Genomic DNA, 60,948 nt, shown 5'->3' on the forward strand with positions numbered 1-60,948 from the left:
CTTTCTGTTTTGTACGAAGGGTTGAGCATTAAGGATTGTTAACTGGGCCCTCATGGGGGAATACATCAAAATATCTCTACATCAAATAACATTTCAAACTATAATTACCAAGGCTTAGACATGGTAGTTTTGAGTTAAATTGCTATTCATTGCTGTCAGTTTTCTGGGTACTGACAGTGGGATTCAATCATTATACAGATTCAATTGAAATAAGTGGCAAACAGTCATAAATGTGACACATTCAAAATCTAAATTATGGTGAATTTCAGCAAATGTAATATCATTTCAAATGACTATATTCTTAACAGTTCAGTGTGTTAGTTGCAAGGAAAAAATGGAAAGAAGGAGAAAGATAATGAAGGGAGAAATAGAGGCAACCAAGAAAACTGAAAGGGGGAGGAAAAGTTAGAAGGTTGAAAAAAGACACTAAAGGTTAGATAAGCATTGACGTTTCCAAAAAAATCAAAAGCCATAAAGAAATTTAGAAAGCAAAGCATTGCACAGAAGGAAGTTACTAGCCAAACCAGATCTGCATGTCAAGAAAGCCATGGAACTGGCCCTTTTCAGCAAAAACACTGAAACAGGGGCTCAGGTATTTCAGGGATCCATAGATAGGACTATCCTCAGCCTTGGCCGACCCCATACTGTACAGCCAAATCCCCAGAGGTAATACTAGCAGCTCCCATTGGTTGCCAAGGAAGGGTGATTGGACCACAAGGTTCCAGAACTGGACAGGAAGCTCATCCACACTACAGTAAGGAGCACGGATATCTATGCTACACTTGTGATCTTAGGGTCCACCACAGACAAGGCTACCAAAACAGGCAAAATGCATTCTGCCCAAGCCTTAGGTTGAAGCAACCTCAAGACAGGGCTTTGCAAATGAATCAGCCAAAGGACAAGGAATACATCTTTCTAAGTTACATCACTGTTCCCAATGTGACCCTAGTTAAGATAAAACTCCAGGTAAATGACCACCTTCTAAACATGGAAGTAGACACAGGTTCCACAGTATCCATTGTTGATGAACAAATCTTTAGGAAACTTTGATGGGGCATCTTGGTGAGACACCATGGTGAGATTGGCCACATGGACTGGGGAACCCATATGTATTAGCGGGACCACTGTAACCCCAGTTACACAGGGATAGCAAGCAGTCTGACTCCTGTTAATGGTGGTGCAAGGGCCAGGTTCCAATCTTTTGGGAAGGGACTGGCTGCAAAAAATTCACTTGGATTGGCAACAGATTTTTAAAATGTGTACCAGCAATCCATATGAAGTCATTGGGAAGTATCCTAAAATGCTTCAAGAGGGCCTCAAGAAAGTAAAAGGCACAAGGGTCAAGATTTTTGCAGACACCCAAAGTCCCGACCTAAATACTTTAAGGGTCATTTATGCCCTATGCCCCAGAGTAGAAGCCATATTAGAACACTTTGCGTATCTTTGCTTGCACTTTTTTTCAAAAGGTAATGGAGAATATCTCCAAGGGGTATCCAGAGTGGCAGTCTATTTGGATGATATTTAATCTCAGCAACTACTATCAAGGAACATATGGATAGTTTGAAGGAGCTTTTTTCTGAGACTGGCATCCAGTTAAAAAGAGAAAAATGTGTGCTCTAGGTAAATGATGAAATATACCTTAGGAAAAATATGTGCTCTAGGTAAGTGAGGAAATGTACCTCAGGAAAAATGTGTGCTCTATGTAAATGAGAAAATGTACCTCAGGAAAAATATGTGCTCTCGGTAAATGTACACTCATGTACAAGGACAGGTTATATCCTGTTGAAAATTGAGTGAAAGCCATAAAAAGGGACTCCAAATCCAAGGAAAACTACAGAGTTAAAGTTTCTCCTAGCTCTCAAAAACTACTCGGGTGAAAAACAGTCCACATAAGGAACTTCATTGACAGGTCTCACTAGATTCCAGGAGTTATCTTTACAATAACGCTACCTGTATCATACCAGAGAAAACACTGATTACCTCCAGCAGGACCCCTTCATAGAGGTGATTGCTTTGAATGATATGCCACTGAGGACAAGCCCCCTGCAGTGACTCTTTGATAGTCTTCATGGGAGTGATATTTACATACTTATTGTATGGCCCAGACTCAGGAATCAATAGGAATGGGACCACAGGAAAAATGATGCAGGACGCCCCATCATCACAGGTGTGAGGAGGAATCCTTGGGTTGGAGGATGAGAGATATGATAACTCCTTCAAGACCCATTGGGAACCACTAATTGATCTCCCTATGGAGCTCATTGACTATGAGCTTTCTTAAAACAGGCAGTGGCATATATCACCTGAGCGCATTATAAAACAGACCCAGAAAAGGGCTCTTGTGGTGCAGTGGTAGTGTCCTTCACTCTGGACCCGGAGACCTGTGTTCAAGTCCCACCTGCTCCTGACATATGTAACAACATCTCTGAACAAGTTGATTAGTTTAAAAAAAATAAACCAGACATAGGGATGGCTTCCTGAGTTATTACACAATGAAAGGTATGTAATGGACCCATTAAGTAATAGCTCAAGGCATGTTCTTCCATCTTTGAGAAGAAAATAGACAGCTTTTACTTATTGTCTTTCATTTTCACCCTCAGGTTTTCTGCCTCTTACTCAGCTGAGAAGATGGTACTAAGTTAACCCTTACCCTCACTCAAATACCTCACCCTTCCCTCCACTAGAGCGGTTAAGATGAACTTCTTACTGCATAGGGGATTTTAGGCATAATCGGATTCAAGCTCCAATAGCTTCTGGAGCCTATCACCCAATTACAGAGAGATTTAATTCACCTTTCTCATTTGTAAAGCTACTTCAGTAAAATGTACTGTATAATGAATATGGTGAAATTCTACAGAAGAATGGCAATATTTGATTAACAATTTTTAAAATTTTCATTTCCACAAAAAATGTCAACATTGAAGTGGTTTTGAGAGTTAAAATTGACAGCTTAGAGTAGAACTGCACCACAAAACAATTATATTGTTACTATTTTGAACATCCATTATAAAGAAGCAGGGACAACAAAAATGCTCTTGGGAGACCAGGCACAATTTAGATTAATTGATCTATCTAGGTTAATGTAATGAAGAATTTTGCTCTTTGTCTCAAACACTCATTAGATGTCTCATTAGATCTGAAAATGTGAACATTTCACCTATACTATTATTTGAATGTCAAAGTAAAACAATATGATGGCCATTGGAAATAAACAATGACAGTAATTTTAACTCTCTTACCACTGAAGTTGGTCTATAACCTGGTTTGACCAAAATGTTCCCTAGCAACAGTACCATATATTTCATTAACATATGATCAATGCAATGTAACCTGATCTTATTTACACTGAAATTTGTACTTTCTCTGTAGCTTAAGCCTCTGTGCTGAGGTTATCTATGAAGATAAGGTAAGACTGCAAAAGCAAGAATCACAGACACAGACAAATCCATAAAGGATTTTGCTATCCCACTACTAGATCCATTCACTAGATAATTCATTTGTTACAGGAGGGACTTGGTCATTTGACATACAATTAGCTTGGACCAAGTCTTTACATTGTGAGGATATAAATTTAAATCTTAAAAGAATCAGCTAATTGTACATTAGTTTACAATATAGAAATATTGTTTATTTTTTCACTCACCAAATACCTCTGAACAAGTATTTGATATTACCAGCAACAGTATTAGTGCTTATTTAACATGACTAAATTTAGCATCTTTTATCCTGAAGGTCACCTCCAAAAGGATACAATTCTTTCAGGTTTCTCTGCTTGACTGTAATCCATTTCTCTTCCTTGATTCTGTATTCTCCCACAGATTAACACAACTAAAAGCAACTAGCATCCCACATAACTACAGACTAAGTAATTCCAAAATTTCCACAAAGTTTGTCAAGTGATTGGGAAGCCTGGAAAAGAATATGATCTAAAATGCTCCACTACATGGATGAAACTGGAGGATTGAAATTAAGTGTTGCATTTCTCCATAAAAGAAACTTTTAACCTATCAAAATGTGTTTTGATTAACAGCAATTTAAGTGCATCACAAATGTAAATTATTCCCTTGCCAGTTATTTGCACTAAATTGCTGACAAAAGCAAGCTATCGCGCTTATAATCAAATTGCTTCATAAAAAAGATACAAAGCCCCTTCCCTCCATAAATGCACTTTGTACACAATGCAATTAATCTTCCTGTCCTTTCATTAAAATCCTATGGGCTTGACGTTTTTGAGCAACTAGCTGATGATCCACCATGAATACTGGTAGTCAGATTTTTTAATTATGCCCAAATGTAGGATAGCATATGGACTGGATTATCTGTTTTGTGTGTCACCAGATCTATCATGTCAGTGGAATCTTTTCTTCTGCAATCCAATTGTCCACCTGATCCGGATTCTTGTGGAGAATTTGTACCATTTTCCATGACTGAGTACAGAGAGAGCCATACTCTAATTTGATGTGTGAAGTCAAAGGTTGTGGGAGTGGATGACAGCCACTGTGTGGAGGCACCATGATAGCAGATACCTACTCCACACACATCTGTTACAATTTCAGAGCATTGAAGCTCTTTAGATTTAGGTAGGTACCAAGGTGTTCAAGGGTCATGTGTGTAGTCAGTGATGCCCCAGACCTGGGGAAAACCTACAATTAATGCAAACACTGGAATCCTACCTTGCTGTTCCTGACTGTAAGCAAAGTAATAAATGTATTTGTTCAGAAAAGGCAAAGACTAAAGATCATCTGATATTACTGATGTTTTGGCAGTTTGCAAAGAGCTAAATGAAAAGCAGTTCCAAACAGGGGTCACATTACCAAACACAGATAGTGGTTGGGAGCAAGTTACTGCAGATGTTGGAATCTGTACTGAGAACAACAAAGACTGGAGATCACAGTGGGTCAGGCAGCATCCATGGAGACAAAACAAGCTAATGTTTTTGAGTCTAGATGGCTCTGATGAAGTTTGCTTTCTCTCCATGAATGCTGCCTGACCTGCTGTGAACTCCAGCATTTTTTGTTCACAAATTGTGGTTGTGTTAGTTCTGATTATTTATTGCAAGATATTGCTGAAAGTGCACACTTCAGGCACTCGAGAGATAAAGGGTCCTTATGCAATGCCCCTCTGAGAACTAAAGATGTAGTGTTCCAGGAGAGAAAATTCCAGGACAACAATAATTTATATTACCTCTCTTCCTTCTGCTTGCTCTCTCTGTAGCTGCAGCTCCTCCTCCCAATGTTCACAAAATGGGTGGGGAGTATCCCCTTATTAATGTCTCATTGTAGAATGAATAAGGTTGTGTCATTTTCTCCACTGGTCAGTGTGGATTTTTCATAGCAGTCGTGATCCACATGAGCACGATGTTATGACACAGGGTAAACCCTTCTGCTAATTTAACCAAACACACAGAAAAGCTCAGCTTGCGTCGTAATCTGTTAAATTTCGAATGACAAAGAACTATCCCAAGCATCACTGTTTAAAGAAGAAGTTTAACAATGTTGTTCTTTGATTCCAAGCAAGAACATTAAACAATAACTATTTACAACTCCTTTCTCTTAAACCTATTTTTAACCTCCCACTCTTCAATACTGGCCTGATAAATTCTCTCTTAAATTTATGGCAAATCAATTTTCAAAACCAGTTGTCGGCTTCCGATGTCGAACTTCCTCTGTAGATTTCTCTCTAAGTTGTCAGTAGTCTTCTGCTGCACAACATTCTTACGGACAGGTACCTTTCAGGGAGTTATTCTGCTGGCAGTCTGTTGGTGTTTGGCTGTTCTTTGCTGTTCTCCCTGACTGTACAAAATACCTGGTTTTATATACCCCAAAACATCAGACCGGCTCATTGGTTTGATGTCATCCAAAACAGTAAAATGCAAATTTGATTTGATTTTAGTATCTGGAGCATAATTTAAACTGATTGGCCGAATTTGGATTTGTTGTGTACCATGGCAACACAGCTCCAGCTATTTGTTTCACAACCAAATGTTGCATTTTTAAATTTTTCAGCACACTGTGTGCCAGCCAGAAGTTTCAGCTCCCTTAAAGATACAGTATACGTCTACAATTTCATAGTATAAGCCATATCTTTTCTTAAACATAATATAGACAAAAGATAGTAAGAGACAGCATCCCTGGAACCACTCAGACTAGTTCTAGTTCCATATGATCTTATGTTATCACAACATAGCTCCTTACATTCATGATCAGTAGCTATAAAGGAGTAAAAGTAAAGTTAACCCTTTACTCTATATCTCCCATAAAATTCACACATCTCACAAACTCTTAACCACATGAACTGTTGGTAGTTTTCATCCAACTCTTACTTCTTGGAGCTGGAGTGGGATGGCAACTTTTTAAAACAGGCAGTTCTTGGGATGTAACACTTCAGAAGACCTGAAAAAAGACCAACAAAGGAAAAACTGTTACAAGGGCAAACCTCAGGCCCGCAAACATCATATTCCCTTGAAGAGGAAGATGGCAAAGAGAAATGCAAAATTTCATCATCTACTGTATTGCACTCTGGGGAAAGGTTAAAGTTCAGGTTTGAAAATATGAGGAACAATGAAATGAAATGTTCCAAAGAAGAATTCCACTTCTGTGTTGTCCAAGACTGCTGCAACAACATAAGAATCATTCAGAACTGTCTCTGGAGAAAAAATTTGGATGATAAGAAGAAAATGCAGAGTATTCTGAAGGCAATTCAGGAAATAAGGAAACAAAGAATTTCAATGGCAATGTTGTGTCAGAATCTCCATCAAAGGTTAGGACCACACCATCGTCAAATATGGCATGAATTTGAAGATTGAAGGAAATGAGACCTTCTCAGACATATTTGTCTGGGTTGGGATATATAGGAAGCTCCTGAAGTACTTTGATTTACAGATCTGATGAAAGAACTAGAGGGCATAGGCTTAGTCTGAGAGGGGAAAATGTTTAAAGGGATGTAAGGGGCAATTTTTTTCACGTAGAGGGTGGTGCATGTATGGAATGAGCTGCCAGAGGAAGTGGTGGAGCTGGTACAATTACAACATTTAGAAGGAATCTGAATGGATATATGAATAGGAAGGATTTAAAGGGATAGGGGCCAAGTTCTGGCAAATTGGATTAAATTAGGTTAGGATATCTGGTTGGCATGGATGAGTCGAACCAAAAAGTCTGTTTCCATGCTGTACGTCTCTATGACTCTAATAGCAGGATGCTTAAAGTCAGTCACTTCTCTGCAGTTTTTAATTTTCATAAAAACTCATCCGGTTCATCAATGTCCCATAGAAAAGGAAATCTGTCACTCTTAGCTGGTCTGTCCAACATGGAGCACCAGACCCACTGCAATATTCTTGCCTCTTTATGGCCCTTTCAAATGGTCTAGCAAGCCACTCAGTTCATGGGGCAATTAGGAATAGCCAATAAATGCTGCCCAGGCAGTATTATCCACAGCCCTAATAAAAAAAAATTGAATCCAGGAATTTAGATTGTCTTGATGTTGGAAGCTTGAGTTTTATCTTTGCCTTCATTTTTTTCCCAAATTTCTTCAAAAATTTATTGTCATTCTATTGCTGATAACTTCCATTAATGCACTTTTCCAGAACAGTGATCTTTGAGCTCTGAATATTTTAGAAAAAAAGAGCCTTTTCCACTCTTCCAGCATCTTTTTATTTTGTCCATTTCTCCAACGAATGGCTGCTTCTGAACAGAACTTATGGAAACTTTCTGGAAGTGTTTCTTTTCAGTCTCTGAAGCTTGATAGGCTTTTAGTTTAACAGCCCCATTCAATAAGTTGGATTTCTGCACCTGTCACTCAAATTGAATATGCTCCAGTTCCACTTGGTGCTGAACTTTGAGCTTTTCTAAGATAGTCTTCAGTTCCATAAAACTGTAGTTTGGACCTCTGCTCCTTTACTGAGAAAGATACTTGAGTTTTTCCATTGTTTGCTGATGACACTCAATAACAGACTTCAGCTGCCATTAATGCAGGATAATAATCTCAGAAATTTGATATTGGCTCCATTCAATTTGGACTTAAACATTTTCGCTGGATAACATTTCACTAACTGCTTGCTGTTGTTGAATTACCTCTAGATGGGCCATTTTCAAGATTTGAACATTTTTTCAGAAAAGATTAAGTTTATTAAGCTGTTGTTTCTACATTATTGTAAGGATGTATTGTAAGGAAATGAAAGATCTACTCTCTTTTTCCGCGTATGGAGTCAGCTGTTACTAGGGGACACAGTTTTAAATTAAGGGGTGGTAGGTATAGGACAGATGTTAGGGGTAGATTTTTTACTCAGCGGGTTGTGAGTTCATGGAATGCCCTGCCAGTAGCAGTGGTGGACTCTCCCTCTTTATGGTAAAAACAATGACTGCAGATGCTGAAAACCAAATACTGGATTAGTGGTGCTGGAAGAGCACAGCAGTTCAGACAGCATCCAACGAGCAGCAAAATCGATGTTTCAGGCAAAAGCCCATTTAAGTGGGCATTGGACAAGCATATGGAGGTTATTGGGCTAGTGTAGGTTAGGTAGGCTTCGGTCGGCGCAACATCGAGGGCCGAAGGGCCTGTACTGCGCTGTATTTTTCTATGTTCTATGTTCTATGTCTTCCTGTGCTCCTCTGGATGGAGTTTTGGTCGTTAGGGGTGATTCATACTGCACTGAATCAACTTCAGTTTCTTCTGCAACTGCGAAACAAAGCACATTCAAAAGCACATGCATAAAGAAGAATGATTATTAGGAATGATGTACAATGTATTGGTGATCTCTTTCCCATTATAACCAAATGTATTCTGCATCGGCTCTCTCACTCTGATTTGAATACCGCCTGTGCACGAAAGTTGAACAGTAGACAGTCGGAGAAATCTTGGCTTTAACTGCACTGTCAAATCTAAAGAGTGTATCTGCCCTGTGTCCAACTCAAAATGAGTTTCTTGCCCTCAGCCATGACATCTGCATACCAGAATTCATCTTGTGTGTCTGCATTATCAGCAAAACTGAAATCCTACAGTAAATTTGTTAAATCCTCCCAAGAAGAATTAATCCTTTCTCCTCAGTATCCCTAAACCCTTGTGCACTTATAGGCAGCTGTGGGCTGTTTTAAAATTTGTGTGCTGGTATTGGTTCCTCTGCAGGTACTCATGACCCTCAGTATTATTGGGTGTCCAAAACTCTCGTCAGTGTCATTGGCTGTGATCTGTTTCTTACCATGCTTACCAGCAGACTTCCTGTGAATCCTTTTCTTTCTCGTCTCTGGAAGGACCTCTATTCTGCTGTAATCTATTACTCACTGTAACCAACTGATTTTTCAGCTTGCAGTATTCTGTCGCTGGCTTATGCTGTGCTTTGTGAGATTGTGCAACATTCCACCTTCTGCAATCCAGTGACTGGGTTGGCCTTGAAGTCCTTTGCACACTGTGCTATGTTGCTGCTGGGTGTCTCTTCAGGCTTTTCTGCCTCTTTTGCAGCCAAATTCATGTGCTAGCCTCATCCTTCACCCATTGCACTACAACAGAACTTCACCTCTGGTACATCATTGCTGCTTTCCCCTAGCTTTATGTGTCTGCTCGCCACCATGTAATAAGATCAGGTCTCAGCCGTTGTTAGAAAATTGTCCACAGGCATGTCACCTAACAACAACAAATATTAGTAAGTATCACCACATACAAGAGATGGTACTTAAGGATATCCCTGGACCTTCCACACTTGGACACCAGTTCCATGTGATTTAACATCATCAAGGGACTCATACACACTCTCAGAAGCTATTATTAGAGTAAAGGTATAGTTAACACTCCACTTACACAGAATCACAAAATTGTCACAGCATATATGGAGACCATTCTCTTCATTATGCCTGCACCAGTTCTCTGAGCATTTTGACTTATTGCACAATTCCTACCTTTTCCCCATAACCATGTACATTGTTCTATTTAAATAAACATCCATTGCTCCCATTGAATACCTCAACTGAACCTCTTCCATTATATTTCCAGGTAGTCCATTCTAAACTAGGTCACTCACTGTGTTGAGAGCTTTTTTTTCCCTTACATTTGCTTCTTCTTTTCAAAATCCTGCAGAACAGAGTTAGTGTGGAATGTGATGTGATGACACAACTTTACTTGACTTGAATTTGTACCCATTTTGGATCAATTGGTGATGACCATAGTCTGGGTGTTAATGTACAGCGGGCAGAGAATAATGATTAATTTCTGAAGGCAGTCAAATTTGAGGGAGATGTTTCATAATTCCTTCTGATTCCCATTTGAAGGCCTTTCTAAAGTGAAAGAAGGCTATGAATAAGATTTTCTGCTGCTTTCTGCACTCTTCTTGGACTTGTCCTGTTGTGAAGATTATGCCCACTGTGCCTCTGGACGTTTATAAGGATGAAGACATCAGAACAGCTGCCAAGATAGCAAATGCACATATGTCAGGGTCCAAGCTGTACAACAGATGAGGAAAGTCAAGAAAACTATGAACCATTTCCAGTGATTTATCTAGAACCTGTTGAAGATCTCTTTTCATAAACTGAGATGAATTTCCCTGGATTTGTATCACCCACTATTTGTGGACAGGTTGTAGTGCTGGTGATAACAAAATAGATACCAACTAAATAGTGATTGTGTCCTGAAGACAGAATCCTTGAACATACTTACTTATTGTTCCAGGTGATGCCTAAATCAAAGCCTGGTGAGCAGCACATATTATAACAGAGGTCCTGCATTATCAGAGACAATCATGACAATAGGGCATCGTCATTGATTATAAAAGTCATTGTACAATGACTTCTTCCTGTCCTCAGGCACAAAAAAAATGCTTTGGAAAGGTTCTTTGGCAACAAACCTTAAGTAACTGAATAATACTATACAATGCATTGGAAAAACAAGTTTGCATCTTGCAAATTGACTAAGAGGACTTCAGACCTGAAAGGATTAAGCGAATTATAGAAATAACCAGGTTCCCTGACAACTGCTGTGAGATGATTGATTATAACACAATGCAGCTATTTTATTTTTGTTTTGTTTCTGTTAGAATTTACATGTCAGTTCGAAGATGAAACTGTGCTCTGCAAACAAACACAGGAAAAGTAACATGAGAGAAGTTCAAAGTTCAGGCAGCTGCCTAGCGACACCACAGGCCATGACTCTTTGTGGTTATAGAGATAGAACCTTCAGCTTTCATCACATTTTGACAGATATGGTATTCTGCATTCCTATCCACCATTGCCTGGAGATATGGCCCACCGCACGAGTAACCTTTGCCCTATTCCACAGCAGTCTGGTCACCAGAATCCCCACTTGCCTACCATATCATTCAATAAGAGTGCAAGGATTCTTCAAATAATTGCTCGATAATCAATAACATAAAAAGGGGCAAGGTCACACATCTGCAAATGACTTAGAGCCTTGGTCAGCAGTAGGTTACAATTGCTAAGGCAACATTATCTTCCATTAAAAGACTTCAACTCATTCGTTCCCCTGCATAGTGTATAATCACTGTTTAGTTTTATTCCGTTCAGAGAAATTTATGGTTGAGGGATACACTGCAATTTTAATTTAGAGTACAGTATTGTAAATGTTCTGGATCTCTGTAAAAACAGTTCATGCTACAGTGCTTTACTTGATACCATTTGCTTTATATGAGATTGGTGGTTATATCAATCTATAAAGTACAAGTAATCTGGAACAATACTAAAGATATTAGGTTAACAACTGTGGTCTCCTTCTTTGTCCACTGGTTATACCTCAAGAAGGCCCAATGATCAACACATTGCCAACCTATCTTATTTCCATCTGGATTGAAAGCAAATTCAGATGTCTGAAGCTGTTCAGTTCCTGTTCTGAAATTGTAGAACTCAGTGTCTATAAGGCTGTAAAGTACCTAATTGAAGAAAAAGTGCTGTTCCTCAAGCTTGCATTGAGTTCACTGAGGGCAGATATGTGAGTGTGCATAGAACAGTATGTGGAACAGGCCCTTCAGCCCTTCATGTTTGCACCCACCATGATGCTATTCTAAATTAATCCCATCTGCCTGCACATGGCCCATATCATTTCATTCCCTGACTGTTAATGTGTCTGTCTAAGTGCCTCTTAAACATTGCTATCGTATCTATTTCTACCACCTCCTCTGACAGTGCATTCCAAATATTTACTACCATCTGCATAAAACACTTGTTTCGTACATCTCCATTAAACATTCCCCCTCTTACTTTAAACCTATGTATCTGAGTATTTGTCATTTCCCTGGCAAAAGGATTCCATCTATCCATGCCTCTCATAATTTTATATTCCTCTGTCAGGTTAGCCCTCAGCCTCTGATGCTGAAGTGAAAACTATCTAAGTTTATCCAACCTCTCCTTACTCCAATCCAGGCAACATCCTGGTAAACCTCCTTTATAACCTCTCCAAAGCCTCCACATCCTTCCTAAAGTGTGGTAACCAGACTGCACACAGTGCTCCAAATATGGCCTAACTAAAGTTTTATGCAGCTGCAACATGACTTATCAACTTTTATATCAATGCTCCAATCGATGAAGGCCAAAATGTCATATGTTTGCTTTGCTACATTATCCACTCATGCCAACACTTTCAAAGAGTGATGGACTTACACTAAGAGCTCATTGTATATCAATGCCAAAAAGTAAGTGGTAAATTAAAATGACAAGCAACAAGGAATCATGCTCATGCTTGGGGACTGAGGGGAGTTGTTTCATAAAGTGGTCACCCAGATGATGTTTAATTTCCAATTTGGAGAAAACCATGTTGTGATATATATATATATATATATATAATTGAAGGAAGTGCAACTTCATCTGGAAGCAGGGTTTAGGGACAGAATACTGAGGAGAGAGGAAATAAAATGGAAGGTGGTACATTTCCTGTGATTGCATAGCAAGGCACTGTGTGAAGGAGACAAGGGTTTGGGGAGTGGAGAAGGATGTCAGAAAAGGAATGATTCCTTTTGCAATGCTGACTGGGGAAGGGAAAGGAGAGGAGGGATAGGTGGTATCATGATGGAGGAGACTAAATAATTGCAACTATAATTTGTAACTTCAGAAAATTTCAGCTCATTTAAAGCACTTTTATATCAATCTTCGGTGAACAGTAGGAGGGTGTGTAATTTCACTGATTAACTACTTCTGTCTTCTTTCAACCTGAAAATCTAATCAATCTGATTGTTTGATACTGACAATCTCCAATGGCAATGAAAAAGTTGATTGTTAATTTAATGAAATACAAACCATCTGAATCTTTTTACTCAGTGTTAATAGTTTGTCAGTTTAAACAGCTGACATGTACACAACAAGGTGATAAAGAAATTAGGAATGCTCTTGTGGTGCAGTGGCAGTTTCCTTGCTTTTGAGCAAGGTAGGTCTGATTCAAGTCCTACCTCTCCCAATGGTGTGTAATGATATCTATGAACAGGTTGATGGCAGAGGTTCTTGAGTTGCAGTGGTTGTGTCCCTATCTCTGGGCCAGAGAAATATCTAGACAACATTGTAAACAATCTGTCTCTTTGAGATTGGCTTCATGTCCACTTTAGCAAGCAGCATATGTGAATTGTTAATTACAGTCTCTAATCTAGAATTTTATTGAGATATGAATGATATTGTCAGAGAAGCATTGAGTGCATTGATTTCCTGAGGGAATTACTAACCAACATGAAACACTTAATGCTAATATAGGAGTGAATTCACACAAAGGATGCGAAAAGATTAGATTAGATTAGATTACTTACAGTGTGGAAACAGGCCCTTCGGCCCAACAAGTCCACACCGCCCCGCCGAAGCGTAACCCACCCTTACCCCTACATCTACATCTGCATCTACCCCTTACCTAACACTACGGGCAATTTAGCATGGCCAATTCACCTGACCTGCACATCTTTGGAGTGTGGGAGGAAACCGGAGCACCCGGAGGAAACCCACGCAGACACGGGGAGAACGTGCAAACTCCACACAGTCAGTCGCCTGAGGCGGGAATTGAACCCGGGTCTCTGGCGCTGTGAGGCAGCAGTGCTAACCACTGTGCCACCGTGCCGCCCACGATGATTCAGGTAATCTTGCCTAACATAATAGCCTCCTTCAAAAGACCCACTGGACAATATTAATCATCTATCCTTTGGTACTGGATCCACACCCAAAGCTTTTAAGTGGCTGGTGGTCCCTTTTGGACATCCTCCATTACATCCTCCAGTGACACGTGGGTATCTCCAGGTCAGGCCAGAGTACAGCAATCTGTAGGATGGTCAGGTAACTCACTTTCTCTCCACAAAATGGTCTCCAACTGAACCACCTGCGTTGTTCACAGACAAGATGGGAAAGAAATACTTCAGGACTACTTTCAGACCAGGGCATAGCAACATTTTGGTAGTGTCTACCGTTCTATCTGTCTACACTATTGCTGAATTCAGGAAGTAGTAGGTCTGGATATTCGAAGGTCTGCCAATCACAGGCACATTGCCACTCCACTCCTACTTTATTTGAATTCAGGCAGAGATTTGGAAATTTCAGTTTCTGCTCACTCAGAAATATGGAGCATACCAAAAATCCAGCTGTTGCCTCATAATTGGGGTGGTCAAGATACACCCGCTTTTTCACAGCAGAAGATGTGACATTCCGTTAAATTTAAATGGCACAAGGCTGTGTGTCTATGATTGTTCATCAACCCACCAACTGGCATTTCTTCGTTCAATATCAACACCCAAATGATTACTGCTGTTGAAGCCCGACATTGCGCATGCTCCCCCACCACACCTCGAGAGTGAGCACTCCCCCCCACACCCCATCAATGAATACACACACACACACACACACACACACGGCTACAATGTTGTGGCCATAACAGAGACGTGGGTTTCACAGGGGCAGGAATGGTTGCTTGATGTTCCAGGGGTTAGAACGTTTAAAAGAACAGGGAGGGTGGAAAAGGAGGAGGGGGTGTAGCATTGCTAATCAGAGAGTGCATCATAGCTACAGAAATGAAGGTTGTTGAGGAAGGTTTGTCTACTGAGTCAGTATGAGTGGAAGTTAGGAACAACAAGGGAACAGCCACCTCATTGGGGGTTTTCTACAGACCACTTAATAGCAGTAGAGAGATTGAAGATCTCAAAGGTGGGCAGGTTCTGGAAATATGCAGAAGTAGCAGGGTTGTTGTTATGGGTGATTTCAACTTTCCCAGTATCGACTGGAACATAAGTGCAGATGGTTTGGATGGAGCCGTTTTGGAGGTGTGTTCAGGAGGGTTTCCTTACTCAGTACGTAGACAGACCGACGAGGGGAGAGGCCATTTTGGATTTGGTGCTCTGCAACGCGCCAGGACTGGTGTCAGATCTCATGGTGGGAGAGCACTTTGGTCAAAGTGATCACAACTGCCTCACATTTAGCCTAGCCTTGGAGAGTGAAAGGTGCAGTTACTGAGGGAAGATATTTAACTGGGGAAAAGGAAATTATGATGCTATCAGACAGGAGTTGGGAAGTACAGACTGGGAACAATTGTTCCACAGAAAGGGCACAGCAGACATGTGGAGACTATTTAAGGAGCAGTTGTTGCGAGTGATGCACAAATTTGTTCCTCTGAGACTGGTAGGAAGGGGTAAGATTAAGGAACCTTGGATGACGAGAGCAGAGAAGAAGGCAGCTTACGTAAGGTGGTGGAAGCAAGGATCTAGCACAGCTTTAGAGGATTACAGGCTTGCTAGAAAGGAGCTCAGAAATGGACTGAGGACAGGCAGGCGGGGGCACAAAAAAGGCTTGGCAAGAAGGATTAGGGAGAACCCAAAGGTGTTTTACTCATACATGAGGAATAAGAGAATGATCAGGGAGAAGGTAGGGCCGATCAGGGATAGCGGAGGGAACTTGTGCGTGCAGTCTGAGCAGATAGGGGGAGCCCTAAATGAATTTTTTGTTTCGGTTTTCACCAAGGAAAGGGAACTTGTTGTAAATGAAAACTTAGAGGAGCTGGGATGCAGTCTTCTCCAGATCAAGATTGATGAAGATGATGTGCTAGAAATTTTGGAAAACATTAAGATTGATAAGTCCCCAGGGCCAGACCAGATTTATCCCAGGCTGCTCCGGGAAGCGAGAAAGGAGTTTGCTAAGCCACTGGCAAGGATCTTTGCCTCCTCACTCTCCACGGGAGTTGTACTGGAGAATTGGAAGGAGGCAAATGTTGTTCTACTTTTCAAGAAGAGTAATAGGGAAATCCCTGGCAATTACAGACTAGTCAGTCTCACATCTGTGGTCAGCAAAGTTGTGGAAAGAATTCTGAGGGATGTGATTTATGACTATTTGGCAAAGCATAGTGTGATTAAAGGCAGTCAGCATGGCTTTGTGAGGGGCAGGTCATGCCTCACAAATCTTAGTGAGTTCTTTGAGGAGGTGTCAAGACAGGTCGACGATGGTCAAGCAGTGGATGTGGTGTATATGGATTTCAGCAAGGCATTTGATAGGGTTCCCCATGGTAGGCTCATTCATAAAGTCAGGAAGTATGAGATACAGGGAGATTTGGCTATCTGGATTCAGAATTGGCTGGCTGACAGAAGGCAGAGAGTGGTTGTAGATGGAAAGTATTCTGCCTGGAGGTCAGTGTTGAGTGGGGTCCCACAGGGCTCAGTTCTTGGGCCTCTGCTGTTTGTAGTTTTTATAAATGACTTGGATGAGGACATTGAGGGGTGGGTTAGCAAATTTGCAGATGATACAAAAGTTGGAGGTGTCGTCGATAGTATAGAGGGCTACTGCAGGCTGCAGCGCGACATAGGCAGGATGAAGAGCTGGGCTGAGAAATGGCAGATGGAGTTCAACCTGGATAAATGCGAAGTAATGCATTTTGGAAGGTCGAACCCAAATGCTGAATATAGGATTAAAGACAGGATTTTTGGCAGTGTGGAGGAACAGAGGGATCTGGATGTGCAATACATAGATCCCTCAAAGTTGCCACCCAAGTGGATAGAGTTGTTAAGAAAGCATATGGTGTTTTGGCTTTCATTAACAGGGGTATCGAGTTTAAGAGCCGCAAGGTTTTGCTGCAGCTCTATAAGTCCCTGGTGAGACCACACTTGGAATATTGTGTCCAGTTCTGGTCGCCCTACTATAGGAAAGATACAAAGGCTTTGGAGAGTGTACAAAGAAGGTTTACCAGGATGCTGCCTGGACTGGAGGGCTTGCCTTATGAAGAAAGGTTGAATAAGCTCAGATTTTTCTCTCTAGAGAGAAGGAGGAAGAGAGGAAACCTGATCAAGGTGTACAAAATAATGAAAGAAATAGATAGAGTCAATAGCCAGAGACTTTTCCCTAGGGCAGGATTGACTGGTATGAGAAGTCATAGTTTGAAGATATTAGGAGGAAGGTATAAAGGAGATGTCAGAGGTGGGTTCTTTACGCAGAGAGTTGTGAATGCATGGAATACGTTGCCAGCTGTGGTGGTGGAAGCGAAGTCATTGGGGACTTTTAAGCGACTGCTGGACGTGCGCATGGATAGCAGTGAGTTGAGGGGTGCGTAGGTTAAGTTACAATATTTTACATTAGGATTAAATCTCGGCACAACATCGTGGGCCTAAGGGCCTGTTCTGTGCTGTACTTTTCTATGTTCCATTCTGGCATAAAGAAATTGCCAATCGCAAATTTTAATTTCCTGGGCAGTTCCATGGAGTCAGCCACACTGGGGATTCCACACGGTCCTGATGCACTACTCCAGGCGATGCTGCTCCAATAACAGACTGGTCATTGTAATCCCCAAGTCAGTGTCACACTGCTCTGCTACCTTTATTAATTGATAATTACAGCACGTTTTTTAGGTTTGGATGAAACATCTACCCTTCCAGAATAAGCAGATTTAACCGTGTTTTTGTGAACAATGGGCTACCTATTATCTCATATTGCAAACAATATTGGACTCATTATATACATCATTATTATCATTTTGCTGTCATTATAAATATTTTGGAGATGCCAGTGTTGGAGTGGCGTGTACAAAGTTAAAAGTTACACAATACCATGTTATAGTCCAACAGGTTTAATTGGAAACACTAGCTTTGGGAGCACTGCTCCTTCGTCAGGTGACAACCATCCGATGAAGGCGCAGTGCTCCCAAAGCTAGTGTTTCCAATTAAACCTGTTGGACTATAACCTGGTGGTGTGTGATTTTTAACATGATAAATATTGTCGCTGCCCGTGCGATCAGACAATTTGGTTAGGTTCAAACATTGGCCTAAACTGTTCATGACTCTACAGTCATGAAAAAGTCATTTGCGTTATTAAATTGCAACCCAATGCAACTTTGTTAGCTTGGATTTACTTCGATTCCACTTGGATTTTGCAGGCAACAGTGCAACAGCATTCACTAATGACCACAAAGACAGTTGCCATAAGACTCACTCTGGCATCGAGTCGGGGGTATTGCCAGAAAATCAGCAGCAATGTTGTCAACAAGCAGGGTAAAAGGCAAATTACATTAAAGTATTTTCACTAACAGCAAACTAAAATCACTGAATTCCTTTTCTTTTAAAATAAGTTGTCAAATATTGAAACAAGCAATTACAACTGGATTCAGAGAGAAGCTAAAACACGCACAGTTTAATTCACTTGTGGGACATAGACACCAGCATTTATTGTCTATATTTAGTTACCCCTGAGGGGGTGGTGATGAGCTGCCTTCTTGAATCAGTGCAGTCCACTGCTTTCCAAAAAAATTCAAAAGTCCTATTAATTTATAAATATATGGAATTTTGTCATCACAATGGTAAATAAACAGTGTCTTTTTACTTATGCACTATCCTGGGTGAGAAATTTGCTGGTGCTATTTGGGTGGGTTTAAACTAGCTCAGCAAGGGGGTGGGAACTTGTGGTATACTTCCAGTGCACAGGAGGATAACAGGATTTCATGGTCACAGGAATGTGCTGGCAGACAGCAAGCTGGTTTGAAGTGAGTCTACTTCAATGCCAGAAGTATCCATAAGAAGGTAGGTGAGCTGGAAGCATGGATAGGTACCTGGAACTTATATGTTGTGGCCATTTCGGAGACGCGGAGAGAGCAGGGTCAGGAATGGATGTTGCCGATTCCAGGGTTTAGATCTTTCATTAAAAGCAGGAAAGGCAGTAAAAGAGGGAGAAGTATGGTCTTGTTAGTCAAGGATAGTGTAACAGTAGCTGAAAAAACTTTTGATGAGGACTCATCTACTGAGGTAGTACGGGCTGAGGTTAGAAACAGGAGAGGAGAGGTCACACTGGAAGTTTTTTATCGACTCCCACAGAGTTCCAGGGATGTGGAGAAGAGGATTGGCAAAACGATTCTGGGCAAGAGTGAAAGGAACAGGATGGTCATTATGGGGGACATTAACTTCCCCAACATTGACTGGAAATGCTATAACTCTAGTACGTCGGATGGATCAGTTTTTGTCCAATGTGTACAGGAGGGTTTCCTGACACAGTATGTTGAAGGGCTGACAGGAGGAGAGGCCACACTGGATCTGGTGCTTGGTAATGAACCAGGCCAGGTGTTTGATTGAGTGGTAGGTGAGCACTTTGGAGAGAGTGACCATAATTCAGTTACATTTAGCTTAGCGATGGAAAGGGATAGGTACATGTCACAGGGCAAAAATTATCAATGGGGGAAGAGCAATTATAATGTGATTAGGCAAGACTTAGGATGTATAGAATGGGATAGCAAAATGCAGGGGATGGGGACAATCGAAATGTGGAGCTGGTTTAAGGAACAGATATTGCGTCTCCTTGATAAGTGTGTCCCTGTCAAGCAAGGAGGAAGTGATAAGGTAGGGGAACCGTGGTTTACTAAAGAAATTACATCTCTTGTTAATTGGAAGAAGGAGGCTTATGGGATGATGAGATGAGATGGTTCAGATGAGGCAATGGAGAGTTATAGATTAGCTAGGAAGGATTTAAAGAGAGAGTTAAGAAGAGCAAAGAGAGGACATGAGCACTTTTTAGCAGGTAGAATGAAGGAGAACCCTAAAGCTTTCTATAGGTATGTGAGGAATAAAAAGATGACTAGGGTAGGAATAGGACCAGTCAAAGACAGAAGTGGGAAGTTGTGTGTGGAACCTGTGGAAATTGTAGAGGTGCGAAATGAATATTTCTCTTTGGTTTTCACTCAGGAAAAGGTGAGTGTAGAGGTGAAGACTGAGATATGAGGTATTAGACTAGAAAGGATCAAGGTGACTAAGGAAGAGATGTTATCAATTCTAGAAGGAGTGAAGGTAGACAAGTCCTCTGGGCTGGCTGGGACTTATTTGAGGATTCTCTGGGAAGCTAGGGAGGAGGAGCTGGAGCCTTTGGCTTTAATCTTTGAGTCGTCATTGTCTACAGGTTTAGTACCAGAAGACTGGAGGATTACAAATGTTGTGCCCTTGTCTAAGAAGAGCAGTAGAGATGACCTAAGTAATTATAGACCAGTGGCCTTACATCTGTTGTAGGAAAAGTTTTGGAAAGGATTACGAGAGATAGGATTTATAATCATCTCACAAGCAACAATTTGATTGCAGATAGTCAACATGGATTCAAGGCTAGGTCATGTCTCACAAACCACATTGAGTTTTTTGAGAAGGTGGCCAAACATGTGGATGAGGGTAGGACAGTTGACATGATGTATATGGACTTCAGTAAGGCCTTTGATAAGGTTCCACATGATAGGCTGTTGGAGAAAATGCAGAGGCATGGGATTAAGGGTGACATGGCAGTTTGGATTAGAAGCTGGCTTTCTGTAAGAAGGTAGCAAGTGGTGGCTGATGGAAAATATCCAGCCTGGAGTCCAGTTACTAATGGTGTGCCACAAGGATTTGTTTTCGGACCACTGCTATTTGTCATTTTTATATATGACTTAAATGCAGGCATAGGTGGATGGGTTAGTAAGTTTGCAGATGACACTAAAGTCGGTGGAGTAGTGGACAGTGTGGAAGAATGTTGCAGCATGCAGGGATACTTGGAAAAACAGCAGAATTGAGCTGAAAGGTGGCAAATGGAGTTCAATGCAGATAAATATGAGGTGGTTCACTTTGGGAAGAATAACAGGAAGGCAGAATACTGGATCAGTGGAAAGATTCTTGGTAGTGTTGATGTGCAGAGGGATCTTGGAGGCCATATACATACATCCCTGAAAGCTGCCACCCAGGTTGATAGTGCTGTTAGGAAGGCATACGGTGTGTTAGGTTTTATTGGTAAAGGATTGAGTTCCGGGTTACAAGATGGATGTGGAAGCATTGGAAAAGGTACAGAGATGATTTACCAGTATGTTGCCTGGTCTGGAGGGAAGGTCTAATGAGGAAAGGCTGAAAGACTTGGATCTGTTCTCATTACAAAGAAGAAGGCTGAGAAGGGATTTGATAGGTTCTGGATTACAAGATGATCAGAGGATTAGATAGGGTAGACAATGAAAGTCTTTTTCCTAGGATGATGACATCAGCTTGTACGAGGGGGCATAGTTACAAATTGAGGGGTGATTTAAGACAGATGTCAGAGGCGGGTTCTTTATTCAGAGAGTGGTAAGGGTGTGGAATGCCCTACCTGCCAATGTAGTTTAACTCAGCCACATTAGTGAGATTTAAACAATCCTTGGATAAGCACATGGATGATGATGGGATAGTGTAGGGGATAGGCTTAGATTAGTTCACAGGTTGGCGCAACATCAAGGGCCATAGAGCCTGTTCTGCGCTGTATTGTTCTATGCTATATATTTGTGGACTGAAATAAGAAAAAGAAACTGTTTTAAACCATTGGTTTTGAATGATTGCTGCAAGCTTTGGAATGCACATTACATGACACTCATGGCAAGCATGGCAGCTCAGTGAGCAAGCAGTAGTTGAAGATTAGGTTGCATACAAACTGGAGGCAAGGGATTGTTTATCCAGTTAGAGCTTCATTTGATGGGCTCATGGACTAGTGAATAGCTATCAATGATGAAGGTCTTTTGCCTTCCAACAACTGTGTGATTGTACCTCAACTGAGAAATGATCAGATCTCAGGAGTTGTCTCTCCACTCTATGCAGTTTAAACCCATTTTAAACCTAGAGAAAACCATTCTATCTTTCCTTCAGCATTACTGTAAGCTGAGACTTTTAATTGTTAAGTCTTTTGTAAGTGAACCAGTTTTTTATAATCTTTCATAAGTGAAAGAGCCACCCTGTACCTTTTGCAAAACAGCAGAAGCTTTCCAAAAAGAAAGCCAAGAAGAAACGTTCTTATCAGAAAGAACCAACTCAACAGTTCTTAGGAATAAGGGCTATTGAGCTACCAGTCCTGATGAAGGGTGAAAGCCTGAAATGTCAACTCTCTTGTTCCTCAGATGCTTCCTGACTTGCTGTGCTTTTTCCAGCACCACACTGTATCAACTCTAACTTCTCCAGCATCTGCAGTCCTCATTATCTCCTTTTGAGCTACCTTCCCAGTTTTCCTTCGTGCATGACTTGTTTCTCCCAATGTGTGTAAGTGGAAATTTATAAGGTGATTAAAGTTTTAATTAGTAGTGTTATATTGCCAGAGGTTTATCACTGTTTACCTGTAGTTATTGACTAATTACTTATAGTTCCATTATTGAACATTGGCAGTAAAAGCAAATTTTGACTATAAAGGAAACTAATGTTAGGCTCTTAAAACACATTAATGAACCCCTTCATAAATATAATGAGTCTCTGCTTAATCATTTATCACTGATTTATATAATCTTGTAGTAGCTGTTATGATATTACAATGATGCAGACGTGTGCTATTTTGCCTTGCTTGATTTGACACAATGGCCCTTTGCATTAGATAAACTGGGCATTGTAAAGTGAGATGTACTTTCAGCCTAACTTACCCACCATTATAGAGGATACACTGGAAAAAGTAAATGAGTTGAAGAGTGTGGTCTTGGAAAAGCACAGCCGGTCAGGCAGCATCTAAGGTAGCAGGAACATCAATGTTTCAGGTATAAGCCCTTCACCAAAATTCTCGATTAAGGGCTTAAGACCATAAGACCATAAGACATAGGAGTGGAACTAAGGCCATTCGGCCCATCGAGTCCACTCCGCCATTCAATCATGGCTGATGGGCATTTCAATTCCTCTTACCCGCATTCTCCCCGTAGCCCTTAATTCCCCGAGACAACAAGAATCTATCAATCTCTGCCTTGAATACATTTAGCGTCCCGGCCTCCACTGCACTCTGCGGCAATGAATTCCACAGGCCCACCACTCTCTGGCTGAAGAAATGTCTCCGCATTTCTGTTCTGAATTGACCCCCTCTAATTTTAAGGCTGTGCCCACGGGTCCTAGTCTCCTCACCTAACAGAAACAATTTCCTAGCATCCACCCTTTCCAAGCCATGTATTATCTTGTACAAGTCTATTAAGTCTCCCCTTAATCTTCTAAACTCCAATGAATACAATCCCAGGATCCTCAGCCGTTCCTCATATGTTAGACCAACCATTCCAGGGATCATCCGTGTGAATCTCCGCTGGACACGTTCCAGTGCCAGTATGTCCTTCCTGAGGTGTGGGGACCAAAACTGGACACAGTACTCCAAATGGGGCCTAACCAGAGCTTTATAAAGTCTCAGTAGCACAATGGTGCTTTTATATTCCAACCTTCTTGAGATAAGTGACAACATCGCATTCATTTTCTTAATCACGGACTCAACCTGCATGTTGACCTTTAGAGAATTCTCGACTAGCACTCCCAGATCCCTTTGTACTTTGGCTTTACAAATTTCCTCACCGTTTAGAAAGTAGTCTATGCTTTTATTCTTTTTGCCAAAGTGCAAGACCTCACATTTGTTCACGTATGCCCAAAACTTAATCTTTCCTGCTCCTCAGATGCTGCCTGACTGGCTGTGCTTTTCCAGCACCACACTCTTCAACTCTGATCTCCAGCATCTGCAGTCCTCACTTTCTCCTGGAAAAGGTAACTACACATATTATGAATTAAAGGAAAACTGGCATTATAAGGTCTCATATACAAAAGATTAAGAATTAAAGTTTGGTCCAATGTGAATATTATTGAGCAAATCAGTCACACCAGATCTTATAAATTTGTCTTTCTTTCTGCTGGTTTCACACATTATCAAAAAATGACTTAATGTCAACTTAAAAAGTAATTACCATGATTTGTGCTCATCTCAAAATAATGTTGTTATATAGAAATGCCATTTTCAACTTATATTCTTCTGATTTTTCTGTTTCTTAAATTACTTTGTTCAAACAAAGGATAATATTTACAAAGGATACTTATTTGGAACGTTTACTTTACAATGGGAAGGGAGTTTTAATACAGATAAATTTTCTTATTTAGCCTACCTGTGAAGAAAGAGAGGTCTTTGCTTTTCCCCATCCAAACCAAATGGGAAAAAAAGTTATTTAAGTAGTTTCCACCCATCTGTTCATCCTGCAGGCCAGTCGTATTGCTGCTTTCTTCCCCCAGCCTGAGGTGGACATTGCATTTGTGTCATTAATGGGGAAAATGCCTATTCCATCTGTGCAAATAGCCTTGATCCTGGAATGTGGGATCCGGGGGACAGCACATCAACTGAGCCTCGTCCCAAATCCACCCTGAAATTGGGGTCATGTGGCCTCTATTTATTCAATGCACATTGAGCAATCAATCGAGTCTGATTTATCACAATGCAGCAAACATTGTTTTAACTAGCACTTCCTGAACCAGTACTCTCTATAAACTGGCAAAATATATATCTCAATGTCAGACATTTACTGTATTATCACAATCTTCCCAGTGCCCGAATAGTCAGTTCAGAGTACGAGGGAGAAGGCTCTCCACCATCAAGTTTTATTTAAGGCAACTTTGTATTATTATTTAAGTAATTTATGCTGTAAATAAAGTATAGCAGTAATGCATAAACTCCCTGCATAACTTAGTATGTGATTTTATATTGATTAATGTGGACCTCTTGATCAACTGGAATACTTAATCAACAAGCACACTCCTGGTTCCAGAGGTGCTGGTTAATAAAACGTACATTTCATAGCTGTTTTAGCTATAGTTACATCTTAATTGGATATTTGCTCAGAGTAGTGCAAGTATACAGCATTGTATGTTATTGTTTTATTCTCAAACCACTGGAAAGTAAAATATAGCTTTGATCACCCATGTACAACTCTCAGTAAAATTTCTAACATCAGAAATGAGCCAACAGCAAGTTAGCATTGAATTCAATAAACTACCTGACCGTAAAATTCTTGAAATTTTGAAGTTGAGGTGATTAAAAACTATATCCTGCAGCAGGTTGGTGGGGGCGGGGGTAGGTGCTGGGGCTGTGGAAGTCTAAAAACCACCCTGTTCTGGAGACCTGGATTCAAATTCTATCATGGCAGATGGTGGAAGTTGAATTCGATATCAATCTGGAATTAAGAGTGCAATGGGAGCTATGAAACCATTGTTGATTTTCAGAAAAAACCTGGTTCTCTGATGGCCTATAGAGAAGGAAACTATGGTCTGCCCTACATGTTGCTCTTGACTCACAGTAATTTGGTTGACTCTAAATTGTCCTTTTGACAATTAAGGATGGGCTATAAAACTGGCCAAGCCAGTGACAACAACATCCTCTGAATGAAGTTTTAAAAATAACACAGAAAAATTAAAGATATCATTTGTTGTGTTTAAAAATACTTAAAAGTTGGTTTTCTAAAGTCAAAAGCATGAAAGAAAAGGGTTTCTGAACACTGCATATTGTATAATTGAGAGAGAGTTCATTAAAAGGATTAGGTAACTCTGAGTATTTTTATTCCAAATGCTCTAAAAAGCTAGATTTGATACTTTCTGACCAACCATGCACTGGTTCAACCATTAGTGATTTGGCATAAAGAGAAAATTCATGTAAAACAGCTCTTTAGAATTCACCCATTCTTTTATATTCAGCAGAGATTTCTGTTTGTTTTCCAGAGGCTACATACTGTAGAAAAGCAATTAACTCAGCTGAATCCAAATATAAAAGACACAACTACCTAAAGGTCATGGCATACTGTCAACATGAAGTCAACACATACATTATGACATAAAACTACATATTAATAATTGTTTCATTAAATAGGAGATATTGCGACTGAGGACTTGTTATTATCTGGGGCATTGTTTATCAAATGAGGTCCAATTTAGCACTGACCATCATTTCTGCAGACTTTGTTTCAGAAATAACAAAACCTGACACACTACTGATTCATTCTAAGACATTAAATGGATTATGCTTCTTGTAATTATATAACATAATGTTCTTGGCAGGAGTCCAACCCTGTCCTGGTACTTTTCCAACTGTCTCCCAATATATACAAATGTGAAGGACAATTAATTACAACTTACATCCATTAGAATTTCTAAATATTTTAATTACAATGGACCTTTACATAGATCTGTGAGTCAATACCTGTACTGCTGATCACCAACAATGTCTACTATGAAAAATTCACCTGAAAGGAGTAAAACTTTTGACAATGTTCTCCAAATTGTTTAGCCTAAGTCTGTCACTATAGAGAAGATTTTCATTAGAGTACAAATAGCTGGAAATGGAAACTATGCTGCTATCCTCTACCCTAAACCGTTCAATGGAAATGTAATTGAATTACTTTGTCAAAACCTATATCAGATAATTTAGACCCCTCTTTTAATCCTGCCTGCATAGTTGTAATTATGGGGGACTAATGAATGTTTAAGCAATAATGAAATTTGAATCCTTACATCACATTAAGTATGAAATGGGAAATCTGGAGTTGTCAGTGTATTCTCAGGGTGAGCAGGATCCTTGGCCACAAGAGGCAGAGATTTATTCATTTGTTTGCAAGTTTCCTTGTCGGCCACCCAGAGAGCATAGGAGTCCCAGCACCACAGGGAAATGTTGGGCTCCATCTGCCTCAGGCTTACTGCCTCCCAAAGCTCACAACCATCAGGAGTCCCCTGCTCATTAAATATGCTGTATATATCTTCCATGGTTCCCCAGTGGCAACCCAGAAAAATGCAATTTTCTTATACAACCCTCCAGCTTTACACAGGAATCAACAGTATGATATTTAAATCAGAATTATGGGTAAAACTATTTCAGGCATCTTGGTGACATTATTGTGGATGCTTTCCTCCTCTTCTAATCCCACAAGTCACAATCCCACGCTCGGTTAACACCATGACTTTAGCATGAGTACTAGATTTTAAGATAGCGTAATTATCAAGTGTAAGGAAAGATGCAGTGAAAATGGACTGACAGTTAAATTCATAATGATACAGAAGAAATAAGGGGATTATTTAAATTTGATTTGATTTATTATTGTCACATGCACTTAATTACAGTGAAAAGTTTTATTTTGCATGCAGTACAGGCAGATGATAACATACAAAGACACAAAGATCACAAAGGGTGATTGAACAGAGCGAGGTATATGAAGTTACAGCTGCAAAGAAGGTGTACAGAAAACAAGATCAACATTAAATTTGAAATTTGAGATGTCCATTCAGAAGTCCAGTAACAATGGGGAAGAAGCTGTTATTGAATCTGTTGGTACATGTGTTTAAGCTTTTGTATCTTCTGCCTGATTGAAGAGGTGGAAGAGATTGCCTTCTTGCGGCAATGAGAGTGTAGAGGGAGTCAATGGATAGAAGGTTGTTTTGCGTGATAGTTTGGACTGTGTTTATAATTATCTATAGTTTCTTATGGTCCTGGGCAGAATAGTGCTGTTCTGAGCCACGATGCATCCAGATACAATGCTTTCTATGGTGCATCTGTAAAAATTGGTGAGGGTCCTTATGAACATGCCAAATTTCTTTAGCCTACTGAGGAAGAGGGGTATTGTTGTGCCTTCTTGGCCATCGCATCAATGTGGTAGTCTAGGAGAGATTGTTGGTGATTGTCAATCCTAGGAACTTGATGCTTTCAACCACCTCCACCTCAGCTCCATTGATTATCCCATAGATAGGGATGCATCCACCTCCTTGTTTCCTGATGTCAATGATCCTGATGTCAATGTAGTTTACTGACATTGAAGGAGAGGTTGTTATCTTTGCACCATGTCACCAAGCATTCCATCGCTTTCCTGAATTCTTTCATTGTTTGATATCTGGCCCACATCAGTGCTGTCCCCAGCAAACATTTAGATGGACTTCAGATGAAATTTTGCCACACAGTTACGAGTGTACAGGGAGAACAGTAGTGGGCTGAGTACGCATCCTTGCAGGGCACCGGTGTTGATGATTGTTGTGGAGGAGGTGCTGTTACCTTCCTCACTGATTGATTGTGACCTGTAAGTCAGGGAGTCGAGGATCCAGTTGCAGAGGGCAGAGCAGAGACCTAGGTCTTGGAGTTTGGAGACTAGTTTGCTTGAGATTATAGTGTTGAAGGTGGAACTTTAGTCGACAAGTAGAAGCCTGATGTAGGTATCCTTATTATCCAGATGTTCCAGTGATGAGTGCAGAGCTAGGGAAATGACATCTGCTGTGGGCCTGTTAAGTCGGTAGGCAAATTGTAGCGGATCAAGGCAGGCTGGGAGGCTAGAGTTCCTAGAACATAGAATATTTTAGTGCAGTACAGACCCTTCAGCCCTCGATGTTGCGCCAACCTGTGAAACCAATCTGAAGCCCATCTAACCTATTCCATTCTCATCCATATGCCTATCCAATGACCATTTAAATGCTTGTAAAGTTGGTGAGTCTACAACTGTTGCAGGCAGTGCGCTCCACACACCTACTATTCTCTGAGTAAAGAAACTAACTCTGACATCTGTCCTATCTCTATCACCCCTCACTTTGAAGCTATGTCCCCTCGTGCTAGCCATGTGGGCCATGACTAACCTCGGGAAGCATTTCATAATTATGAAAGTCAGAGCCATTGGGCGGTAGTCATTGAAGCATTTTGCATGTGTTTCCTTTGGTACCAGGATGATGGTAGGCTCCTTGAAGCAAATATTTGTACATAAGTACAGGGATGCCTTGTAAATTCTTGAGATGAAAAATGGTGGGTATATGGTAGAGCAAAACCTAAATGGTGAAAAAGGAAATCTGTTGGAAAGTTAAACTTTAAAAGAAATTATTCATGAGATATTATGCAAGCAGGGATATGTATTAGTAATAGTTTATGATAAATAAAGGAAATGTTGGAAATGCCAAAAATAAACTAGAAAAAAATTATTGAGATAGATGTCCTAGTGATGGGATAGTCATGTCGCTTGTGCCAGAAACAAGAAAACAATTTATGACTATATGAATGCTTTGAGAGATTCAACAGAATAAGGGAAGCATGAGAGCTCGAAAGTTGCTGAAGTACTACTTTGTGTATGCTTCCATTATTGAAAGTGATGCTAAGACATTGGTGGGGCCTGCTGGATGGAAGTAGTGTTAAATCAATCCCAAAAAAAACTGCAACTATCTTTATCGAGACTTAACCCAAGGTTAACTCAATAGCATTTACTCATTTAGCTCATGGTGAAAGAGGAAGCAGTTTAAATACATGAAGAATTTAAAATTGACAAGGGGGAGACATTGGATATGCTGTCTGTACTTACTGATAATAAAGTATCAAGTCTAGATGGGATGTATCCAGTGATTTTGGAGGAAGTGAGAGTGGAAAATCCAGAGGCACGGATTTAATTTTCTGAATTTCTTTAGTCTGAAAGTTGGCTCCAGAAGACTGGAGAATTGCAATATTACAGTCCTTTTGAGAAACGTGTGTAAGGATAAGCCCAGCAACTAGAGGCCAGTCAGTTTAACCTCAACAGCAGGGAAGCCTTTAGAAATTAAAATTCAGGACAAAATTAGTCTTCATTTGAACAAATGTGGGTTATTTAAGGAAAGCCAATGTGGATTTGTTAAGGACAAATAGTATTTAACTAACATGCTGCAGTCTTTTAACAAGGTAACAGAGAGGGTTGATGAGGGTAATGCTGCTGATGTTGCTGCCAACAGACCCTATGCTTCCAGATGAAATACCTCAAATTGTTAAACTCCCAGGTGAGGAAATATGAGCTGGCTTCCTTTCTTTGTTCACCCATCGTTTCACTTCCCATGCATTTCTTTTGGAGTCTGCTATGATGGAGATTCCGTAAGGTTCCATGTTCAATACCTATCATTGCTTCACAAATGAATACCTGGCCATCAGAAAATGATACAACAGACATAGAAACAGATTAGAAATTAGAAAAGCGTTTAAAAAAAGGCAAGTTAAAAGTTAAACAAAATGAAAGTATCTGGATTGTTCATGAAGCGTTTAACATCAATATTGAACAATTAATCAGAGGATTCTTGGTTTTACCATTTAGTTGAAATCCATGTTGACTAGTTGGTTTCCAGCACTCAGAGTGAGTGGATTCCTTTGACCAGCTATGTGGTGGTTCATCATGGCTGGTTCTGTGACCTTGATAGCACACTGGCACTCAAACTGAAGCTAGTAGGCACAATTGCTTTAGCTCACGTTACAACATGAACACCTCAGCTCATCACAATTCTTTCTTCCATGAGCACACACAGACCACGGTTGAACTGGCATTTAACCCTTATCCTTGCATATTCTCAAAAGAGGATAACTTAAAACCTATTACTCACTCAGACTCATCATGTTCACTGTATGAGATGACTCCCAGGAGATTATGATTCAGCATGAATTTAAGATTTCAGAAGGTTATAAGATGAGCGTCATGGCAACCTGGCACAGATATGGTCAATGTGATCCCAGTAACCACAGATGCTTTGCAGATTGATGGACTAGAATCATTTTCTATTGATGAACTCAGCCTAATTATTTTATGGTGCTCTCCATGTGATATGTGTACAGCCGATAGCACCCTGCAACCAAGGGAATCCAATAATGTTGGCAAAGCTACTTATCAGACTGCATCGCTGATCGTGTCAGAGGAAAAAAAGATGAAAACAGTGTGATTTAACTCAAATTCCATCAGTAATAGCCTTTGATCACTCAGTGAGTAAGGGATCCCAAACAAGGCCCTAGTGGCTCTTTCAAAGTAGCAAGTTGCATAAAAGTTGAGTGCAACTGTCACCTTGATGGTCACCAGAATGGGATGGGCACCCACTCCCTCAGGTCACAGGTCATGTTCCAGCAGCTGGCATAGTTCTATGACAAGGTTGTGGACATCCTCAGTCGACAGCAACACTGGACCTCAGAAATCTGGAGGAAATTCCATTGAGGATTGTCAAATTTAGCGCTCTTGTACTTCCTCTGCATCCTGAGGGGACCTTCATCTGTCACCTCTTGCTGAACGGCAATGCTCTTGAATTAGTGTGCCGGACTCCCCTAACTGAAACACGATTCCCTTTCACCTGACTGAGAACTACTCCACTTAAATGTGAATACATTGCCAATTGGTTGATGCACACGCAAAATGTTTGCATATCTGATGCTGGCACAAGATGCATGTGTGAGATTGACATCACACAGTGCCATGTAGCAACATGTCCACCCCCTTAGACTGCTGACCACTGACAACCTTGAGAAGCTGCCTATATTTGTGTCTACACTAAAAGACAAGGCAAGACAAGACAGAACTACTGTGAGCCTTTATGCTCTGGCTGAGGGAATGCAATAACATGTTCACCATTTGCAAATTCTCTTGAAGTGGTATTGCTGCATACACTATCTTTAAAAATAATGTGGATTTGTTCATGAATGGAGTTGTTTATATAATACAAAAACGTATCATGGCTTATGAATTTAGAGAATTCTTGAACCTTTAGGGTACAAGGATGTAGTGAGATTGCCATTGGATTTTAATTCAAGGATAATTAGACAATTTTAAGCTGCATTGTTAGGACTGAACAATAGAGGAACAGTGGAGCCACACGACAGTGGATCTTAGAAACAGTGGACCCTCATGAAAACTGCATTTGCTATTTTAGATCTGAACTTATGCTCTGAATCAGATAGTGATGGGAAATTTTCCAGCTTTCAGTCACTACCTTTGGGAGCAGTTCACATGAATAATTGGATCTTCAATTCAGAGGGTGCAGATGTCAATTGGAGTTAGGCTAGCACAGATTGGGGCAACCAAACTAACAGACCAAGATATGCTAGTTAAAAACTCCACCCTGATTCTCTGAGTGTCCCTGTTAGCCCTTTATGGGTTGGTTAGCTCAGTTGGCTAAATGGTTGCTTTGTGATTCAGAGTGATGCCAACAGCATGGGTTCAATTCTTGCATCAGCTGCGGTTATCTTCAAGGACTCTCCTTCTCAACCTCTTCCCTCTCCTGAGGTATGGTGACTATTGTGTTAAATCACCAGCAGTTGTCTCTCTCTGTAATGAGAGGGTGTCCATGTGGCCTGGTCGCAAAATGGTGACTTTACCTTCATCTTTTCAGGAAATATTGATGCCTCTACTCCTCATTCTCATACTTCTTCAGCCCATCAATGCAAACTCAAACCAAAAAATGACTCCTCCTCTCCTAATTACACTTCATGCCTTTCATACCAGCTTATTCTATGTCCTATCCAAGGACCATTTTAGCCCCTTTGTTGGTTTAATGTCAATTCACACTGACTGACCGACCACACTTTGACTTTACATATTCCATGCCACTCATCTGTTAACTGCTATGGGTTGACCTCAGAAACCATGTTGAGACAAAATAACATAATGTTTCAAATATTTGTTTTAATCTCTGCTATATTAAAAGAAGTTTGTTCATTAATGTCCATTCAATAGATTTAACTTATAAATACTAAATCCCTCATAAATAAAAAGCAGGCTTGCATCCATAGCTCCATATCAAAGCCAGCTAATATTTTAATCACCTCTTTGAGCCGTGTTTCAAACTGCGAACTTTGGATCCCCTTCTGAGATAATGGTGGGTTGTGAAAAACTAACAAGGATTAATAATGTCATAATGATAATGTTCGCAGCAATATCATCAGAGGGCCATTATACTGCTGGAACATATTCTTTCATTTCTCATCAGTACTTGTTGCCAAATGTTTTACCTTTTAAAAGACTGCAAATATAAATAATTTCATGCATGCACACAACTAGACTTTGTCTGCACTCAAAGAGCATTTATGCTTACTGCAAAAATTCATAAATCCCTTGTGACAGTTAAAGCTGTTGCTGTAGTGAAACAGGGATCAGTTTGAACTCAAACACTGAGATTCCTTCATGTGTGAGTGACACTGCCTGCTTTCCCCTACAAGCTAAAACTGGCTTCATCTGGAATGACTGTGGGACTTCTGGAATTGGATCTTGTCCATTAATTTTAAAGTTTTTTTTGTCTATTCACAGGATGCGGGTGTCACTGGCCAGGTCAGCATTTATTACCCATCCCTAATTGCATTAAGTTTCAACCACATTGCTGTGGGTCTAGAGTCACATATGGGCCAAATGAGATAAGGATGGCAGTTTCCTTTCCTAAAAGGTATTAAGTGCACCAGATAGGTTTCTCCCCTGACAACCAACAATGGTTCGAGATATTTATTGAATTCAAATTCTACCATGGCAATATTCAAACCCAGGTCCCCAGAATATTACCAGGGTCTTTGGATTAATAGTCTAGTGATAAAGTATGAGGCCATCACCTCCCCAATTAAGTCTACGAAGTATTCATGATTGTGCGGAAATCTGGATCTTAATCTTCTCCTATAACAAAGGATTTGAAAATAAATGATTAAGTTTTCAAGTTGATGATAGAATTAGTTTCTGTCCAGGTAGATGAGATAATTGAAATTGAAAGGGCTAGTAGAATACTTTAAGCAGTCAGCTTGGATATTAGGAATACTTCTCTTTATTAAAGTATTGCTCTCTGCAACAATTGTGCTGTCTACAAATTTCTTCACTCTATTATGACACCAATTGAGAATGATTAACTCAGGATTCAGAATAGCAACCACAAATTGTATTTTAATTTATTTTTACTATAAATTGTGGTATTTCGGTGTTCCTTCTTTTCCAGTACCATGCTAAAGTGATTTTATACAGCATGAAATTGCTTCAAATATTAGTAAGTTGGAATACAATTGTTTTTCTCCAGCAGTTTTCTTAACATGCTTTCAATATTTCCCTAAGTTTAGCATCAGGAGGGTTAAAATATTATTTTATTATTTCAGCAGAAACCCAGTTATCAACACCATACACATTGCTGGTACAATAAACAATTTTCTACTCATAATTTAAAATATCATGCAATATTTTCCAGGCATAATCATTCAATTATATAAAACTCACTTCTCCCATAGTTTGATTTATAGTCTTCATGCACTCAACTATTTCCATAACATTTGATATACACTCTGCTTCATTGCTGGTTTTTACATTTTTTTATGAGTTCATGTCAGCAGCTCATAAGCAAATGTCCTTTATTTGTCTGATATGACTGATTTGATCCAATCTGTCAGAATATGAAAAGGCAGATAGCATTTCAAAATTATTTAGAAGTTCAGGCCTCCATAACTTCTTGTAAGTATTCAAAATAAAGTCATACTGAGAAGAGAATTGGAGGCATACTTAATAGGTAATTTACTTTGGAAGCAATCATCATTTTATCAAGTCAACTTTAGCCCACAGAGACTGCAGTAAATTAGTTCATATTTCTATGTCTGCCTGTAGTTGAGAGATTAATATTTTGAATAGCAATTGCCTCAAGGTCATATGAATTTGACTACCTAAATACATGAAACTGTTCAGAGATGACAAAGAGATATTTGAATAAAGTCAGGTTTTATGCAGAATTTAGACACAGGAATTTTTCCCAATTAGTTGCTTCGCCAAAGCTAAGACCCAAATGACTGGTAAATGTGTTCACCTATCTACTGAAAACAAAAAAAATCAGGAAGTCTAACGTCATTTATCAAAATTGATATTATACCCGACTCTAAATTCATTCTCTTTATGTCTACATCAGATTCATGATTCTATCTATGGTATGTACATCTATGATATCTAATAGGTGACATTTTGGTTCCAGAACAGTTGCCAAACCTCAATTACAGATTGTACACCCCAGATTCCTGGGTATGGGAGACAGGTGTCAATAAGTTAACTAGGTGAAAGTGAGGACTGCAGATGCTGGAGATCAGAATCAAAAGTGTGGTGCTGGAAAAGCACAGCCAATCAGGCAGCATCAGAGGAGCAGGAGAATCAACGTTTTGAGTACGTCAATTCTCCTCTCCTCGAATGCTGCCTGATCGACTGTGCTTTTACAGTACCTACTTTTTAACTTAGGCCAAAAGTTAAGCCAAGATCAAAGCATCTAGTTTGTCAGCTCTCATGAAATTCTGACAAATGTAGGAGCTGTTTCTTTTTGTACCCAATTCTCTTGATGTGGAGATGATGAGACATGATCCTAGGTAGCCCTCTGACAATCTTTTTAACTCCAATCCTGGAATGGATGGTGTATTTATCCTTTATTCTTTCACTGACATGGATATCAGTGGCAAGGCCAGCATTTTTTCCCAAATCCTGATTGCCTGTAAAACAAATAAGTCTGGAGTCACATACAGACTAGACTGGGTAAGGACAGCAGATTCCTTTCCACATTAGTGATCCAAATGACAACCCAACAATCAAAAAAGGTCTTATGGTCACCCATCGATTAGTATTTAATTCCAGAGATATTAATTGAATTCAAATTTCCATTCTGCTGGGGTGGGATTCAATACCATGTCCCCAAAGCAGTCTGGGTCTTTGGCTGACTAATGAGAAAACGCTACACTACCACACATCAGCTAACTTTCTCAAGATGAAAACAAAACCTACAAATCATGGAAGTATTTAGGTGGACAGTCATTCAATTGAAAAATAATACATTATGTTAAGTCACTATAATTATAAATTAATAATTTCAAATGCAAGTTTCATCATAATTGCTTTATGTATAGCTTTCAGGAGAAACAAAGCAATGCTGAACCTCAGGGAAAAGTCTTTTATCTCCAGAAACCTGAGCTGGATTTAATTATTAGTCCATAAATAAAAGTTCAGTCTCCCAAACCTCTGTAACATGTCATTTCCTGTAAATATTTCTTAAAAGCTAGAAGGCAGGTTTTCTTGTTCCTGTTTCTGGATGCACTGAATCATTTATAAGCAATGCAGTGCATGTTCAGGCTTTAGAAAACTGTGATGGATATCCTAGGATTTAGCACTATTGGATGCAAGGAGCTTCTGGGTTTGATTTTGTTAAACACGAGGAACATGAATGTGGTAAAACTTCTCTCTCTGTCTTATGTTTCTCTGTACTGTCCAGCATGTAATGGTCTATCTAAACCAAAAATTAAGCAAGTGATAACATGCATTACAAGCTTTATCATGGCAGATAGGAAGTATTTTAAAGGATTTACTTTGTTTAAGTTATGATTGAAATTGAATGATTTACTTTAAATCTTTTATTTTGTTTACCTCCTTTTAAAGAAACTTGCACTTACCAAATTACAATTATATTTCCATATTAGTTCCAAGAAATTCAAAGTGAAGTTCAATCACAATTATACGTGAAACTATATAGAATGAATGATATAATTTTATATAATTGGATTATTTACATATCAACAAATGAATTGAGATGTCTGAAATTGAAAGGATGTCGCAGAAATTTGCGATATTTTCTAACCCTAGTTGTATGTTACAGTAAATATGGGGGCTGCAGCCACCTCTCTTCTATTGAAGTGGGTGTCAATGAAGTCCTGTCTTGCTTGTGGTATCCATCACAGCTGAGCTCTGTCATGGACAATGCCAGCTTCCTCCACTCCAATGTCCTCCTCCTCAGAAAACTGTTTTTGTTACCCCAGTTCCTTTGCATCTGGACATTGCCCCAGCACCTACTCCAATTGTTCTGTCCAGCTTGAAGCCCCAGACAGTACTGAAAGCTAAAACTAAAAATCCTGGTTCTGTGGGAGCTTGACCCCACCCGTTCAGGTTGCTTCTATTATTCCAACTTTAAAAAAAACTGAAAGCCTCACAAGCTATTTACTTTATTGGCTTTGGAGCAGAGTGCTTTCCACCTCAACCTTTCATCATAAAAAATACCAAGACAAATTACACCTCTGAAAACCATAGTGTCGTCACACACTATCATCCCGAACTGGACCCACTCTTTCCCTGCTTATCTCTTGCAATTTGTATATTTTTAAAAAGCCCTTTGTAATTCTACCTCCCAATGCTTTCTCTTTGTTTTTCTAATTTCCTCTACAAGTGCCCCCCAGAACTTTTTATACTTCTCTAGGGACTCTGCCATATGAGCCCTTTGAATGTGCTATAAGATTCCTTTCTTATCTCCCTTGATGTCAAGGTTTCTCCAGTCTTGGACCCATCCTTTGTCCCGAAGAGAACATATTCGTCCACTAATCTGTCTATTTCCTCCTTGAATGCCTCCCACTGCCCTGATAGCTGCTTTCAGCACACTTGGGCCAAATTGGAGCTTATCTTTGTGGCATTAGCCTGCCCCGAGTTTAAAACTTTTAATACTGACCCATTCTCATCTTTTTTCCATAACTATCATAAATCTAACTGAGTTATGGCTACTATCCCCAAATTCCTCCCCCACTGATATACCTTCACTGCCTGGGCACATTTCCAAATATTAGGTCCAAAACTGCCACCTCTCTTGCTGAGGTTTCTATATAGTGGCTCAAAATGTTCTTCTGGATACAATTTAAGAGTTTTATTTCCTCATTCCTTGCACACTAAATCTATCCCAATTAATATTTCGGGTAGTTGATATCCCATACTATTAGTGTTTTCACTTTTCCTTTAATTGTCTGAAATTTAATTTCACAGTTGATCCTCACTTTGTTTGCGCCTCTCAAAATTGGTTCTTCATTTAGTTTAATCATTTTTAATCTGTATTTTAACCCTATTTACCTAGCCAAGAGATGGTTAATTATTATTTAATATCTTCATTGTGAAAAAGAAACACAGCAGCACATGTGCTTTGGATAGACTACTTAAATTATAACAGTTTTTAAGAAATGTAATATTTCATATTTTACAATATAGTACACTGTCCTGTTCTATCTCTGTCTGTATACCTGAGCATGGTCTGTCTTCTAACCCCAAGGTATTCTTGCGTGCTTCAGGCTGCACCCTGCAGTAACTCTTTTCTGTTTCACTGAAGCTGTTCCCTAGTGTTCTATATCATGCTGTGTTTTGTGTCCTACTTTGCAAAGATCTTCCTAGTTTCTCCAACCTTGTTTCTTTGTTGCACCAGTCTACCATCTTAGATTCTGACAGACACCATGTAGGATTGGAAATGCTCTTCCTTCAACCTTCTACCCTTTTTTGAGACCATGGAAATTGCTGTAAATGCCTTCACACATAATGTGTGATATTTATTAATTTTAATTATTATTTTATAATAATTTATTTTCAAGATTAAATTAATAGCATGAGAATCCATTCTTGATTTTGATTAATTTCTATATTCAATAAAGAGATATAATCACTTTTGTTAACAAATAATCATTTGACACATGGCAACAGCAATTACTATTAGATACCCTTTGACTATTGTCCAAATCTCCATCTCCAGAGTTTGAGTTTAACAGAGTTTATGGTTATTGCCTTTAGAATTTAAAAAAAACTACAGATAAACTCTTGAATAATTTGTAATCACTTTTAAAATAAAATCATAGATTGCTGTTCAGATCAGTCATTATACAAAATAAATTAATTCAGCATGGTGATGTCACAAAACTCATGTTGTAACGGACTATTTAATCAATTTTATGTCATCTATCTGATCCCCAGAGCATCAGAATAAACATCTGTGATATAACAAGATGTTCACAACTACTTCGGAAACTGTGATGGATGAGATTCTGAATTCCAGTGACATGATACTAGGAAGAAGATTTACATGCACACATGTAAAATAAGGTGCATACCTGTCCATTTGTGTGTGGAGGTGCATTCATACTTATGTTTTGCCTTAGGAGTATTGTCAGTGTGAGGAAAAGAAATCTACATTTGTGTATTATTTTAATTGAAATTTTCACTGACGTAATGTAATTTTTCCTGTAATGGGGATAAGCAGACCTATCCCCCCGGTTGTTTCAGTCCAGTAGTCTTGATGAAAGTGAATGAACATTAATAAGAGCAAAAATAGCTTTTGTAATGATTCTTCCTCCAATCAAATAACAAATTAACACTTCACGTTGTGTTTTGTAGATCAAGAATGGACATGTAAAAAGTGACAGTGAGATTCTGAAATACAGCCAACTGCAAACATGTCATTGTTCTCAGTAAAGAAGCAAAACTGAAATTAAAGCTTAAACCTTTCAACATGCAGTAAAGTGGGGTAGAAATTACTAATCAATGTTCAGCTCACAAAATTACTGTCCACAGTGGTTTTCTGCTACTCAGAATAGTATTTAATTTCACTTTTTTTCTCTAGACACAGCGGCAGTCGTTTCCAGATGACAAGTTCCATTATGTAGCTAGATTTGTACAAAGTCAACAATACCGAAATTATCTATATCATACTTAGAGTCACAGAGTCATACAGCACAGAAACAGATCCTTTCTTCCAACCTGTCTATGTCGAACAAAATCCCAAACTAAACTAGTCCCACCTGCCTGCTCCTGGCCTATATCCCTCCAAACCTTTCCTACTCATGTATTTATCCAAATGTCTTATAAACATTGTAATTGTGCTCACAATTGTGTGTTTCCTCAGGAAATTCATTCCACACGCAAACCACCCTCTATACTTCATTGCTAGACTCAAATTACCAGACATTTTCATAAACCAGTGCCAATTTGTCAAACCATTTATCATTCATCAGCTCATCTAAATATGTCTAGAAAACATTTCTAGCCAAAACAGTACCAATTATGTTCCACTGGTGATGAGCACCATACTGACTATAGAACGTACAGTTCATCTTCCTAGCTAGCGACAGCTTTTTAAAAATCTCTTAATGTATTATGGTCTAGTTTCCTGGAATTGCTACTTTCAGAATGAATCCATTTCCCTATCTTATTAATCCCCAATTTTCTTTTTACCTAGTTATAAAAAACATCAGATCTTTTCATGAGAAACCAAGCTGAAGAACTAAGGACCATTACTGAGACCTCGTTGAGGTGATATTGCGATGAGATTAATTGGATTATAGAGGCCAGCAAATACTAAATTTGAATTTCAAAAGCCTAAACTTTCCATATTGGCAGCACGGTGGTCCAGTGGGGTAAGCACTGCTGCTTCACTGCGCCAGGGATCTGGATTCAATTCCACGTACAGGCAACTATGTGGATTTGATACCCGACATATTAGATTCCCTCCAGTGGGGAAACAGGCTATTTAGCCCAACAAGTCCGCACTGACCCTCTGAAGAGTAACCCACCCAGACCCATTTCCCTACCCTATATTTACCTCTGACTAACTCACCTAACCCTATGGGCAATTTAGCATGGCCAATTCACCTGACCTGCACATCTTTGGACTGTGGGAGGAAACCGGAGCATCTGAAGGAAACACACGCAGACACAGGGAGAATGTGCAAACTCCACACAGACACATGGAGTTTGTACATTCTCCCCATGTCTGCATGGGTTTCCATTGGGTGCTCCAGTTTCCTCCCACAGTCCAAAGATGGGCAAGTTGGGCAGATTTGTCATGCTAAATTGCTTGTAGTATTCAGGGATGTGCAGGCTAGCTGGGTTAGCCATGGGAAGTACAGAGATTGGGTCTGGGTGGGATGCTGTCCTCTGTGGACCCATTATGCCAAATGGTCTGTTTCCACACTGTGATTTCTATGATTAAACATTGCAGGAGAAGGGAAAGACCAAGGAATGGATTTTCATTACAGAGGTAAAACTTGGGAGTTGGGGCATTTCCCAATGTTGAAATCCTACCTCATGTCCAGGAGTCCACACCCATGCATATGATACAGTGCTTGGTGTGTACTTGAAGTTGCCAATGGCAGAGACAGGCTCATGGTGGAAACAAACAAGCAAATGCTGAGGTAAGCAGATTAAAAGGCTTACCTCCATGCATAGGGACACGGGCTCCACTTCCCAGTAATTGATAAATTCTTGATAAACTAAGAGATTAAATGTTATAGGCTCTAAAATCAGATCAGGTTAAAATCAAATCAGCAATCATCTTATTGAAAGGTGGACCAGGCTTGAAAGGTCATGTGGTCTACCACAGCTTCCTGAAGTGTGGCAACCAGAATTAGATGCAATACTCCAGTTATAGCCTTGTGCTCAGTGATGAGCAGATTGCCTCCAGTAGGATATTTAACCTGATGCAGCAATGCTTGCATTATCCCTTATAATTGTCCCTTAAAAACTAGATGTAGGTAACGTGGCAATGAAGAATCTAACAGAAAGTTTACTGATGTATACAAACTGTATATTTTGGCCAACATTAGATTACTCAACCCCAGGGTGCAGCATGTTTCCATCAAGGTGCCATGTGTCAAATGGCACAAGATAATGTCTTAACATTTTATCCTCAGGTCAATGCTATGATGCAGTAATGATTTTGTGAGTATGTCTATTAAAGAGATGCTGATGTATTAATTGTAAAATACACTAAATCCCTCTTCATGAAGTCCATGACCCCATATACTTTTCTGACGAGTCTCTTAATACGTTTTTCCACCTTTGGTTCTATGCACATGCATTTTGGAAAGGCAAATCAAGGTACATAGAACATAGAACATAGAACAGTACAGCACAGAACAGGCCCTTCAGCCCACGATGATGTGCTGACCTCAAATTTCTGTGACAGCACTTAAATATTTAATGACAAGGTCCTAGGGAGTATTGATGAACAAAGACACGTGGAGTCCAGGTTCATAGTTCCTTGAAAATAGGTAGATAGAACAGTGAAGAAGGCATTTGGTATGCTTGACTTTATTGGTTAGAGTATTGAGTATAGGAGTTGGGAGGTCATGTTGCGGCTGTACAGGACATTGGTTAGGCCACTTTTAGAATATTGTGTGCAGTTCTGGTCTCTCTGCCATAGGAAGGATGTTGTGAAATTTGAAAGAGTTCAGAAAAGATTTACAAGGATGTTGCCAGGGTTGGAGGGTTTGAGCTCTAAGGAGAGGCTGAGTAGACTGGGGCTGTTTTCCCTAGAGCTTTGGAGGCTGAGGGGTGACCTTATAGAGGTTTATAAAATCATGAGAGGCATGGATAGGATAAACAGACAAAGTCTTTTCCATGGGGTGGGGAAGTCCAGAACCAGAGGGTATACATTTAGGGTGTGAGGGGCAAGATATAAAAAGGACCTAAGTGGCAACTTTTTCATGCAGAGAGTTGTGCATGTACGGAATAAGCTGTCAGAGGAAGTGGTGGAGGCTGATACAATTACAACAGTTAAAAGGCATCTGGATAAGTATATGAGAGATATGGGCCAAATGCTGGCAAATGGGACTAGATTAGTTTAGGATACCTGGTTGTCATGAACGAGTTGAACCAAAGGGTCTGTTTCCATGCTGTACAGCTCTATGAGTCTATGACATGTGTTCTGTAGTCTGACTCTTTAGAACTGAACCATTAAATCTACTTTGTCTTTCTGTATCCTTTCTGCCAAATTGCATCAGCTCACAATTCTTTATTAATTTCTGTCTGTCATTTGTATGCCCATTTTGCCACCATCTCTTATAACCTTTTGCAGTCAATTAGCATCATCCTCATGATTCAAATCTTGGGATTTCCTCCAAACACCTACACTAAATGGACTGTAAAGGTTCACAAAGGCAATTCACAATCATCTACTTGAGTGCAATTAAGCTTGGGCAGTAAATCCTGGTCTTGCCAGTGAATCATGTCTCCCATGAACAAGTAAAACCAATTCTTCTTTTGTCTTGCAACTTTTTTTTTGCTATTCACACAAGGGGATGTGGGCATCACAGGAGTCAGCATTTACAGCTTGCCTAGTTACTGCCTTCTTGAACCACGACAGCCCATATGCTGTAGGTTAAGCCAAAATGCTGTAGGATTCCAGGATTTTAACCCAATTACAGTGACTGAATGGCGAACTATTTCCAAGTCAGGATTGTAAGTAGTTTGGAGGATAATTTGTAGATGGTGGTGTTCTCAATATCTGCTGTGCTTGTCCTTCTAGATGGAAGTTTTTATGGTTTTGGAAGGTGTTGTTGAATGATCTTTCTGCAGTGCATCTTGGTACTCTGCTGCTGCTGAGCGTCGGTGATGAAGGGAATATATGCTTTTGGATGTGATGTCAATCAAACAGGCTACTTTGACCTGGATCTTGTCAAGCTTCTTAAGTGTTGTTGGAGATGTACTCATCCAGGCAAGCGGGGAGTATTCCATCACACTCTGAACATATGCCTTGTAGTGGATGGTAAACAGGTTTTAGGGAGTCAGAAGGTGAGATACTCACCACAATATTCCTAGCCTTTGATCTGCTCTTGTAGCCACTGTATTTATTTCATGATGATGTGGAGGAGCCAGTGTTGGATTGGGGTGGACAAAGATAAAAATCATACAACACCAAGTTATAGATCAACAAGTTTGTTTCGAAGCACTAGCTGTTGGAGCGCTGCTCCTTCTTCAGGTGGTTGTGGAGAATAAGACCATCAGACACAGAACCCATAGCAAAAGATTGTAGTGTCATGCAACAGAAATAATATATTGAACAAACCTGGATTGTTGTTAAGTGTTTCATCTTTTAGAATATTTCAGTTCATTTATATGTAAATCCCAAACCTTTTTTTAAGTCACCTTCTTGAGATAACTTAAGGTTTTATAACAAAAGGAGACAATGCATTAAAAGTGTGAGATTACAGTCTGGCTGTATCCCAATCTTGAGTCAGATTGGTTCTACTAAGAGCCATAGAGTCATAGAGGTGTACAGCATGGAAACAGACCCTTCAGTCCAACCTGTCCATGCCAACCAGATATCCCAACCCAATCTAGTCCCACCTACCAGTACCTGGCCCATATCCCTCCAAACGCTTCCTATTCATATTCCCATCCAAATGTCTCTTAAATGTTGTAATTGTACCAGCCTCCACCACTTCCTCTGACAGCTCATTCTATACATATACCACCCTCTGTGTGAAAAAGTTGCCCCATAGGTCTCTTTTATATCTTTCCCCTCTCACCCTAAACCTATGCCCTCTAGTTCTGGGCTCCCCGATCCCAGGGAAAAGACTTTGCCTATTTATCCTATCCATGCCCCTCATAATTTTGTAAACCACTATAAGGTCACTCCTCAGCCTCTGATGCTCCAGGGAAAACAGCCCCAGCCTGTTTAGCCTCTCCCTGTAGCTCAAATCCTCCAACCCTGGCAACATCCTTGTAAGTCTTTTCTGAACCCTTTCAAGTTTCACAACATCTTTCCGATAGGAAGGAGGCCTGAATCGCATGCATTATTCCAACAGTGGCCTAACCAATGTCCTGTATAGCCGCAACATGATCTCCCAACTCCCGTACTCAATACTCTGACCAATAAAGGAAAGCATACCAAATGCCTTCTTGACTATCCAATCCACCTGCAACTCCACTTTCAAGGAGCTATGGACCTGCACTCTAAGGTCTCTTTTTTCAGCAACACTCCCTAGGACCTTATCACTAAGTGCAGAAGTCCTGCTAAGATTTGCTTTCCCAAAATGCAGCACCTCGCATTTATCTGAATTAAACTCCATCTGCCACTTCTCAGCCCATTGGCCCATCTGATCAAGGTCCTGTTGTAATCTGAGGTAACCCTCTTCACTGTCCACTAAATCTCCAATTTTGGTGTCATCTGCAAACTTACTAACTGTACCTCTTATGCTCGCATCCAAATCATTTATGTAAATGACAAAAAGTAGAGGACCCTGCACCAATGCTTGTGACACTCCACTGGTCACAGGTCTCCAGTCTGAAAAACAAGCCTCCACCACCACCCTCTGTCTTCTACCTTTGAGCCAGTTCTGTATCCAAATGGCTAGTTCTCCCTGTATTCCATGAGATCTAACCTTGCTAATCAGCCTCCCATGGGGAACCATGTCGAATGCCTTACGGAAGTCCATATAGATCACATCTACTGCTCTGCCCTCATCAATCCTCTTTGTCACTTCTTCAGAAAACTCATTCAAGTTTGTGAGACATAATTTCCTTGCACAAAGCCATGTTGACTATCCTGAATCAGTCCTTCCTTTCCAAATACATGTACATCCTGTCCCTCAGGATTGCCTCCAACAACTTGCCCACCACCGAGGTCAGGCTTACTGGTCTATAGTTCTCTGGCTTGTCCTTACCACCCTTCCAAAGTGGAATTTACAAAATATTACATGTATTGTCTGCCTTCATTTATTGCCTGCAGATTGTGTATTTTTTGAGCAAAATAAAATGTATCTGCAAATATAATTCTACAAATACAAATTCACCTCATAGACCTATATGTGTGTGTGCGTGCATGAGAGAGAGAGTGAGTGTGTGCGTGTGAGTGTGTGCAGAGGTTGATAGCCAAGTTCAGTAACCATGAGGATGACCTCAACCAGGACCTTGGGTTCATGTCACACTACAGACTATACACTCTCTCTCACACACACGCACACACACACACACAAGCTCATATACACACATGCTCTTACATGCTCACACATTCACACAGACCCTCTCTCATACATACACACATACACCTCGTCACACTCACACCCACGCACACATCCTCTGACAGGCTTATACTCCATTACACCCACACCCATACACACACTTTACCAAGCTTTCACACATGCAAACACACAGTCTCTCATGTGCACTCACACTCACTCACACACACACACTCACATGCACACACTCACTCTCTCTCTTTCATGCACGTGCACTCGCATATAAGTCTATGGGGTGAATTTGTATTTGAAGAATTTGCTCAAAAAATGCACAATCTGCAGGCAGTCAATGTAGGAAGTCAATGCATGTAACATTTTGTAAATTCCACGTTGGAAATAGAACCAATCTGGCTCAAGATTGGGGTACAGCCAGAATCTAACCTTACACCTTTAATGCATTGTCTGAGCTGAGATAGAACATAGAACATAGAACATTACAGTGCAGGACAGGCATTTTGGCCCTCGATGTTGCACTGACCTGTGAAACCAGTCTGAAGCCCATCTAACCAACACTATTCCATTTTCATTCATATGTCTACCCAATAACCAATTAATTGCCCTTAAAGTTGGCTAGTCTACTACTGAAAGGTAGAAGACAGAGGGTGGTGGTGGAGGGTTATTTTTCAGACTGGAGGCCTGTGACCAGTGGAGTGCCACAAGGATTGGTGCTGGGTCCACTACTTTTCATCATTTAGATGACAGCTTTTGTCATAAAACTTTAAGTTATCTTGAGAAGGTGGCTTAAAAGAAGTTCTGAGATTTACATATTAATCAACCAAAATATTCTAAAAGATGGAAAACTTAACAACAATCCAGGTTGGTTCAATACAGAACAACCACAGTTATCCGAAAATCAATTATCTGAATTTTGGATTCACCAAACAAGATTTCAAGGTCCCGTAAAAATGTTACATCAAAGAGGTGGTACCGACACTTGTAATACCCACAGCTCCTCCAGTCCTATTAACGCAGCTATTGACGGTTTGCGACTTTTCATGGGGTGGTATGAAGCAGGAGGTAAGAGCAGTTTGGGGCTGAGAGAAGTGACAGATATATAATAATATTAATAATGTTCATCTTGGTTGCTGTTGTTGTGAGCAGTTGTTAGTGGGTAGAAATCGCCAGGACTACGGTGCTTTATTCATAAGGCAACAATTGCTATACTTGAAAACACCATCCGCTCGTGCGTGCAAACCCTCTGTCGGGCACTGTCTGCGAGCCCTCCAATCATCTGATGGCAGGACGTGGGCCGCCAGTGTCATCACACAGCACTGCGGCTGTGCGGCAGTCTCTGATCACCTCTGATCTTCGCACGCTTTAAGGAGGCCTTGTGTGTGAATCTGTCTGGTGTCTGCTTTTCATTTTGTTTCCTGACATGAATTATCTTGATCTGTGTGCAGAGAGGACCTCTCTCTTCTCAACCTTTCTGTATCCTCTATGTTTACCTTTGCAACAGTTTTCCGAACAATCAGTTATCCGAACAAAATACTCCCTGTCCGTGTTGTTCGGATAATTGATGTAGTTCTGTATATCATTTCAGTTGCATGACACTGTAGTCTTTTGCCATAAATTCTGTGTCTTATGGTCTTATTCTCCACAACCACCTGAAGAAGAAGCAGCACTCTGAAAGCTAGTGCTTCCAAACAAACCTTTTGGACTACAACCTGGTGTTGTGTGATGTTTAACTTTATTTGGCAAGTCCAGTTGATTTTCTGGTTAACAGTAGTCCCAAGAATGTTGATAGTGGGTGATTTAGTGATGGTAACAACATTGAATATCATGGGGGCAGTGGTTAGATTGGCTGTTATTGGAGATGTTCATTGCCTGGCATTTGTGTGGTGCAACTGTTACTTGCCACTTGTCAGGACAAACCTGGAAATTGTCAAGATCTTGTTGCATTTGAATATTGTGCATTCATCGGCAAACATCCTTACTTCTGACCATAGTGGTTATGAGGCCAGCCAGGTGGACCTCATAGAAAATGAGATCCCTGATTGGGGCTCTTAATCTGTCCAATGAGGGAGTCCTGGCTAACAGATAAGAACAGGAGTTTCAGAGCCTCCTTAATTTAGGGGACTGACTCTGTACTGGCTGGTCTTACAGTGAATGTATCACTGTTGGTTTCTGCTTTTTTGGGGGAGTGGGGGGAGGAAACCTGATCCCTGAACTGGCTGAATTATTTAGCCAGAAGAAAAAAAGGAAAAAAAGGAACAGGAGTGTCAGATGTCCTCTTCATTCTGAGAGCTGGCTCTAAGGGAGCTGGATCAGTGTCAAGGGTGTAAATAAAGGGTGACTTGGTAACAGGATTGACTTTATGGATCGTTGGTCATCCATGAAGCAGCTGAAGATGGTTAGACCTAGGACATTACCCTGAGGAACTCCTGCAGAGATGTCCTGGAGCTGAGATAACTAGCCTCCAACAACCAGAACCATCTTTCTATGTGCATCTAATTCCATCCAGCATAGAGTTTGCCCCGATTCCCAATGATGCCAGTTTTGCCCAGGCTCCTTAATGCCCCACTCGGTCTAGTGCAGCCTTAATGTCAAGGGCTTCACTCTTACCTCACCTCTGGAATTCAGTTCTTCTGTCCATGTTTGAACCAAAGCTGTAATGATATTAGGAGCTGAGTGGCCCTAGCAGAGTTCAAACTGAGCATCAATAGGTTATTGTTAAGCAGTTGCTATTGGGGGTGGGGGGGTGGGGGTTGGGGGGGAGGAAGATGGGGGTCGTAAATACTGTGTGGCGATAAAGTCCAAAGGGAGAGAAAAACTGTTGGTTCGACAAAGGACTAGGTAAACATCAGTCTGGGAGAATGAATAGTTGCTAATGGAGACTAACAGTTTCTTAACAGTTGTTTTGCAATTTTAGATTCAAATCACAGGAGCAATGACTTAATATATATAGCCCGCATGTTCATGAGAAGGTGTTCATTGTTTGAAGAAGAATCCAACCATGCAACTATTTTACATTCCACCTGCCACCATGATATATTGGGATGCGATTTATGTTTGTTGAATTGTATATTTACTAGCAGATGAAAATAGGTTGGAAACCACTTTTATGAAAAAGTCATTTTGCTCTGACGTCAGTTAAGAATAGTCTTAAATATACATTCCTTGACATATTTCTGTCCATTTTTAAATGTAATTGATATTGACATAATCTAACTTCAACTCTGAAACCACTTTACACGCAAAACCTATATTTAGATGGCACAAACCTATGGGTTAGTGACAGATAAAATTAAAGAGATCTGATTCTGTTGAACATTGACCGAATGCCATCCACAGAACACATATTATGCTGATGTAACATTTATCTTTCTTAGTTTTTAAATGCTCATGATTTTTCATCTGAATTTTCAACCAACTGTAACTTCATTTAGTGCTGATAGTGAGGATTTTTTTTTAACTATAAATCCATAGAGGCTTTACATTAGAGCAGTTGGCCAAATATCATTTTGCTTTGAATCTGGTAAAGGAGACCATGTCACCTGAAGTTGCTGGTTGCTGGCATCAGGCCAGGAACAAACAACAAAATATATATCTGAGCACAGCAGTTCAAGGCTCTTGCATGCAACTCATATTCACCCAGCTGATAGGAGAGCAAAACATCTCCGTCACTGAAAAGAAACAGGAGAAATGTTCTAATGTACTTTTTTGGGCACAGTTCAAATTCTTGGCTAACAAGGTGTAATTCCAAACCGCAGGAAAATAACATTTTAAAATAATACATTTTTCAAGTGTCAAAATGCAGGCAATACAATGAAGTTTTCCACTCATCAATCTTTCCTCTGTCTTCACTTCATAGTTGGTAACAGGATATGATTATATTCGGATTTTGAAAGAAAAATGACTTTACATTTTAAGAATCAAAAAGGTTTCAATCTTGCTTTATTGCATGTTGTTAATTCACTTAAGCTTGAAGAATCCATCTGGTGTTGGTTAATGGGTATTTCTTGGGGCAGTTCCATGAAGTCACTTTGTGAATATAATGTTGACATTTAGATATTAGCTCTACCTGATCCAACAAGTTTTACAAAAACAATAGCAAGTCCTTCCATATTCAGATTGTTAAAGTTGCCTGTTAGAACAGTAATATATTTTGCCTTATGGTGGCAGTTAACTTGTATTTCTATGGGTATTTATTTGCATGCACGCACACAGAGGAGAGAACTTTAATGTTTATGTGGCAGTATACACACCAAACATTGAAATAACTTTAAAAACAATTATAGCCATCTCTTTAGAGTGTCCTTCATTCCAAATTTGCTGAATACAATGATCATGCAAGTACAGCTTTAGCAGGATCCATCCTTCAATTGGAACTAATATTTTGGTGTGGTCATCCCCAACTGACCTCTCGCTTCTGCCACAGGATCACCCAAACTGAAGACCTTTCTATGAATGGAAGCTGCCTTATTGCCAACAATAGGGTTGTAATAATAGGGGATTTTAACCTTTCTAACACTGACTGGACTGCCATAGGGTTAAGGGTTTGGATGGAGAGAAATTTGTTAAGTGTGTTCAGCAAGAATTTCTCATGCAGTATGTAGATGGCCCTATGAGAGAAGGGACAAAACTTAACCTTCTCTTGAGAAATAAGGCAGGGCAAGTAATGGAAGTGTTAATGGGGTGCCATTTGGGACCAGTGACCATAATTCCATTTGTTTTATGAGGGTTCTGGCCAACATGTTCCTGTTAGAGTGGAGGGTAAGGCTGGCAGAGGAGAACCCTGGATGACTAGAGTTATTGAAGCCCTGGTCAAGAAAATGATCAAGGCTTTTGGCATCTATAGGTAGCTGGGATCATATAAAATCCTTGAAGAGTACAGAGGGTGTCAGAGTACACATAGGAGAGAAATCAGGTGGGCTAAAAGTGGACATGAGATGGCTTTGGCAGATAAGGTAAAGGAGAATCCAAAGGGTTTCTATAAGTACCTGAAGGGCAAATGAGTAACTGAGAGAGAATAGGGCTTTTTTATAGATCAACAAGGTCACCTACGTGCCACGAGACATGAGTGAATGAATATATATCATCAAGAAAAGCATGAATACTAGTGAACTTGGGGAAATAAAGTTGTGAAGAGTCTGCATTACAGAAGAGGAGGTGTTGGGGGGTGGGGGTGGGGGTGGGGGTGGGGGGGTGACCAAAAAAGTAGATGAAAGCAGTGCATTGGGCAATGTCTACATGGACTTTAGCAAGGCCTTTGACAAGGTACTGCATGGTGGGTTGTTGAGTAAGCTTAAATCTCATGGGATCCAGGGAGAGCTAGTTAATTGGATACAAAATTGGCTTGAAGATAGAAGACAGAATGTGAAGGTAGAGGGTTGTTTTTCAAATTGCACTCGTGGTGTGCCATACAGATCAGTGCTGGGTCCACTGTTATTCATCATTTGTATAAATAATTTGGATAACAATTTAGGAGATAAAGTTAGTAAGTTTATAAATGACTGCAAGATTGATGATATAAGTGAACAATGAAGAAAGTTATCTGGGAATACAGTGAGATCTTGATCAACAGGGCCCATGGCTGAGAGATGACAGATGGAGTTTAATTTAGAGTCATAGTCGTAAAGTCCCACAGCATGGAGACAGGCCCTTTGGCCTGTATATGTGTACAATCCTCTGTGTAAAAACGTTGACCCTCAGATTCCCTTTTATTCTTTCCCCTCTAATCTTAACCTGATGCCCTCTAGTCATTGATTCCCCAATCCTGGGAAAAAGACTGAGTGCATTCACCCTATCCGTGCCTCTCATGATCTTATACACCTCTGAAAGAATGAAGACATAGAACATAGAATATTACAGTGCAGGACAGGCATTTCGGCCCTCGATGTTGCACTGACCTGTGAAACCAGTCTGAAGCCCATCTAACCTACACTATTCCATTTTCATTCATATGTCTACCCAATAACCATTTAAATGCCCTTAAAGTTGGTGAGTCAATTACTGTTGCAAATAGGCTGTTCCACACCCCTACTATTCTCTGAGTAAAGAAACTACCTCTGACATCTGTCCTATATCTATCACCCCTCAATTTAAAGCTATGTCCCCTCATGCTAGACATCACCATCCGAGGAAAAGGGCTCTCACTGTCCACCCTATCTAATCCTCTGATTATCTTATTATTTGTCTCAATTAAGTCACTTCTCAACCCTCTTCTCTCTAACGAAAAGTCTCAAGTCTCTCAGCCTTTCTTTGTAAGACCCTCCCTCCATTGCAGGCAACATCCTAGTAAATCTCCTCTGCACCCTTTCCAAAGCTTCCACATCCTTCCTGTAATGCAGTGACCAGAAGTGTAGGCAATACGCCAAATCTGGCCGTACAAGAGTTTTGTACATCTGCAGCATGACCTCATGGCTCCGAGACTCAATCCCTCGACCAATAAAAGCTAACACTTGGTATGCCCTTCTTAACAACCCTATCAACGTGGGTGGAAACTTTCAGGGACCTATGAAGATGAAAACTGAGATCTCTCTGTTCATTTACACTACCAAGAATCTTACCATTATCACTGTACTCTTTGTTCCTGATGCTCCTTCCAAAGTAAATCACCTCACACTTTTCCACATTAAACTCCATTTGCCACCTCTCAGCCCAGTTCTGCAGCTTATCTATGTCCCTGTGTAACCCACAACATCCTTCAGCACTATCCACAACTCTACTGATCTTAGTGTCATCCGCAGATTTATTAACCCATCCTTCTCCGCCCACATCCAGGTCATTTATAAAAATGACACACAGCAGTGAACACAGAACAGATCCTTGCGGTACACCACTAGTATTTGAATTCCAGGATGAATATTTTCCATCAACCACCGCCTTCGTACAGCTAGCCAATTTCGAATCCAAACCGCTAAATCACCCTCAATCCCATGCCTCCGTATTTTCTGCAATAGCCTACTGTGGGGAACCTTATCAAATGCCTTACTGAAATCCACATATACCACATCAACCACTTCACCCTCATCCACCTGTTTGGTCACCTTCTCAAATAACTCAATAAAGGTTGTGAGGCAAATCTATTCTTCACATAACCGTGTTGATTATCCTGAATCAACTTATTCCTTTCTAGATTATTATAAATTCTATCTCTTATAACCTTTTTCAACACTTTACCCACAACTGAAGTAAGGCTCACTGGTCTATAATTACCAGAGTTCTCTCTCCTCCCCTTCTTGAACAAGGGAACAACATTTTCTATACTCCAGGCTTCTGGCACTATTCCTGTAGACAATAATGACACAAAGATCAAAGACAAAGGCTCTGCAATCTTCTCCCTTGCTTCCCAGAGAATCCTAAGATAAGTCCCATCTGGCCCAGCGGACTAATCTACTTTCACAAATTCCTGAATTGGTAACACCTCCTCCTTGTGCATCTCAATCCTGTCTATTCTAGTAGCCTGTATCTCAGTATTCTCCTCAACAACATTGTCTTTTTCCAGTGTGAATACTAATTAAAAATATTCATCTACCACATCCCTTATCTCCTCTGACTCCCCACACAACTTCCCACTACTATCCTTGATTGGCCTTAATCATACTCTAGTCATTCTTCTTTTTCTGATATACCTATAGAAAGCTTTAAGGTTTTCCTTGATCCTATATGCCAACAAACTCTCATGTTCCCTCCTGGCTCTTCTATAGTTCTCTCTTTAGGTCTTTCCTAGCTAACTTGTAACTCTCAAGTGCCATAACTGAGCCTTCACATCCCATCCTAACATAAGCCTTCTTCTTCCTCTTGACAAGGATTCAACTTCTTAAATAAACCACAGCTCCCTCACTCGACTACTTCCTCCCTGCCTGACAGGTACATACTTATCTAGGACACACAGTAGCTGTTCCTTGAATAAGCTCCACATTTCGATTATGCCCATCCCTGCAGTTTCCTTCCCCATCCTATGCATCCTAAATCTTGCCAGATAGTATCATAATTGCTTTTACCCCAGCTGTAAATCTTGCCCTGTGGTATATACCTATTCCTTTCCATTGTTAAAGTAATTATAACCAAATTGTGGTCACTATTAACAAAGTACTCACCTACCTCCAATTCTAAAATCCCCCCTTCAGTCTCCTACATTCTAAAGAAAAAAAGTCTTAGCTTGTCCAACCTCTACCTATAACTCAGTCCATTGAGTTCAGGCAACATCCTTATAAATTTCTTCTGCACTTTTTCCAGTTTAATAACATCCTTCCCTTGTGTAAGGGAACCTTGGTTGACGAGGGAGGTTGAATGTCTTGTCAGGAGGAAGAAGGAGGCTTACATAAGGTTGAGGAAACAAGGTTCAGACAGAGCGTTGGAGGGATACAGGATAGCCAGGAGGGAACTGAAGAAAGGGACTAGGAGAGCTAAGAGAGGGCATGAAAAATCTTTGGCGGGTAGGATCAAGGATAACCCCTTTTATGCGTATGTGAGAAACATGAGAATGACGAGAACGAGGGTAGGTCCAATCAAGGACAATAGTGGGAGACTGTGTATTGAGTCGGAAGAGATAGGAGAGGTCTTGAATGAGTACTTTTCTTCAGAACTTACAAATGAGAGGGACCGTATTGTTGAAGAGGAGAGTATGAAACGGACTGGTAAGCTAAAGGAGATACTTGTTAGGAAGGAAGATGTTTTGGACATTTTGAAAAACTTGAGGACAGACAAGTTCCCCGGGCCTGACGGAATGTATCCTAGGATTATGTGGGAAGCAAGAGAGGAAATTGCAGAACCGTTGGCAATGATCTTTTCGTCTTCACTGTCAATGGGGGTGGTGCCAGGGTACTGGAGAGTGGTGAATGTTGTGCCCCTGTTCAAAAACAAAGGGAATAGGGATAACCCCGGGAATTACAGGCCAGTTAGTCTTACTTCGGTGGTAGGCACAGTAATGGAAAGGGTACTGCGGGATAGGATTTATGAGTATCTGGAAAGACACTGCTTGATTAAGGACAGCCAGCACGGATTTGTGAGGCGTAGGTCTTGCCTTACAAGTCTTATTGAATTCTTTGAGGAGGTGACCAAGCATGTGGATGAGGGTAGAGCAGTGGATGTAGTGTACATGGATTTTAGTACAGCATTTGATAAGATTCCCCATGGTAGGCTTATGCGGAAAGTCAGGAGGCATGAGATAGTGGGACGTTTGGCCAGTTGGATAGAGAAGTGGCTAACCGATCGAAGTCAGAGAGTGGTGGTAGATGGTAAATATTCAGCCTGGAGCCCAGTTACAAGTGGAGTTCCACAGGGATCAGGTCCTCTGCTGTTTGTAATTTTTATTAATGACTTGAAAGAGGGAGTTGAAGGGTGGGTCAGTAAATTTGCAGACGATACAAAGATAGGTGGAGTTGTGGATAGTGAGGAGGGCTGTTGTCGGCTGCAAAGGGACTTAGATATGATGCGGAGCTGGGCTGAGGAGTGGCAGATGGAGTTCAACCCTGTCAAGTGTGAGATTGTCCATTTTGGAAGGACAAATAAGAATGCGGAATACAGGGTTAACGGTAGGGTTTTTAGTAAGGTGGAGGAGCAGAGGGATCTTGGGGTCTATGTTCATAGATCTTTGAAAGTTGCCACTCAGGTGGATAGAGCTTGTAGGAAGGCCTATGATGTATTAGCGTTCATTAGCAGAGGGATTGAATTCAAGAGTCATGAGGTGATGTTGCAGCTGTATAGGACCTTGGTAAGGCCACATTTGGAGTACTGTGTGTAGTTCTGGTTGCCTCATTTTAGGAAAGATGTGGAAGCTTTGGAGAGGGTGCAGAGGAGATTTACCAGGATGTTGCCTGGAATGGAGAATAGGTCATACGAGGATAGGTTGAGAGTGCTAGGCCATTTCTCACTGGAATGGCGAAGGATGGGGGGTGACTTGTTAGAGGTTTATAAGATGATCAGGGGAATAGATAGACTAGACAGTCAGAGACTTTTTCTCCGGGTACAACAGAGTGTTACAAGGGGACATAAATTTAAGGTGAAGGGTGGAAGGTATAGGGGGGATGTCAGGGATAGATTCTTTACCCAGAGACTGGTGGGGGCATGGAATGCGCTGCCTATGGGAGTGGCAGAGTCAGAATCATTGGTGACCTTTAAGCGGCAATTGGATAGGTACATGGATATGTGCTTAAGTTAGGACAAATGTTCGGCACAACATCGTGGGCTGAAGGGCCTGTTCTGTGCTGTATTGTTCTCTGTTCTATGTATAACAAGGTGATCAAAATTGAACACAATACTCCAAGAGTGGCCTCACTTGACATTTCCTGTATAACTTTCTAAATTCTATACTCCGATGCCCTGACTGATGAAGACCAGTCTGCCAAAAGCCTTCTTCACTGCTCTGTCTACCTGTGACTCCACTTTCAGAGAACTGTGAACCTGAATTCCAATATCCCTCTGATCCACTATACTACCTAAGGCACTTCCATTCAACTAGAAACACCTACTTTGATTTGACTTTCCAACATGCAAGACATCATGTTTATCTGTATTAAACACCATTGGCCCATTTTCTCAGCTGATCAGGATCCTGCTGCAATTTCTGGTAATCTTCCTCACTGTCCATGAGACCACCTATTTTAGTGTTATCAGCAAACTTACTAACCATGCTTTGTACATCTGCATCCAAATCATTGATATAGATAATAAATAGTAATAGACCCAGCACTGTCCCCTGAGGCATTCCATTAGTCACAGGCCTCAGTCTGCCAAGCATCCCTCCACCATTACCCTCTGCTTCCAACCATCAAGCCAAGTTTGTATCCAATTTGCCAGTTCGTCCTGGATTCCACATGATCTAACCTTCCAGAGCACCCGACCATGTGGAACCTTATCAAAGGGCTTACTCAAATCCATATAGATACCACCCTACCCTGGTTAACCTTCCTGGTCACTTCATCAAAGAACTCTAACATGGTCATGGTCTCTCACTCACAAAGCCATACTGACTACTCCTAATCAATTTAGATAAAGGTGTTGCACTTTGGTGTGTCAAACTGGGGCAGGACTTACACAGTCAAGGGCAAGGCCCTGGGGAGTATTACAGAACAAAGAGATCTAGGGATATCGGTTCATTGCTGCTTGATAGTGGAGTTACAGATAGACAGTGTGGTGAAGAAGGTTTTCGGCATGCTTGCTTTCATCAATCAGAGCATTAAATTTAGGAGTTGAGACATCTTGTTAGAGCTGTTCAAGATGTTGGCAATGCCACATTTGGAATATTGCGCAGTTTTTATCGCCCTACTATAGAAAAGATATTATTAAACGTGAAAGAATGCAGAAAGGATTTACTAGGGTGCTGTCTGAATTAAAAGGTTTGAATTAAGAGGTTGAATAGGCTGCGACTTTTTTCCCTAGAGCTTAGGAGACTGAGGTCTATAAAATCATGAGAGACATAGATAGGGTAGATAGCCAACAGCTTTTCCCCATGGTAGGTGAGTCTAACACTGGAGGGCATAGGTTTAAGGTGAAAGGGAAAGATATAAAACAGTGCAGAGGGACAATTTTTTCACACAGAGGGTGATGAGTTTTGGGAACGGGCTGCCAGAGGTAGAGGTGGGGGAAAAGTTCAATCTTGTAATTTAAGAACCATTTGGACAAGTACATGGATGGATAGGAATGGAGGGAAATAGACATAATGCAGGCATGTGGGACTAGATTAATTGTGAAAACTGGGTGCCATGGACAAATTGGGCCAAAGGGTTCATTTCCATGCTGTAAACCTCTATGCCTCTAAGTTCTTATACTTTAACTGTTGCAGCTATGAATTTATAAGATTATTACATTTTGGGATTGCAGTTTTAAATTCAAGGCAACTGTAGAAGATCATGTGACCAGCTCTGAAATCTCTGACAGTAAGGCTGAGTGGTTTGATTGGGATTGGGGTGGTAACCATTAGATAGTCAGAGGTAATCTTGTCAGGTTTCAGGTAATGAGGTGATCAATGGGCAGGTGGGTGAAGGTGCAGTATGGATGACGTGGGGTTGTTCCCTCATATCTGGGACCAGGGTTGTCTTTGATATGTGTAGAGGGGAGACATTCCAGAGTTTTAAAAGAAAATTATGTCTTGTCAATACTGCTTTTAGTCATTTGTTATAGTTAAAATGTTAAAATATAAAATCTTGCCTTGTTATGCTTTCAGCGAGTAACTGCAAGTTCAAATTTGTCCTCCACAGGAATAGGAAAATTTCCAACCATTGCATATTTTAAAAATTAAATTTAAAAATGAAGGCTGATATTCCCCAGTGCATTTTCCATTGCAACGTATTGACCAATCAGTGTCAACTTGCCATTCAACAAGTACCTTTTCCTCATGCAGTATAAATTGTTGATTCCTTTAAAACTTCAGAGTTCTTACATCTGTTCTAGTAAGGGTAAGCCAAAAAAATTGGAAAAACAACCTGGGTGTATTGTTATTTTTCTTGCTAGGTGATAAATGGGTCATAGCAGATTAGCCATCTAGTCTATACCTTATCTGTTTTATATCCTGTCCATTTGATACCCCAACACTTTGTGCCCTATTTTTATACCCTAACTGATTTTATATCCTCGCTGTTTTATATGCTGTCTATTTTGTATACAGCCTGTTTATATGCAGCCTATTTTATATGCAGGCTGTTTTATGCCCAGTCTGTTTCAGATCCTGTCAGTTTTATGACTCACCTATGTTTTGACCTGCACTGTTCTGGTTACCACTGGTTTCAGAAGTGAAGTGTAAAAGCTGCAGTTGATCTGTCAACATCTGTCTTTTACCAGTCAGCCACATTGAAAATTCACTATCTTTCAAGCCAACAAATCCACTTTTTTTTTCCTGTCTTCCATCATAACTCAGCACTTTGACACAAGAGATCAGACATGTGGCTCTTTACTAATTGCCTCAAAGAGTGAGCTATTTTCATGATGTTCAGTGACCAGAAATGGGCATAGTGTGGAAAGTGTGGTCTGACAGGAGCTGTGTAACTTGATTATAACTTCATTTATTTTATATAAAGTTTCTTGTGATTCAACATGTATTGCCTTGCTATTGATTGCTGCTCTATATTAGTTGAAGAGTTTAACATGAAATCCATTAAAACTTTTGTATCTCTTTCAGATTCAGCCACAGCTTTTTCATTAGATTGTTCTGGGCTAACGCACATTTCAGCAGTGCAATCTGATTACAATGTCACTGAAGAATTAGGGAACAGTATTTCTGAGAACTTTTACTTCCATTTGCAATAGTGTGATTCCAGCAGAAGATTGGCTCATGTTCTTCGTTCTGTGCATGTGCTGATGTCCACACTGAGGTCTCTGCATTGTTCTGCACATGTGCCATTCTGTAATGTCTGCATAGCCCTTGTGCCATACAGCGCATGTGCCAATGTCAGCTGCTGACAAAGATACTGTATAGAGAGCAACTTCCTTACATTTTTTAAATGAAATGTGTTAAATTTACTTTTATTTCATTAATAAGTATGATTTAAACCTTCATTCAGGCTGTGTTAGACTTTTGGGTGATTGTTGAGCAATCGTGAGAGTTTTTCTTTGTTGGGTCTGTCCCTGCCTCCATTTTTCTCATTATTTATATTAAGGGGTTTTCTATTAAGCGAGGTTTCGCTGGAACGCAACAACAGCGTTATAGGAGAACTACCCATACCTCATGGAGTATGAATGTTGCCAATTTTATTTTCAAGTGCGCAATGTTATTTTCTCCATCAGTAATGAATTCCATCTGCTTTTATTCTGTTCAAACACATATTGCATCAAATCATTCTGTAATTTCTGAACTGCTTCTAATTTCCACTACCCTTGCCAGTTTGGTATGAGCTACAAATTTGACCAATTTACTTCATGTTTCTTAATCTAAGTTACTGATGTAAGTTGGAAACAAAAGTGCTCTCAATGTCTAGCACAGGGACACTTTACTCAAAATGATGCTATTGAATTGTCTGAACAAGTGTGAAGAAATGAACAAAACAATCATGCATTTACCTTTTAAAGAATAATAAACAACCTGTTTTTTTCTACCAGTTCTGAATTTTATCAGTAAATGTCTTTTGGCTTTATTAATATTGGCAGATAAATAGATGGAAGCAGGATAGGCTTTTAATTAAAGCTCAAATGTCATGTTGGCTGATGATAAATGCACCTAAACATGATGATATGGTTGAAAGTCATGCAGGCGTCCTTGGCATATTTATACATTCAGAGAGGTAGATAATAATAATATAAATGTAATAAAATATGCAAAAAATTGAAGGGGGAGCTAAAATACAAATATCAAATGGTACACAAAATAAAACAAACAATAAATATTTAGGTTTAAGGCATAGAATAATCTCCTTTTGCCTGCAAAGTAGAAAGTCAATTTTGTAAAAGCCAACCATGAAGATAATGGATATTGTTAAGCACTAGGACCATCGGGTCTGGGTCCTCCCAGAGTTCAATTGCTGGAGAAGTGATGATAGAGATACAAGAGTTAAGACGAGACTCCAGATGAGGCTCCAAAGTTGTTCTGGTCCCAAATCGTTAAGCTTCTGGGAGAGGAGGAACAAATTGGCTCCCTTTTTTATTGACCTGCCCCTTCGATTTGTCACAACAAGGTTAATTTTTAAAAAGACCCTTCCCTTGTGGATGCCTTTTTCGCAGACCAACTGAATTTATGTTTTAAAAGGAATAAGTTCAACCTGATCTCCTTGAGTTAATAAAAAAATTGTGTTTCTTAGCTGCATAATGTAAAACGAATAATGCAACACACAAACAGTGATTTGAAATAAGAATTGAGTCCAAAAGAAGATATTAGATGTAGATGTATGGATCTGACTCTCTAGTCATTCATGAAGAGTAGATAGTGGAACTTTGATAGTTGAACAGTCCATTTTGGGATTGTTGTTTTTGGAGTTCTCCTTTTGTCCTGTTTCCTTGATGGACGGAATGACCTAATTCTGCTCCTATATCTTATGGTCTTTTCATGGCGGTTGGCTAGCAGCACATAGAGCGAGAGAGCCAATTGTATCCTGTTTCCTTCTGACTGGCTTGTTGACTAGTTCCAGCACTCAGATTGGGAGAGCCCTTTTATCCATTTTTAATCGGGTATGGGTCCTGGTAGGTGGATCTTCATAATGAGCTTCCGAGCACACTAATGCTCAAATCCATGCCCAGTATACATGACCATTACTTCAGTAACGCACCAACTGCTAGCACAACTTCTCCTTCTAGCATACACAGACCAGGGCCCAGTCAGTTTTAACCCCTTTTTCTGAAAGGGCAAAACACAAAAAATATTCACATGAGATGACTTGCTGCTAATGGGAAGGTGTGGTGGAGGTGGGGGTGGAGAAGGAAGATAGCCAATCCCTTAGCACCCCACTTGCTATCTCTTCCTTTGACCTCTGTCTCTCTCTGTTTGAAATTTCTCTGGCATCCTACAGGTGCAACGTTCCTTAGGTCCCACACACGATTTTTCAGACAGCATTGAATTTACATCTGCAGTCTTTTGTTTTTAATCTACAGTAGACTTCTTTTGAACAACACATTTTGAAATTAAAAG

At 40.2% G+C, this 60,948-nt stretch overlaps 1 long non-coding RNA gene across 1 annotated transcript; it reads left to right on the forward strand.

The window, feature by feature from the left end:
- The first annotated feature begins 36,001 nt into the window (after positions 1-36,001).
- LOC140479472 (uncharacterized) lies at positions 36,002-59,232 on the forward strand. Its single transcript, XR_011961052.1, has 3 exons — positions 36,002-36,087; positions 38,629-38,757; positions 58,513-59,232. It is a non-coding gene; the product is annotated as an uncharacterized lncRNA (long non-coding RNA).
- The last annotated feature ends 1,716 nt before the right edge of the window (positions 59,233-60,948 follow it).

This window comes from Chiloscyllium punctatum, chromosome 7, assembly GCF_047496795.1.
Source record: "Chiloscyllium punctatum isolate Juve2018m chromosome 7, sChiPun1.3, whole genome shotgun sequence".
Taxonomy (NCBI): Eukaryota; Metazoa; Chordata; class Chondrichthyes; order Orectolobiformes; family Hemiscylliidae; genus Chiloscyllium; species Chiloscyllium punctatum.